This window comes from Impatiens glandulifera, chromosome 1 (genome assembly GCF_907164915.1).
Source record: "Impatiens glandulifera chromosome 1, dImpGla2.1, whole genome shotgun sequence".
NCBI classification, from domain to species: Eukaryota; Viridiplantae; Streptophyta; class Magnoliopsida; order Ericales; family Balsaminaceae; genus Impatiens; species Impatiens glandulifera.
The window spans coordinates 17682472-17754560 of record NC_061862.1 but is presented as its reverse complement, the minus strand read 5'-3'; the positions used below and the strand labels follow the sequence as shown (position 1 = coordinate 17754560).

General features: G+C 28.2%; 5 protein-coding genes across 5 annotated transcripts; 1 reads left to right on the top strand and 4 right to left on the bottom strand.

The window, feature by feature from the left end:
- Positions 1-22194: 22194 nt before the first annotated feature.
- Positions 22195-23300, top strand: LOC124919782 (inositol polyphosphate multikinase beta-like). The gene has a single exon (XM_047460116.1). The coding sequence runs from the start codon at positions 22307-22309 to the stop codon at positions 23165-23167; it is 861 nt and encodes a 286-aa protein (XP_047316072.1). The 5' UTR covers positions 22195-22306; the 3' UTR covers positions 23168-23300.
- A 402-nt stretch (positions 23301-23702) lies between these two features.
- On the bottom strand, positions 23703-28231 carry LOC124919781 (probable metal-nicotianamine transporter YSL7). Its single transcript, XM_047460115.1, has 6 exons — positions 27711-28231; positions 25717-25880; positions 25525-25622; positions 25314-25448; positions 25037-25226; positions 23703-24955 (listed from the first exon to the last, which is right to left on the bottom strand). The coding sequence occupies exons 1-6, from the start codon at positions 28132-28134 to the stop codon at positions 23852-23854; spliced, it is 2115 nt and encodes a 704-aa protein (XP_047316071.1). The 5' UTR covers positions 28135-28231; the 3' UTR covers positions 23703-23851.
- A 13983-nt stretch (positions 28232-42214) lies between these two features.
- Positions 42215-44327, bottom strand: LOC124919532 (probable metal-nicotianamine transporter YSL7). Its single transcript, XM_047459792.1, has 5 exons — positions 44170-44327; positions 43972-44069; positions 43736-43870; positions 43467-43656; positions 42215-43372 (listed from the first exon to the last, which is right to left on the bottom strand). Exons 1-5 carry the CDS (start codon positions 44305-44307, stop codon positions 42215-42217), a joined length of 1719 nt encoding a protein of 572 aa, XP_047315748.1. The 5' UTR covers positions 44308-44327.
- A 709-nt stretch (positions 44328-45036) lies between these two features.
- LOC124919523 (probable metal-nicotianamine transporter YSL8) lies at positions 45037-45477 on the bottom strand. The gene has a single exon (XM_047459781.1). It carries the CDS (start codon positions 45475-45477, stop codon positions 45037-45039), a length of 441 nt encoding a protein of 146 aa, XP_047315737.1.
- An 18033-nt stretch (positions 45478-63510) lies between these two features.
- LOC124919513 (probable metal-nicotianamine transporter YSL5) lies at positions 63511-63855 on the bottom strand. The gene has a single exon (XM_047459768.1). The coding sequence runs from the start codon at positions 63853-63855 to the stop codon at positions 63511-63513; it is 345 nt and encodes a 114-aa protein (XP_047315724.1).
- Positions 63856-72089: the final 8234 nt, after the last annotated feature.

Here is a 72089-nt window from a genome sequence, read left to right as displayed (position 1 = left end):
AATCGTGTGTCCGTACGTACTTTCTTGCATGGCTAAATCTTAGAGAGCATGCAATTCTGTAGGGGAGCATGTTTGCCATCGTCCCATATTTATCTCACTATTATAAAAAATTAAATCGAGAGAGAAAATAAAAATAAAAATAATCTAAAAAATATATTCTAAAAATAGAAGAGAAAAAAGAAAATTATTTAGGAAATATATATTATAAATAGGTGAGAGTTCATATTATATAATTATATATATATATATATTATATATATATGATTATTATTTAGGAAAAAATATATAGGATAAGAGAGAAAATAAAAATAAATTAGAAAATATATATATTATAAATAAAAGAGAAATTCATTTTAATTTATAATTTGATATGATTGTGAGTTTAATAATCATATTAAATATTAAATGTTAATTATATATATTATATAGTATTATTATGAATATTATAAATATTTTATATAAAAATAAATAAATATTTAATATTAAATATAAAAATTATTCATAATCACTCATTTTATTCATTATATATAATAACACTATAATGCACTCATTTTATTTATTTATTATATATATATATATATATTGAAAATACACTCATTCATAAATTAAATAATAATAATAATTTTATTTTTTTTTTATTTTCTGTCTCATTATATATATTTTAATTAAATTTTTTTTTATTTTCTATTTTAATATATCAACCCATCTATTAATTAGGTCTATTTGAATTACCTTATTTTTTCAAATCAACAATTTATTGGTAGTATCAGGTATATAGTCAATTTTGAATTTCTCAATTTTTTTTATTTTTTTTTCAATGTTACGTATATCTAATAAATATGAAGATTGAGTAAAAAATATTTTAATTTAAAAGAAATTATTTGAAAGAAAGAATGACTTGTCACAAATTAATGGCTGAAAAAATATATTTTAATTAAAAGAAATTATTTGAAAGAAAGAATGACAGGTAAGAATTTGATGGTTAAAAAATGAAAAAATATTTTTATTTTTTTATTTTTTCCTTTTTCAATCAATGTCTGTGATGAAAAATAACAAGTAAAAATAGATGACTATGGTATGTATGATTTAGACAATTTTAATGTTAGAAGTGAGATAAATATTTATTTTGAATAATTTGTATTTATAAAATTTAAAATATTTATAATAATTTATTATTTTATAGTTTAATATTATTTTTAATAATCAATTTATATAAATCTCTATTAAGACTGAAATTGTTAAACCATTATAAACTGATAACCTAAAAAAAATATTTAACTATTAAATAATAAATTGATCAAAATATTTAAATCTTATAAATAAAATTTATTCAAAATTTTTAATAATTTGTTCGAAACAACATTTTTATCAACAAATTAAATCATCAAACATTTTTTCATTTAATGGTCATTCATAACATCAATATCATTGTAAGCATGTCTCTATATTTCTACTTTATTTTCATTATTTCTTCACACATTTTTCATTCATTTTCTCCATGTTTCAGTAAACTCTACATATAAATATTTGACATAATTTTACTATCATTTTCTTAAGTTATCCTTATCATTAGAATAAACATCTTCTCTGTACTTGTCCTAAGTATTTGTATGTCCTTTATCTTAACGTTGTACATAACAAATTAATATCAAAGTTATTCATTTTTTTCCAACACAATTCTTACTCTTGATGTGAACATGTAGACAATTCTTTCTCCTTTCTCTTGTGGATCTTCGTAATGGTACTTGTTCTTGAGACGGTTGAGTTTGTTCTTCAAAAATGCTTACCTCATTTTCAATGGGAAGATTTGTATTCATGTCTTGAAGTTCTGGAATTGCTTCATGATTATCATCAATAACAATATTTGGAATTTGACCAAATTCCTCTTCAAATACAAATTCCTTAGCATCTCTCCCCTCAAACTCAAAATCTTCAAAGAACACTGTATTTCTCGTCTTAAAAATAGTTCTATTCCTAGGAAAAAAAAACTTGTAACCCCTTAATTTCTCAGAATAACCAATAAAGTAACAACAAACTGTTTTGAAGTCCAATTTCTTTTCATGGGGCTTATAAGGCCTTGCTTCTGCTGGACATCCCCAAATATGAAAATGTTTTAAGACTGACTTTTTACCGGTCCAAAGCTCATAAGGAGTTTTAGTTGTTGCTTTAGTTGAAACTCTATTGAGAATATAAGCTGCAGTCTGTATTGCTTCTCCCCAAAGAGATTCAAGTCAAGTAGAATGAGAAATCATACTTCTTACCATATCTTTAAAAGTTCTATTTCGTCTCTTAGATACACCATTCATGCTAGGAGAACCTGACGTAGTGTATTGATGTACAATTCCACATTCCTCTAGGAATTTAGCAAATGGTCCTGAACGTTGTTCTCCTGATCCATCATATCGACCATAGTATTCACCACCATGGTCAGATCTGACGACCTTAATTCTCTTACCAAGCTGATTTTCTATCTCAGCTTTGTATGCCTTAAAAACGTCCAATGCTTGGGACTTCTCACTTATGAGGTATAGGTAACCATATCTTGAATAATCGTCTATGAACGAAATAAAATATCGTTGACCATTCCAAGAGGTCGTAGGGAATGACCCACATACATTAGTATGTATGAGTTCTAAGACGTTTGTAGTTCTATTGGCACCCAATTTTCTTAAATTTGTTTTCTTTCACTTAATACATCCAACACAAACCTCAAAATTAGAAAAATCAAGGGAATCAAGAATTCCATCACTTACAAGCCTTTCAATTCTGTGTTTAGATATATGACCTAAACGTTTGTGCCACATTGATGCAGAATTCTCAATTGTTAATTTTCTTTTAGTACCGCTTGTACTTGTATGCAAAGTTTCATTATATGAGGAAACTGTATCAAGTAAATATAGATTATCATAAACCGACAAAGAAACAATTGCAATAATACTTGAATTTAAAGAAAGATTAAACTGACTAGTCCCAAATAAACAACAAAAACCAAATTTGTCCAAAACAAAAATAGAAACCAAATTCTGTCTAAAAGACAGTACAACAAAAGTGTCTTTCAAATCCAAATAAGAACCAGTTCTTAATAATAATCTAAAATTCCCAATAGCCTCAACTTAAACTGATTTGACATCACCCACAAATATGAATCTTTCATCATTACTTAGTTTTCGACAGTTCAGACAACCCTGCATAAAAACACTAATGTGAGTAGTAGCACCAGAATCTACCCATCAAGTGTTACTCGATACTAAAGTTAAATTAACCTCAGAGCAAACTAAAGTAAGAATGTCACCTTTCTTTGCACGCCACGCATGATATTTGGTGCAGTCCCTCTTCATGTGTGTGGTTTGCCGACCAAAGAAACAACAAAAATCCTCATTTTCTTTAGTTTGTTGTTTCTTTTGTGTGAGATCACCTACAACTTCTTTAGGGTTCTTCCTTTTATTTCTTTGATCCCTGAAGTTATTTGTCAAAGCTAGATGATCACTTTCAGTCCGATCTTGCTTTAATCCCTCTTTCTCTTGCACACAATATGAAATGGGCTCATTAAGAGTCAATTTCTCCTTCTAACACTTATAACTTATCTTAAACTAGTTAAATTGTGTAGGAAGAGAGATCAAAACTAAATGCACGAGCAGTTCATTAGAAAGCTCTAACTTTAATGCTTTTAGTTTTGAAGCAATGTGAGACATTTCCATAATGTACTCCTTTATATTTCCTTTTCCTTTATATTTCATTGAGGTTAAGCTCGCAAGAAGCGTGCTAGTTTCAACTTTATCGTTTTTTGCAAAATGTTTCTCAATTTACTCAATGAATTCCTTAGCATCAGTAACTTCAAAGATATCACCTCTAAATGTTTCTGGAATTTCTCGCTTGATAATCATTAAACACATGCAATTTGATCTTTCCCACTTTTCAAGGTCCCATTTTTCATTGAGGGTACCCTCGACCGTAATAGTGGGTTGATCAATCTAAAGCACAAGATCTAGATCCATACAACCGAGGATAATCAAAACATTTTCCTTCCAGTCCTTAAAGTTGTTTCCATTCAGTACATGAATCAAATTAACATTAGAAGATATTGAAGAAGTTGAAGCATTAACTGAAATCATAAACACATATTTTATCCAAATATAATTAGTATTTATATTAAGATTTGTCCATCAAAAAATAAATTATCTAGCACAACGTTAAGAGTTAGTCTTTTGACAAAAAATCTTAACATATAAATGACAATTTAGTGTTATGATTAAATACTGACAATAAATCATGTCAAATAATAATTCTATCTTTGAACCGAAATATTGTCCACATAAGAAAAACGAATAATTATTACATATTTATCATTATATATATATATAATCCGAAATGACAATATTGATCTTCCTTTGTGCCGTTACAATATTCTCATGAATTAAAAATATACTATAATTTAAAATTCTTAACAAATTAATCTTCACAATATATGATACTTTGGTGACATATTATTTCAATTAATTTGTTTTATAATAATAAACTCCTTCAATCTTAATAAAATTTTAATTCTTTAATTTTTAATATTTTTTTGTCTGGTTTAACTTTATATTATCAAAATAATGAAAAGTTCTTTAATGATATTATATATTTTTAATAAATAATATAAAATATATGAATAATAAAAAATAACTGTCTATTACCCATTTAATATAAATATAAAATATATATTTATTAATATATATATATATATAACCGGTTGTAAAAATAATTAAAAAAATTACTTATTATATATAATAAATAAAAGTTATATGATAAAATAAATAATAAATAAAATCTGAACCTTTTCAAATTATATATATATATATATATATATATATATAATAATAAATAAACAGAAGTAAGTTCTATTATTATGTTATAAGACTAAGTTTTATTATTATGTTATTATATATTTATTATTTATATATATATATATATATATATAATAATAAGACTTATATAATAATAAGACTTACTTCTGTTTACTTTATTTTATATTTTATGTAACAGCAAAATGGAAGCAAAATTAGGAACTTAAAACTAGGAACTTAAAATTCGGTTTAAATAAATCGTGATTTTTTCATAATTTTAACATTAACAGATTAACAATTTCTTCATAAAATAATATTAAGATCAACATATTAACAATTTCTTTATATCATAATCATAGTATTAACATATCAAAATGTATTCATATTATTTACTCTAGATTATTGATAGTTTTTTTAATCATGATCTATAATCTTAAATATTATATTAATATTTACAAAACAAGATTCATAATTCTCTATGTCAATAAGTCGAAATGATATAAAGCGTATCTGATGTCATTGTCCAAAACTTTTGAGTTACCACATGTTGAATCTTCCAATTCTATGAATCGTCTCTTACTTTTCTCTAACGATGGAGGTTATGAGAAATGAAACAATTCATCGTAAATAATAAATAAATATCTGTTTTCTATAAACAATAACTACTTTAATAATCACTTTATTAATTGGGTTATATATATATATATATATATATATATATATATATATATATATATATATATATATATATATATATATATATATATATATATATATATATATATATATATATATATATATATATATATATTTTGTTGGGAGATGCAAGGATATGTAGGAAGAGTTACACCTTAGTTGCTCCATTCGTAAGAATCGCTCACATACCACGCATAACCGGACTTAAAGACACTAAGAGCTGGCAGACCGGGTCGGGCGCGGGTGACTCTCACGGTATAAATGGGGCACTCTATCAACTTAGCCAAGGCAGCTCGATCGTATCCAATACGAGGGAATCGCCTTTGTACCAGGACTTGCATTTTGAAGTCAAAGTAGCGGGCTAATTAGTCCCATTCTCGAAGTCAAAGTAGTGGGCTTATGGGGTCCCATTCTCGATGCTGGAATGGCAATGTAGCAGATTCACCACCACCTATCACTAGATCACTAGAGGGGTCACTTTTTGCAATATCAAAACCATCAACCATTACTCATTACTTCTCTTTCATTGAATTCTTTTATTTATTTAAACATATTACCTATTTTAAACATCATACTTAATCCATTTAGTATTAGTTTGCCATCATATCTCCTAAAATAATTTGCATTTCTTCACTCAAATCATCTCCCACCTTTATATTATTAATTATTATTAATATTATAATAATAATAATTAATATTATTATTAATTTTATAATTATAATTATAATTATAATAATAATAATTATTATAATTATAAATTATTATTATTATTATCATTATTATTATTATAAATTATTATTATTATTAATATAAATAATATTATAAATTATTATTATTATTAATTATTAATTATAATTCATATTATAAATTATTATTATTATTATAAATTATTATTATTTTTTATTATAAATTAATATTATTATAAATTATTTTTATTATTAATTATTATTATTATTATAATTATTATAAATTATTATTATTATTATTATAAATTATTATTATCATTATTATTATTATAAATTATTATTTTTATTATTACAAATTATTATTATTATCATTATTATTATTATTATAAATTATTATTATTATTATTATTATTATCATTATTATTATTATTATAAATTATAATTATTATAAATTATTATTGTTATTATTACAAATTATAATTATTATCACAATTATTAATATTATTATAAATTATTATAATAATAATAATTATTATTATTATAAATTATTTTTATTATTATTAAAATTATTATATTAATAATTATTATTATTATTATTATATAATAAAAATAATTATTATTATCATTATAAATTATTATTATTATAAAAAATTGTTGTTATTATTATTCTTATAAATATTATTATTATTTGAATTATTATTATTATTATTAATTATTATTAATTATTATTATAAATTATCATTATAATTATAATTATTATTATAAATTATCATTATAATTATAATTATTATTATTAATATAATTATAAATTATTATTATTATTATTATTATTTTAAATTATTATTATATCCAAATCCTAATTCATTTAACCTCTTTTTAACTTTAACCTTTATCATGTTATTATTATTATTAATATTATTATAATAAAAATAATAATTATTATTTTAAATAATTATTATTACTATTATTATTATAATTATTTTTATAAATTATAATAATAATTACTGTTATTTATTATTATTATAAATTAATATTATTTTTAATTATTATTAATTATTATTATTATAATAAACTATTATTATAATAATAATCTTATTCCTTTAATATTCTTTCTCCTTAACTTTAACTAGAATAACATCATTGCACTTCTTAAAATATCAAAACTATTCATTTTTTTTTTTAAATTCCAACTCCATCTTTTATTATATATTTTATTATATAATTAAATATTTACTTTAAATATTATTAATTTTTTAAAATCAAAATTAATAATGAATAATTTATATATAAAAACTTCAATAACGTTTTAAAGGTTTATATTATTATAAATTATTATTAATATAATAATAATAACAATTATTATTATAATAATAATTATAATTATAATTATTATAAATTAATATTATTTTATTAATTATTATTATTAATTATTATTATAATAATAAAAATTATTATTATTATTATTACAAATTATTATTATTATTATTATTATGGTTATTATTATAAATTATTATTATTATTATTACAATTTATTATTATTATTAAAATAATTATTTTTATTATTAAAATTATTAATGTTATAATTATTTTAATAATAATTTATTATTATTAAAATTTAATATTATTATTATCTTTATTATTATTATTAATATAAATATTATTATAATAATTATTATAAATATTATTACTATAAATTAATATTATTGTTATTAATTATTATTATTATTATAATAAATTATTATTATTATTATTATAAATTATTATTATTATTACAAATTTTTATTATTATTAATATTATAAATTATTATTATTATCGTTATTATTATAAATTATTATTATTATAATTATTATTATAAATTATTATTATAATAATAATAATTATTATATATCATTATTATTATTAAAATAATTATTATAAATTATTGTTACTGTAAATTAATATTATTGTTATTAATTATTATTATTATTAATATATTAATAATATTAATAATAATTATTATTATTATTTTTATAATTATAATTATTATTATAAATTATTATTATTATTATTACAAATTAATATTATTAATAATATTATAAATTATTATTATTATTATAAAATATTAATATTATCATTATCATTATTATTATTATTTTTTATTATTATTAAATTTATTATTATAAATTATTATTACTATATATTAATATTATTGTTATTAATTATAAATTATTATAAATATAATAATAATAACAATAATTATAAATTATTTTAATTATTATTATTATTAATATATTAATAATAATTATTATTATTATAAATTATAATAATAATTATTATTATTATTATTATTATTTTTATAATTATAATTATTATTATAAATTATTATTATTATTATTATTAATATATTAATAATAATAATTATTATTATAAATTATAATAATAATTATTATTATTATTATTTTTATAATTATAATTATTATTATAAATTATTATTATTATCAATATTAATATTATTATTATTATTATAAATTATTATTATTATTATTATTATTACAATTTAATATTATTATTAATATTATTAATTATTATTACTATTATAAAATATTAATATTATCATTATCATTATTATTATTTTTATTTTTATTTTTATTATTATTATTATTATTAAAATTATTATTATAAATTATTATTACTATATATTAATATTATTGTTATTAATTATAAATTATTATTAATATATTAATAATAACAATTATTATAAATTATTTTAATAATTATTATTATTATCTTTATAATTATAATTATAATAATAATAATTATTATTATTAATATAAATATTATTAAAATATTTAATATAAATTATTATTACTATAAATTAATATTATTGTTATTAATTATTATTATTATTAATTATTAATTATTATTATTATTATTATAATAAATTATTTTTATCATTATAATAATAATTATTATTATAATAATAAGAATTATTATTATTATTATTACAAATTTTATATTAGTATTATCGTTATTATAATAAATTATTATTATTATTTTTATTTATTAATATATTTATTATAATTATTATTATTATTATAAATTATTATTATAAATTATTATTATTATTATAATAAAATATTACTATTACTATTATCATTATTATTATTTTTATTATTATTATTATAGTTATTATAATAATAATAATAATTTATTATTATTATTATAGTGATTATTATAATAATAAAAATTTATTATTATTATTACAATTTATTATTATTATTATTATTAATATAAATATAAAAACTATTATCAATATTATTATAATAATTATTATAAAGTATTATTACTATAAATTAATATTATTGTTATTAATTATTATTATCATTAACTATTATTATTATAATAAATTATTATTATTATTATTATTATTATTAATATTATAAATTATTATTATTATCGTTATTATTTTAAATTATTATTATTATATATTATTATTATAATAATAATAATTATATATTATTATTATTATTATAATATTATAAAATATTAATATTATCATTATTATTATTATTATTTTTATTATTATAATGATTAGGATAATAATAATAGTAAAAATAATTTATTATTATAATAATAATAAATATCATTATAAATTATTATTTTATAAATTATTATTATTAATAATAATAATAATAATTGTTATTATTAAAATAATACATTGTATAATATTAAGTGGTGGGTGACGTGACTACCGCCCCATTACCACTGTAATAATAATAATAATAATAATAATAATAATAATAATAATAATAATAATAATAATAATAATAATAGGTGAGAGATGATTTGAGTGAAGACGATACAATTATATTAAGACATTTTGAATTGATCTTATATCAAAATTATTCAAAATTGTTTGTTTATATATATTTTTAATACATAAATTTTATTTTTAGTTAATAAGTTCTGGTTGATATTTATATTGATTTTATAATTATAATATTTTTATATTTTAAAAATAAGTTTTTATTTTTATTCATTTAATTAAAAATATATTTTTAATTATTTAATAATTAATAATACTACCATCCCAATAATTTATTAGTATTTAAAAATAGAAAGCACAATATCTTATCTTATATATTTTTAATAAATATATTTATTAAGATAGTTAATTTGTATTTCTTTTTAAATATATATATATATATATATATATATATATATATATATATATCAAAACATTTGTATGATTTACAAGTAAAAATTAACATATTATATTTAAGTGAGTTATTAAAAAAAATATATATTTATAAAATTAGAAATTTATTCTTAATATCTGTTTATTTTTGTGTCAATAAAATTAATAAAATTTATATTGTCTAATAAAATAAAAATAATAAGTTTTTAAGTTCACAATGCTCTCACCACAATCGACACCTAAAAATATTTAAACGAATAACATTTTATATTCTAAATATACATTATAATATATATGTTAACTATAATTAAATTTATTAAAATAAACTTGAGAAATAAGTTTATACATAATTTTGATGATGCGCAAAATATTAAATAAAACTTAGTTATGCACAAGTAAAATTGAATAGATTGTATTAATGATGCAAATGAATAAAACTAAGTTGTAAAATTGTTTATGCACAAGTATAACTGAGAAAACGATCATACGGGTTGTCTGAAGAAGAAGCGTGATCATACAGGTTGTTTGAAGTCTGAAGAAGAAGCGCGGACAGACGGGTTGCATGAAGAAGAAGCGCGATCAGACGGAATGTCTGAAGAAGAAGCGCAAACAGACGGGTTGTCTAAAGAAGAATCGCAATCAGACGGGTTGTCTGAAGAAGAATCGCGATCAGACAAGTTGTCTGAAGAAGAAGCGCGAATAGACGGGTTGTTTGAAGAAGAAGCGTGAACAGACGTCTTAGTCGAGCAGACACCTTGCTTCAGTAGTGGTCTGAAGAAGCGCGAGCAAACGCCTTGCTTCTGTAGTGGTCTGAAAAAGCGCGAGCAGACGGCTTGCTTCAGCAGTCGTCTGAAAAAGAACTATGCCCATCTGAACGACTTATCAGCAGCAGTCTCACTTCAGCATTCGTCTAAAGAAGAACTCTGCTTATCAGCTCAGTGAACAACAACATTCGTATAAGCAAACTTCCCAGTCAACTTACTACAACTACCACCTAGCTTTCAACCAACAAAAAGTTGGCACGTAATCTACAAATCAGATTCAACTGTTGCCTATACCTCAACAAAAGACAATCAAAGTACAACGTCGAATCCCTAAAATTATGAGCGGCAGATTAATGTAGCTATGGTACAGCGGATCTCCGAATTTCTAGATTTGATGTACGACGCATCTTTCCCGATCATTTAACAATCCAAAAGTTAGAGTCGATCGTTGTTACACTTCATTATAAATGAGCTTCAGAAATACAACGGTGACTCTTCTAAAGAGCTCGACATCTACAAGCATATCACGATTGAGAATTTACATAGTCAGCAAGCTTTAAATTCTTACTCTCTCTCTAACTGTAAAAGTATACATTGTATAAGATGAGAGAATATTCTTGTTGTAAGTTAAACAAAAAGTTATATGTTTAACAGAGTGAGTGCTAGGAGTTCAGAACAAACAATTGTTAATACATGAGTTCTGACGGGGTTTGTATAAGAGCTATATAAATCAAAGTCTTTTAGTGAAATCCTTCTGGAAACAGAAAAAGGGGTGACGTATGAGTTTTATCTCCGAACATTCATAAAACTCTTTGTGTCATTTACTTACCACCGTCTTGTTATTTTGCATTCATAAGCTTCAAATCCAGCAAGCGTTTTCGCACTTGAATCTGTTTCAAGAGCTTGCGAAGATTTGTCAAGAGAATAAAAACATATTTTAATCTCTAATAGGATTAAAATCGCATTGAAAGTCAAGGTTTAACATAACAACATTCAACCCCCTTTCTGTTGTTGTATCCAATCCTAACAAGTGGTATCGGAGCAGACGTTTTTATTCTCAAAGAAAAACAATCATCCAAATCATATTTCTCCTAAGCAAGATCCCTATGTCCACAAAGGAAAACTATGATCATTGGAAGATCATGATGCAGACTCATTTGGCTGCTCTAGATGACGATATGTGATACGTTATTACTGATGGCCCAATAAAAATCCAGACAAGCACAACCTCAATCGATGACATTCCTAAGATTAAGGACAAACCAAGACATGAATGGACCACTAAAGAGAAGATGAAGAACAACCTCGACAATATGGCCAAAGACATTCTTTACAAGACGTTGGACAATAACATGTTTAGCAAGATCATATCATGCACCTCTGCCAAAAACATTTAGGAGAGGTTGACTCAATTGTGCGAGGGTAATGAACAAACCAAAGAGAACAAACTTATGGTTGCCACACAAAATTTTGACAGCATCAAGATGCGGCCCGGAGAAACAATGGTTGAGTTCGATGAATGTTTCAGCATCATTATTATTGAACTCTCCACACTGGGAAAGACGTATAACAACATAGATGTTGCAATCAAAGTCATGCGTGTTCTGCCTAGAGAATGGGATATAAAGACGATGACCATGAGGGAATCTAAAGACCTCAACAAGATAGAAATGCATGATCTGTTCATCGATCTGAAGGCCTATGTGTTTGAGATAAACTCTTGGAACGAAGAGGAGCCATCCACATCATCCATCTCAACCAAGGCACTTGTGACTGCTGAGGAGCCACCCGTCGCCAATGTTGTGAAGTCTGCTGAGAAGATTAGCAGCGATGTCACGACTCTCTTCATGAAGAAATTCAGCAAATTCATGAAGAAGACTCAATCTAACTCAAGTTTTTCAAATAATAATAATAATAATAATAATAATAATAATGACTACAAGGCTAACTTGAAGTGTTTTAACTATGATAAACTAGGATACTTCAAGGCTGAATGTAGAAAGCCGAAGAGGGATGAAAAGAAGAAGAATAAGGAGCAGAAAGCCCTTCTAGTTGAGGCAAGCAAAGGCAAATAGGCCGACATCGATTTTGAAGACAGTTCAAGAGAGAGCGATGATGAAGTCATTAAGTGCTTCATGGCAGATGACGAATCTGAGGTATTTGACTTCTTCTCGGATTAGTTCACACGAGATGACTTAGTCACTGCACTTAATGACATGGTCATTGCGTACAAGAAACTTTCAAATTCTTTTAATGAGTTTAATTTGAAAAATAAATCTGATAGCCCGTCTTCTTCTGAACCGAAAGTTTTTGAAAACAAAACGGCTGAGCTCTCATCTGAGAATGATAAACTCAAAAAAACAATCAAAATTCTTTCTGCTAAAAACGAAAGATTAAACAATATGATTAGTTCTTGGACTAAATTTGGAAAAGTTGTCTAACAGCTAATTATTCAGCAAAGAGTTGTCAGATGCAAATCCGATCAAGGATTTGATAACAGCTGTTCAGATAAATCCAAGAAAAAGTTGAACCCAATTAAAGACGATCTTAACCAATAAGTTTTATCAAGGGTAACTTAACTGACAATGGAACTAACTACAAGTGTGGTGACTTAACGTCAAAAGATAAGATTAAATATGTTAAGCCAACTGACAGCTGGCTTAAGCCAAAGAAATGGGCAGCCAACTGGTCTGGCAAACAAAAACTTGATAGAAAGTTAAGACATTTTACCAAACTTCATATTTTAAAGTTAAGGAATCATCAGTAGGCAGAAAACAATCTGCCAAATACACTACACATACAACGGGAAATCCATAAAAATAATCAAAGTATATATATTCTCAAAGGACTAATAAGCCACGGACCCAAAGAAAAATGGGTACCAGATCTGTTATTGTCTATGAATGTAGGTAAAAAAGCACGTTCGGATGGAATACGTGTCAACAGATCAGTAAGTGGTGGACATTTTCATGAAACCACTCCCCGAGACTAAGTTTTCTTACTCTAGAAATATTTTAGATCTTTTAGATTTGAATTAATTTAGTATGCATAAATTTAGGAGGAATTTGTTGATAAACTAGACGTGTTGAGACAAATGTTCTCAACCGTGTTGAAAGAACAATCGACTGATGACACTGTACATCAACCAATTCATCTTAAGCCGAATGGAGCAGCTGTCTTATCAAAGACGATGATGTTGTTAAAAAGGGAGAAGAAAGATGAGAGTTGTAATTACTGAAGCTGCAAAGCCTGGACAAGCTACTGAAACGTATTGAACTTCCCGATGCTTTTAAAAAGAGGGAAAGCACCGACAAGCAATCGAGGGGGGAGATCAGGCAGAAAGCCAGTCGAGGAGGAAGAACTCCTCTTCGTCTAAAGGGGAAATTATTTTTTATATAAATTGTTAACTTACCTGATCTTCTAACTAAGTTTTAACATCATCAAAAAAGGAGAAATTGTTAAATCTAATTAAATTAATTAAAATTAACTTAGGAAATAAGTTTAAACATTATTTTGATAATGCGCGAAACATTAAATAAAACTTAGTTATGTACAAGCAAATCTGAAGAGATTGTTTTAATGATGCAAATGAATAAAACTAAGTTGTGAAATTGTTTATGCGCAGGTATAACTAAGAAAGCGATCAGACGGGTTGTCTGAAAAAGAAGCGCAATCAGACGAGTTGTCTGAAGAAGAAGCATGAACAGACGTCTTAGTCGAGCAGACATCTTGCTTCAACAGTGGTCTGAAGAAGCGTGAGCAGACGTCTTGCTTCTGTAGTGGTCTGAAGAAGCGCGAGCAGACGCCTTACTTCAGTAGTCGTCTGAAGAAGAACTATGCCCATCTGAACAGCTTATCAGCAACAGTCTCACTTTAGTAGTTGTCTGAAGAAGAACTTTTCTTATCAGCTCAGTGAACAACAACATTCGTATAAGCAAACTTCTCATCCAACTTACTACAACTACCACTTAGCTTTCAACCAACAGAAAGTTGACACGTAATCTACAAATCAGATTCGACCATTGCCTATACCTCAACAAAGGACAGTCAAAATACAACGTTGAATCCCTGAACTTATGAGCGGCGGATTACTGTAGCTTCGGTATAGTGGATCCCCGAATTTCTGGATTTGATGTACATCGAATCTTTCCCGGTCATTTAACAATTCAAAAGCCAGATTCGACCGTTGTTACGCTTCATTATAATTGAGCTTCAGAATACAACGGCGAATCTTCTAGAGAGCTCGACATCTACAAGTGATATCACGATGGAGAATTTACATAGTCAACAAGCTTTAAATTCTTACTCTCTTTCTAACTGTAAAAATATACATTGTATAAGTCGAGAGCATATTCTTGTTGTAAGTTAAACAGAAAGTTATATGCTTAACAGAGTAAGTGCTAAGAGTTTAGAACAGACAGTTGTTAAGACTTGAGTTCTGACTAGGTTTGTATAGGTGCAATATAAACCAAAGTCTTCTAGTGAAATCTTTCTGGAAACATAAGAAGTGGTGACGTATGAGTTTTATCTCCGAACATCCATAAAACTCCCTGTGTCATTTAATTATTGTCTTGTTATCTTGTGTTCATAAGCTTCAAATCCAGCAAGCGTTTCCGCACTTGAATCTGTTTCAAGAGTTTGCGAAGATTTATCAAGAGAATAAAAACATGTTTTAATCTCTAACCAGATTAAAACCGCATTGAAAGTCAAGGTTTAGAATAACAACATTCAACCCTTCAGTTATATAATATAATTTCTATCATATTTTATAATCATATAATTTTATCTATCAATATATAAATATTTATATTTTATATAATAAACTATTTCAATTTTCATATATATATATATATATATATATATGAAAATTGAAATTTTTTATTAATATAAATTAATATATATCTTAATTATAATAAATTATATAGATATACATAATTACATACCTATATTAATTTATTATAATAATATATATTTCATTTTAATCATTATTATTATAAATTATAATTATTATTAATTAATCATTTAATATACTTATTTATTATATTATTACATATTTTATAACTATATATTTCTTTTATTATTCTTAATTTAATTAAAAATCTTTAAAAGTAATTAATATTTGTAAAGAGATATTCTAACGTTATTTTCTTTTTGAGATTTATTATTATTATTTTTATATTTTATTATATAAAACAATAAATGGTTAAAGAATTTCTAAAATAAAAACGAATGAGCCATGAAAAATAAGCCTAAAAGTTATTTAGATTGGGATGTCGGTTGTGGGTAAATGATGAGGCCTTTAAGGTTTATGTTTAGCAATAAGAAGGATGACTCGCCCTTAATTATAAAAACATTAAGCTTCAGTTAAGAGGGAGGCAGCGTGAAGATTTGGTGCTGGTGCGCGAGTGATTACTCCGATAGTCGGCTGTAAATCCAGTGTTGGTGCGCGGGTGATGGAAGACGGACGCGAGATAATAAAAAACTCAGTTACAAGAAGCTGAGTTTCGATCGAGATAGGTTTAATTGTCTTATTTTGTTTAAGAAGAATCGTTTAAAACTTAAATTATAATCGTATTTAGAAACTTACCCGTAGATTGAAGATTATTTCTTAATACAACCGATAGAATGAAACCAGCTTTGATTCATTCTTTAACAAATTTATTCTAAAAAAAAACCGGAACTTTAAGCTTCTAGTTTTAACAGTGGTTTCTCATCCAAATGGTCTTAACTCTTTTTTTTGTTTATATATTTTCTCTTTTTTTTTTTGTGTGTTGTTGTTGTTGAGATCTTCTTAAGGTTTCGAGAGACTTCCATCAACTAGGTGAAATGATCACCTTCGTCTCACAACCATACACATATGGTGATCCTAAGATATTACTTGTTAGTAACTCAATTGAAAGTTGTTACAATTTCATGTTCCCTTACATGTCTCATGACATTAAATCCTTAGCCATTTATACATGACTAAATCTTGAATAGAATGTTGATATTAATGATAAATAGGAATTGATGTTTCAATACCTTTGATTATCTCTATCTTCCGAATATTACGAGTACTTTGTTGAGATCTGTAAAACAGGATTTCAAGAGTTATCATTGATAGGATAATTACCAAGGAGAGATCCCTAAAGCAACACTTGGAAGCACCTCGACGAAATGCTATATACAACACCACCAGATCACTCCAACATCAACACTCTATAAGTTCTATCTTTCTAAACTCCCTCATTATAAATTGTACAATATAACTTAGTGTTAGATGTCATACTCGAATCAGTGTTTTCAAAATCAGTTTGTTGTATTCAGACTCGATTCGAGAGGAGAACTAAGTAAGCACTAAAAATCTACACACCAAATTTATAAAATTAAAATAATTATTTTTTATTTATTTTTTAATAAATAAAATCAAAATAATTAACTTTGAGGCTAAAACATAATTAATACAATTAATTAAGGAAAATGACCAAAACAAAAAATATATATTTGAGATAAATGTAGTTCTAATTTTATCTTAAAATAATTTTAGAAAAAATCAAGGGATTAAAATAAATAATTTAGGATGAAATGAGATACCCATTTCATCTCAAAAATTTATTTATTTAATCCAAAAATATATAAAAAAAAACTAATTAAATTGGCAAATAATATGTCATATTTATTTTAATATTTTGTGTATTTAAAAAGATCAAAAATAAAATCAAAAGGTGAAAGAAAAATCAATTTCGAACAAAGTTTTAAGGTTTTAAAAAAAATTTAAATATGTAATCGGGTGTAGCTGAATTACAGAGATTCAGTTACAACACCAGAGCCTTTGGATGGACACTAAATCTTCATCTAGCGCCCGTGTAGCCCATTATAGCCGAAGGAACACGCATCCACGAAGTAGATGATCAACTAATGTCTGTTAGCTGAAACGCGATGGAACACACGAATCATAACGGAAGGCTGACGAAACGCGAACAGAACGCTCCGCGTCCGCGTATGTACTTAAAACGACGTCGTTTTGAACCCCGGTCATCTTCTTCGTCGCGATCGCCGGAAGGATAAGAACATATCCATCTTTAACTTTTCAAAGATGAAATTTTTTCCACAGGCAACCATTTCGGCTGATTCAAAATGTGCAATGATCACCTAACCATGATAATCATTTTCCCTACATCAATAGGGATGAATCATCCTTATTCCAGCCAATTCATCGAAGAATAGTCAAAACACCCTTGAGTGTTCTTGACTAATTCAATCCACTTGGATGGATCAATCGACTCCGGGAGACCTATAAATAGCATCACTAAACAAATCCAAAACTAAGAAAATATCTTAATCCTCAAATCAAAGAAACTCCAAATCTGCTATTGAAGCTCAAAGCTTCTAAATTTTTGAAAAATCTGTATAAGACTCTAAACCTTGGATCCAAGCATCTCAAAAACTTTCTTGAGGTTTAAGGAGTGTTCTCCAATCCTTGGTATGTTTCCAATCATCCCTTAATTCATACTTCTAGTTTTAATTTGAAATTTTTATATTTCAGTTTCATAAACTTGTATGTTGTCTAGTTGTTGAATTGTATGATTGGAAATTAATCATAGAATCATTTTCAAGCTTTCTATTTAGGTTAGAATCAATCAATCAACCTCAAACAAAAAAGTTTAAATTATTATCGATCAAAATGTCTAAAATGAGTTGATTTGAAATCCGGTTTAAGTTAATTAAACATAATGAATTTAAAGATTATTTATTTGAAAACATAGTCGCCAAATGATTTTAGAAAAATCAATAAAATGTACATGTATAAATGTACTTTATACCAGAGTATTCATAAATGGTTCGTTATTTGGTTACACTCGAGAAATGGCTTTCGCGCTATATCCTTTGCATCTGTCGAAGACGGTTTTATTTATAAAACAAAAGTCTGGCTATCAAAAAGTTTATTTATAACATTTATTTCCTTTAATTAGTAATCCGGGGTCCTAAACAAGAATAAGTTTAGATTGCGTAAGTAATTGTACAAAATTATTTAAAAGGGCGTACATGCGACTACGTTGATATAAGATTGAGTAAGAACCCTGAAAAATATCAGAAAATTATTAGAATTTAAAAATAAATTTCAAATTGGGCCTTAGCCAAAATATTTATTTGAGAAATATCCCAAAAATATTTAAAAATCAATTTATGACATTTCGGGATTATTTGAAAATGGACTTGGGTTCCAAAATTATAAAAATTATAAAAATAATTTTAGATTTTGAAAAATGAAACCAAACAGGCTTTAGGACCGGAGACCTAGGGCTTGGGTCCATTTATACTAGTCTGGGCTCGGTCTAGACCAATGGTGGTCTAGATCGGGGCTCGGGACACTCGGTCAAGGGACATGAGGGTTCCGCCCTAGAGTTCGGGAGGCTTCATCCTAAACTTAGTTTGTTTGGTTCTAGGTCTGGAAGTCTTTGTCCCAAATCTAGCTTCCTTAATCGTGAGACTTGGGAGTCTTGGTCCGAGGTTAGAATTCTTGGTCGGATTTCTCGCTCTTTTCTCAAGAACATCGGTCTTATGGCTCGGTCCTAACTCAAGAACATCGGTCATTGGTCTCGGTTCTAGGTCAATTTTCTTGGTCCTGGTCTCGGTTAAGACTGAGAGTTCTCGGTCCTACTTCTCAGTCCCGATTCTTCAAGACTCGGTTGTCAAGGACCGAGTGTTCTTAATTTGGTATGAATAATTGTAGGTTTATAACTTTTGATATAAATCATTAAAACATGATCGGTAACCTTCAAACAACTCATATGGATATAAGGATCATAATCCTTAACCATAAACCCGATCAATCGAGCTCTGCCACAATTGATTTTTCAAAATGGTTTTTAGGGCAAAATTTGGGAACTTTTAATTTAGGACATCTCATGGCCTAATTCTTGTTCCAATAGATTTGAAATGATGTTTATAGTCAACACAACCAAATAAGTACATCAATCAATCAAGCTCTATAACAATTTTTAAAACAAAAATTCAAACTTATTTTTTTTTAAAAAAAATTTAGTTGAATCAAACATAATCATAATATTAATTTTATGATTTGGAGTGTTTGGCAACTAATTGAATCAAACATGTTTGGCAGCTAATATTTAAATAAATTTGAATTAATTATTTTATAATTTATATAATTATATTATATATATATATTTAACAATATATTTAAAAATTAATTTGTGATATATTTAAATAAAAATAAACTATCCATTTATATACAAAATATATATATATATAAATATAAAATTATAAAATTATTTCAACAATCACATATATGTGTGTGATGCAGTAGTGATTAAAGTGTTATATTTTAAATTTGAATCTAGTTGATGCAGATTTTTAGTTTGTTAGTGAAATTATGTGATAATGTCTAAAATAAAGGTATAATAGGACCACCGATAATAACGAATTAATAGGGATAGATGTGACTAATAATGACGAACTTGTTAGTGTCTGGTAGGCTATTTTCGTATAATAGATCAAAATAATGAGTATATTTAGATAATATTATTTTAGTTGTATTAATAATTTATATAATTATATATTAAATATATATAATAATCTATTTAAAAATTAATTTGGGATGTACTTAAATAAAAATAAATTATTTTGTTTTATTATTTGTCTCCCTTTTATATTAATTATTTTCTTCGTTTATTTTTATTATGTTAAAATATTTTTTTATTTTTTTCTTTATATTTATTAGATAAGTCACTATATTATTATTTTTTAAAATTTGTGATCTTATAATTTTTCTTTACTTGAATTTTTTTTAATAAATAATTATATTTATATATATCAATAATTCTATTTGTAATAATTATTTTATACTATATAATTAAATATTAAATTTTAAAAATATTCTTACCTCTCTAATTAAAATTTCAAATAATTTATTAAAAATATATTTTTTATATATTCGAGTTTATATTAAAAATATATACTACACAAAATTATAAATTTAATTTAATAATCACAAGTGGTATATTAGTTAAAAAATTTACATTTCAAACTTGAGATTATGTTTTGTATCTTATTTAATACGCATTTTAAAGGGTGTATTATAAAAATTGAAATGATTATAATAATGGTATATGTGAGTGACATATTAAAAAAATTGTCAAATTTTAGATGGGATGGGTGCGAATACGAGGGATTAAGAAAATGGTGGTTCGAATTTAATCAAATTCACAAAATGAGAGTATAATGTGACCGATAAAGACGAATTAGTTGAATAAAAATGTTCAAAGTGAAGGTAAATGTTGATCGATAATGAGATTTATTAAAATGTCCAATGTGTACGTGAATAGAAGGTAGTTGAAGTCTTGAAGATGTAGCAAAATGTTAGTTTTTGATGTTCAAATTTTTTATTATTTGCTCATTTTTATATATTTTATGGTTGTAATTGTACCATATTTAAAATGTCTATTTAGAAGGGTGGCTTTATTTGGAAATAATCTCACTTGAACAATAATTTTTTTTTTTAATATTATTATTATTTAAATATTTTATTTCAATTTAATTGAAATAATAGTTTAGAATATACTTTAATTATATATATTAACAAATTTAATAATTTTTTTGTTTAAACGTAATTTTAATTTTATTATACATTTATTTTGAATTTATTTAAAATTTATCCAATAATTCTGAAAGATATGATCTTAATTGTTAATTCTAAAGTATATTTTTAAATTTTAATATAAATAATTAATATTTATAATAACTCTTTATTTTAATATATTTAATTAATCTTTATAAATTTTAATATATTTAATTAACATAAGGGATCTATGCTTAAACTTAAAGGCTTCTATTATAAACTAGAGGCAGTCTGTGAGAAAACATAAATCATTTAAAAAAAATGTGACTATAATTTTTGTTTGATATTATAAGCCCAATTTATAAGTTCGCCCATAATTTTTCTTCAATTAAATTCTTAAAGTTTGTACAAGAATGTTCTTAAGTAGCCCATTTTCACCTCAATCATTCATTTTCAATATATTATCACAATTTGATTTGAGTGGTGTGTAGGTCTCACCACCATCTTCTGCATCAATCCCTTTTCTAAAATGACACTTTAAAGCTACAAATAGAAAGCTATCACTCAAAGGTGCTTTTCTCCATTTGTGGAAGAAGACATGTTGAAGATCCCAGATCATCAAGTTGCTGGTCACCAAGCTTGCGATGGATTGCTGGGTCCTCTTGTCGACGATTCAGGTCGTTTCTACAAGCCACTTCAAAGCGACCATCGTGGATCTAACGAGATGACATTTTACACTTCATTCTCCTCAAATGAAAATATTCCAACCCATATCCGCAACTTCTTCCCTCACTTCTACGGAACCCAGAATTTACAGTCCTCAGATGGATCTGGTTTGCGTCCTCATCTTGTTTTGGAAAATCTCGTCTCCTCCTATACCAACCCATCTATAATGGATGTCAAGATTGGTGCCAGGACATGGCCTCCTGATTCATCAGAGGACTACATAGCAAAATGCTTCAACAAAGACAGAATAACAACATCTGTTTCTTTGGGATTTAGGGTTTCAGGATTTCATATATACAATTACAACAAATTGGAGTTCTGGAAACCTGACAAGAAATGGGTTCAAAGTTTTTCTCATGATGATGTAAGGCTGGTATTGAGAAAATTTGTTTCATCAAACGCTTGTGAAGATCCAGATTCAAGGCCTGATTCTGCTTTTGCATCGGAGGTGTATGGTGGATCTAAAGGGATATTGGCACAACTTTTGGAGCTGAAAGAATGGCTTCAAGATCAAAGTATGTATCATTTCTATTCTTGTTCTGTGATTATGATTTACAGTAAGGAATTAGGTGGTGCAGTGATCAAGCTTGTTGATTTTGCACATGTGGTGGAAGGGAAAGGTGTTATTGATCATAATTTCTTAGGTGGGATTTGCTCTTTGATTAAGTTCATATCAGATGTACTAATCAGCAGTCCAGAAGAAGAAGAACAACAATGCCCACCCATATCCTAGCTAGTTGCTATCATCAATCTTTCTTTTCATCTCACTGCTTGATCTAAGTTTGCTACAGTTTTAGTAATTTCATTTTCATGTCTATTTATGTATAATAATCATACTAAATGAAGGCTTTACAAAGATTGCTCTTTTTGTTGTTGTTTGGTCAAATATTATTAAATATGCAGGATTTTATTTTTATTGTATCAGTAGTTATAATCAAGTTCAATTATGGGTTAAGCTAGTTTTATCCAGCTGCAATTGATTAACATTTGTTTGTCTTTCATAGTTTCGAAAGGATTGATTTGCAAAACTCTACTAGGCCAATATAAGATGTTTAGTTGTAATGAGAAGCATGTTATTTAATTCATAACTCTATTAGGCATTAGAATAGAACATTTCTACCTACACAGATCAAATGTGAATTAGGCTTACCTCTGGATTGCAATCTTGACGAACAATTGTCTAAATGCTTATGTTTATACTGACTTCGTTTAGGTGCTTATCCGAATAGGTCGGTCCCTAATGAACAGAAAAGGTGAATATGCAAAAATTCCACGAGAAACAAATAGTGTTATAAGTCATGCGGAGAAATTGTACATACATAATACAACTGCTTAAACATGTACATGTATGTTACAATAAGTGCCTGGAATTGGAATCACATACCAGAATAAATAATAATCGAACTGATCATATAACTCAGCTTGATAGGAAATGGTCGACCCTAAGGTTTGTTTTCCTCGAAAGAAACTTCATGCAGATGGGAGGCTTAACGCCCACCAGCGACAGAATAGAACCGGGAAGAGTCCAGAGTCCATCACCGCAAATCAAACCAGAAGCCACTGCAGGTCCAAATGCATCTGCCTTGGCCCTGTTCAGCTTCTGCCATATAAACAGAATAAGGCCCCCCACACACATGTCAATTGCAAAGTAAGGTCCAATGTAGAAAGGTATCGCCATGGCCATGGGAAGAGGAATGTACTTGGCAAACCTTGCCCCCAAAGAGTCTCTCAACGCATTCACAGCCATAGCTCCGGCGAAGAAGACGTAACAAAGAGTAAGGCAGTTCTTGGGCAAAGAAGAGAACCCCTCCACTCCCAAGATCGACATGTTCCTGTAGATCGTTGCATAGGGTGCCGGGTATTCCGAATTTGGGATCCCGATATCATCGTAGGCATTGATAAATAGCCAGAAGACACAAGGGGAGATAACACAACCCATTGCGGTTCCAATAACTTGGCTCACAAACATGGATCTAGGGGAGGCGAGAGTCATATAACCGGTTTTAAAGTCCTGCATCAGATCAGAAGCAGTTGAGACAATATTCATCATGACTCCGCAAGCAGCCAGCCCAGCCAGGACCCCACCGTGGGATGCTCCTGCCCATGCACCTATCGTGAATATGGCAAGTTTTCCGTAGGTGGAGGCTAGGGACCAGTCGGTGAGCCCGCAACCGTAGGCGTTACAGAAGGCTAGGGTAGGGGCAACGACATAAATAACCGCAATGTAGTACCACCTCAGCTGTGGGAAGATGTGGGGGAGCACGGCAGTGGAGATGACTGCGATACCGCAATAGAAGACGATTGGGAAACAAGACGGGATGTCGTCCCTCAGAAAGAGTTGTGTCCGACGTTGTTCATCGTATGATTTACCCGCCTCTCCTACTCCTCCATCTTCACCTTCACGGCTTACAGGGGATTTTTTATCGAAGAAATCACGATAGAGACCAGATGAAGTGTGGCCGAGTACCTTGAAAAAGTTGTACAGGCCGTCACCTAGGATCATGGCAATGGCTATAAACACCTGCATTAATGCAGGGAACATAACATAGTTAGAAGAGAAGAGAAGATTAGAGAAATAGTTGGGAATTAATTAATTACTTACTCTGTAACCTTGGATGCCATGAAGGCTGGACTGCGAAAGCGAGGCAGAATACCAGTCGCCTTTCCTGTCTTCTATCAAAGGCCACATTATGCCCCAAGACAGTATACCCCCAAGAAGCAAGGATACATTGACTAGATGTGGGCAAATCATTCCAACACCCACATACGTACTTGAGAAGTCGAAGAAAAACCTGTTAAAAATAAAAGAGATTAATTGGAGTGTTGACACAAATGAATTGAAATGAGCTGGAATGAATTAAGCTCAAGTAATTATTCACTTGTTTTTATAGGCCTCGAGACCAAATGAAGGAAAAGATGAAAAGCCACAATCATCTCCTCCAGTGAAGAACCACTGGAAGAAGCTCCACAAGAAGCTAAAGGAGAAGAACTTGCCAAGAATTTCCACTTGCTTCCTGCATGCATTAATTGTAGTAGGATCATGAGACCAGATCGGATTAGATGATATCAGACTAACAATGCAGTTCTTACTTTGCTAGCTTGGCTCCCTGAGGAGTGTGGAAGCTGTTAATGAGATGAGCAGTAGCAGTGCCACTTGGATACACAAGCTTGAAGTCAATTATCATTATCTACAAATATTCAATCAATCACAAGTTATATATAGCTTCATATAAGCTAATTACAACAGAATATGTAAGAAATAGAGAAATGGTATGATGATACCTTTCGAAGAGGCAAGACAGAAAAAAGTCCAAGAAAACTGACAATGAAAAGAAATCCAATCATCCATCCCAACGCAGGGTTCTTGATATTGGTTGAAGCATTAGCTTCATTAGACTGTTTTGCAATAATGTCACTCATACCAAAAAGATAACTCCCAAAGCCCCCTGTTTCCTCAAATCCATTCATTTTTTTATTAGAACAGGTACATACAAAAACAATTAAAGACTTGAAGATTTATTTCAAAACCCCAAATACAAATAACCAGACTTGTTTATCAACTTCTAAATATTCAGTTTTAATTTTAAAAAATAAAAATCATTAGCATGTCATAGATCTAATGGGGTGACATATCACTACAGTTTAATTTTCATAATTTACCAGTTTACTATATGTAAATAACTCTAGAAGACTAATAAAATAATTTGTTTGTATTGACTGTCTTAATTATGAGTAGCCCCCCACCAACCCACGTGCTGAACTTTCAACCAGCTGTCTCTGAGACTAATAAGGTCCCTTGTTTGGTATGTTTAAAACAACTTCAGAAAGTGTCTTTTATTTTCCCTTGATTGAGTTCTCAACTTATGATGTGAGGGTAATGAACAAAACTGTACAAAGTCCAAAACAAGGTTTTGGGTTATTTAAATATATATATAAAAAAATCAAATATAATTCGTATTCATTCGTTCTTCAAATTAATTAATTCATTAACTAAAATATTATTTATTTTAAATTATTATTTTTTATTTTATTTATATATATCAATACACTTTAAATCATTTTAACTAAATAAAACATATTACCTTTACAAAATTATTACTAAATTATTACTGATAATCAATTTTTTTTCCTTATTTCAATAAACTCAACCCAATGAAGTCCAAAAATAAACCTAGATAATCATCTGAACTCTCTCCTCTATGGCTGATTCTAGTGAGATTTCAAAACCAAACAAGGCCTAAAAAACGTCTTCATGAGAGAGACACTCACTTAAAGTCCAACTTTACACATTTAGATTATTTTATATTTTGGATTTTAAAAAAATTATAAATCACTGTTATTAGATCATGTGGTGAGGGTTTTTTTTTTTTTTTCTAAAATATCAAAGATGAGAATTGTCTTAATTTTTAATTGTTAAATTATTTTTGTATTCAAAATTAAATTTTACAAAAATAAAATAAATATATATTAATATTTTAATATATAAATTTAATTAAAATAATAATAGAGAGTAAAATTTTGGTATAACGAATAATGTAATGAGAAGAGAAATTTTATTTTTCAAATTATCTAATCGTGTTGTCACGTGAGCCCTGTATCATTTAATTAAATGATTAAAAAATATATATAATTAAAAGATTTGTATTAATAAAAAACAAATAAATAATAGTAGAAAAGTAGATTATTATTGCTCTACCTAGTACCTACTACACAAACACATTAACAAATTAAAGTAAATGACACTTTTTTTTTTTGGTTCATCTCATTATTAATTTTATATCTAATCTCACTCAACAATCAACAAATACCTAATGCCCAAATGTTAATTAAATTAAAAGTAATGGACACTTTTTTTTCATATTTTTATTTTATATAGTCTTACTCAATAATAATTATTAGTTTGGTCATCTTATTATATAGAGGGCATCATGCAATCAATTCAACTTAATGAATAATGAATGATCAAAGTACTTAAATAATTTTTTTTTTTTTTTGGAGGGGATTGAATTTTGAAAATATTTACAAATTAGAAAAGTAGATTCTCTAGATAGGGAGAATCCGATTGGAAGAAACTAGAGAAGAAATGGACGATTGAATTGAAGGAATCTGAACAGTTAAATTTGAATTTCCAGTACAGTTAGTTATGGATTGATTGATTGATTAATCCGATGGCAATCGGATTCCGTGAAGATTTGATATAACTTTATGCAGAACAAATTGATTCAATCAGTAAAATCGAATGAAATTAACGAGAAATCAAGGTATTAGGTACGTACCGCTAAAGGCGATTCCGGCGGTGGCGACAACGCAGGTCTGGATAACCGTATTCTCCTGGCGAGTAAACGGCTGTTGAAGTAGTCCAGATTTCTCTAGAAGCTTTGTCCAAGTTTTAACGAAGAAGAACCCTAGCAGTCCTGCCGATACGTTGAGCGAGGGGATAATTCCAGTCGTCAAATTCAGCTTCATTACAATGAAGGTGAAAAGTACACCGAGAAGAAAAGCGACAACGAAAGCTCTCACAGTAAGTTGTTGCTTCCATGTTGGAACTTCTTTTACTTCGAATAATCTTTCGACTGAATCCGCCGGTGCTTCCAATTCAAATCCTACAATTCCCTTCTCTTTATCGTTGTTATCGACGCCGTTGTTGAGAGATTCTGCGTTATTAGTCTCTCTTCTTGAGACAGTGATGGATCTCCCCATCTACAGTAACCTGACGCCCCCTAAAACGGTTACTGAATTTTGCGGATCTGAAATCGCGGTGTATGAAACGCGGCGGTGAGAGAGAGAGAGAAAATGGCTTTGGATCAAAGCCCGATGAGCTCCATTAGTCTCATATCTGCCAAGAGTGGGACCTTTTTCTTATTTTTTTTTTCTATTCTAATAATTGCTAATCAGTTTTTAATTAATTATTTTAAATATTAAGTTATAATTATTTTTGAAAATTGACCAAAATTTATGATTGAAATAGATGAATTATTTTTAAAAGTTTGATGAATATTTTTTATTTTTTTTATAAAGGTATATTATTAAAAATAGGAAAAAAATGTTTAAACACTAACATGAAAAAAATAGTACTTAAAAAGTTATTGAATTCGTAAATTCTCGAAAAGAACGATTAACTCTCTGACAGACTTAACTGATTTTCTTAAATGAATTTCAGAAAACGTATAATAATAATATTATAAACATACGAATCGGACTACTACGAACATTGAAAGTTCGACAATTTCTTAAAAATAAAATTCGATAACCATTTTTTTTTTTTAACAAATTTGTAAATCATATATGACTATATCTTATAAGATTGTCGTGTGGCACTACTTTTTAAAAATATATATTTTTATTAAATATATAATTGTGATAGTCACAATTTAGTGATTAAAAAATTAATTAATTTAAGAGGGTGCTGAATTACAACCAGGAAAACAATCTATTAGGAGAGATTATCATGTATTAATCATTAGTCTTTTATTCAAGTTTTTTTTTTTTGAAAAATTACAATTCTCTTGTTGGGATAATTTTTTTTATATAAATAAATTAAGTATATATAAAAATGTAGTGAATGTATACGTATGGTAAACAATTTATCTAAAAAAAATGATGAGTGACACTTCATCTTATTAATCTACTAAACAATTTGATCATGTACATGCGTATTTTAATTTTCTGAGACTTGCCACCAAATTTTGTATTATTGTCAATTTACTTTATTCCATCATAGACTATTTTATAGACGAGACTAATATTGAATTATCAACACAACATTATATAATATTTTTTTAAATATGATATTACAATTATAATAAAAATACACTAGTAAAAAAAGCCAATTAACGAGCAAACATAGCGGTAACAAAGTAGTAGCGATTGGATTGAATTTCAATGGCTACTACATCGATAATAGCGATTGGTCTGAAGACCAATCGCTACTACTTTGACATAATGGCGATTGGTTACAAAATCAATCGCTACAAATCTAGTTAAAATCCGCGAAAAAATAGCGCATTGTTTTGCCGTGTTTTTGAAGAGTTAGTAACGATTGAAAAATGAACCAATCACTATTATTTTCTTAGAATCGATTGGATATGTAACCAATCGCTATTCCTTTAGCATATTAGTGATTGAAACTAGAGCAATTGTTATAACCTTGATATAATAATTCTAGAAAATATTAAAATGAATAAGGAATTGCTTTAAAAGAGCTTCAATTGACATTGGTATACTTATAAATACCAATAATACTAAATAAGTTTGAGATTGACTTGGTAAAAAATAGAATATTTTCCAAACTAGCTCATTGATTGGGAAAATATTAGATATCGTTCATAATAATAGCATATAGACCATTAATTTGTGTTAATCATCATTGTTTTGTTTTATCATTGATAATAGCATTTAAACCCAACCCATCAATTTGGATTAATTATTGTAGTTTGGTTTTAGGGTTGTCTTGTTTTTATTGTATTTATACCATTTTTTACTAATTCAAATTTAAAATTATTATTTAAAAAACAAATTCTCTTAAATTTGTTATTTGAGTTACCCAAATTATTACTTATTATTATAATGAGATTTTTTCAGCAATATTTATTTGATCAAATATTTACCCAAAAGTCTATTCAATATAAAATTGTTACTAATTAAATTTATTGTTTTTCAAAATCATCACAAAAATTGATTTTTATAAACTTCTATTGGAAATGGTAAAAAAAACATTTAAACTAACGCCTACCATAGGATTCGAACCCATGACCACAAGGTTATAATAATATAACTCAAACATAATATTGATGGGAATAATGACCAATCACAATTACCTATATATTAGTGATTGGTACATTAACCAATCACTATTTACTTAAGTGATACTAGCGATTGGTTCTCACATCAATCGTTATTTCCTATTAAAACCATTTTCAGCTCGAGAGCCTCCCCTGCTCCCCGCTTATCTCTATCCTCTAGCCAATTTTCTTCTCGTCTCCTCCGTTCTTCCTACGCGCCGACAAATCGTTCAAGATCCGTTGAAGATCCATCAAGTTGCCCTTTCTCCGTCGTTCTTCCTTCGCTCTCCTCCCGATTGAAGCCCTTTCTCCACCATTATTCTTACGCCCAAGATCTGTTCAAGTTGCCCGAAGGTGCGACCAAGATCTGTTTATAGGTAAATATTTTATTATATTCATTAAATTCGTGGAACTACAATTCTCAAATGAAGCTCACCCTCTCCTAATCTTCTTCTCCATGCGAGGGGTTTTAGGTCGGAGATCCGCGCTGGCATTCTGTTTTTGTTCGATAAAGATTTGATAGAAAAGACTATACGAGAACCTTGGTATGCACATTTCCTTCCGATTGTTTTGTGGATTTCTATTCTAAGGCGTTGTTTAAGTATGCGATATGTATAATTTATTTCTGATTGAACCTTGCAAACTGATATCATATGTTCTATTGTTGCCTTTAAACTCTATCAGCCATTCAGTATAAGCATCGTGAGAAAGAATATAAAGTTATGTTATATGAAGTTTAAGAGCGGTCAACTTATGTTAATATGAAGATTCATTAGATAGATCTGATCTAGTTGCTTTATCAAATTAACATAAAACATTTCATTTTCCTTGATATGAAAATTCTTCGTAGATCCACAAGTTGCCAAATGATTATAATCTTATACATCTTCCCCTTCTCACAGGTACACGACATTATACATATTGTTGATTGTTGCTACACTTGCTCAGTATTTTCTCACTACATACACTTCCTCCAGGTAAATGTCTTAGTCAATCATTTTGTACATATTTATGTAAAATGATGTTGTATATTTATGTGAAATGTTGATGTATATCTCTGTAATGGTTCTTAACTTGTGCTTTAATTTCATTTATTTTTGGTTGAGTGCTAGATCGAGGAGTTGTTGAAGACGTGTTTTTCTCGCGCCACCTAAGTTCTTTTTTTCATTGGAGACCGGAGTTTCCTTGAATCCAGGTATTTAAACTTAAATTATTAGGTCATAATTGAAATTGCTAATAAAAGATTATGTGCATGATTTGATATTAGATTTAGGTTTTGATAGATATTTATTTATGTTTTTGATAGATATTGATTTAGGTTTTGATAGATATTGATTTAGTTTTTACATGATATTAATTTAGGTTTTGACATGACTTTGATTTAGGTTATGATATGTATTTTTGATAAATTTGAATTTTTGATATAAATTGATTTAGGTTTAGATATGGATACCCATAATAAAAAAATGGATGTTGTATACGGAAAAAGGTCGACATCTTCCAAAATACATTCAAGGAGTCGATTCTTTTCTTAGTTTTGCTATGAGTTCTGGCTGAATTATCAATATTGCATGTCCATGCGTTAAATGTGACAATAGAGTATATTTAGACAAATAAGACGTAAGATAACATTTGATTTTGTATGGAATAAGGAAGAGCTACACATTTTGGAATTGTCATGGGGAAAAATGACGACACAATGATAGGATTAATGTACATATTGATAGTAGTTCTAATGTACAAACTGAAGAAGATAATTTTGGAAAACTTTATATCGATTCTACAGTGGATGTAAACTTGGAGCGTAATGATTTTGATGGGGATGTTTGTATGAGAAATATATAAAACGATTTATATCCATGTGGTGTTGATGCATCAAATGAGGAAGGGGCAAATAATGAAGGGGCAAATGAGGATGGGGCAAATGAGGAAGGGGTAAATGAGGATGCTAAATTTTTTTACATATTCTTAAACGAATCAAATGAAGCATTGTATGAAAGCTCCCGAATTTCAAAGGCATCAACATTATTAAAATTACTCTATCTCAAGAATGTTGGACAATGGACAAATTCTTCATTTAACATGTTGTTAAAATTGTTAAAGGAAGAAATATTGTCAATGAATTCTAATCTTCCTGAATCTTATTATCATTGTAAAAAGTTTCTTTCAGATATTAGACTTTCCTATGAGAAGATAGATGCTTGTAAAAACAGTTGTATACTGTATCGAAAAGATGACAAGATTTTGAATTCATGTAAAGTGTGTGGAGTTTCTTGGTGGAAAACTGAAGAATAAAGTGGAGAACCTAAGAAGAAAGCGAATGGAAAAACTATCCCCAATAAGGTGTTACGTTACTTCCCACTAATACCGAGATTTCAAAGATTATATATGTGTTCTAAAATTGGTCCTTTAATGATGTGGCATAAAGATACAAGGGTTGATGATGAAGTTTTGCAACATCCCGCTGATTCTTTGGCATGGAAATCATTCGATGAAGATTATCCAAATTTTACAATTGAGCCTCGTAATGTAAAACTTGGTCTCGCAAGTGATGGATTTCAACCGTTTGCAAATAGAAAGACATCGTATAACATTTGGCTAGTGATCCTCATTTCTTATGACGTTCCTCCGACACTTTGCATGAACTCTTACAATTTTATACTATCCATGTTAATTTCGGGTCTAAAGAGTCCAAGAGATATATTGATGTATTTTACAGCCGTTAATTGACGAATTAAGTGAGTTATGAAGTACTAACGTAGAAACTTATGACATCTCAACTTCTTATAACTTTAAATTACGTGCTAGTTTAATGTGGACAATAAACAACTTTCCTGCTTATGCAAATTTGTCTAGATAGAGTACGAAGGGAAAATTGGCATGCCCATTTTGTAGTAAGAACAATTGCTCCATGAGATTGATAAATGGTAATAAAGAGTGTTACATGTGTCATCGACGATTTCTCCCACCAAATCATAAATTTCGTAGACAAAAGAAATTGTTTGATGGCACTATTAAATCGAGAAGTGAGCCTCAATTATTATCGGGATGTGAGATTTTTAGATAAGTACACGATTTGAAAGGTAGAGTTCTCACTCGAGATCTCACCAGAAAGGATATTTTGAATCATCAAAATCGGGATGACAATTGGAATAAGATAAGTATTTTCTTTGAATTACCTTATTGAAAAGATTTATTGCTGAGACATAATTTAGACGTGATGCATATTTAAAAAAATATATGTAATAGTGTTCTTGGAACCATCATGGATCTAAAAGGAAAGACCAAAGATAATTTAAAAGCACTTCAAGATTTGGAGCTCATGAATATATGTCGTCATTCATGCAACAGTTCATGTGAAGGGTGTTCTTCAATATCCAGTCGGTCCCTTATACATTGTTTAATGAAAAAAAATTGAAGTTGTGTCAATTTTTAAAAGACATAAGAATGCCAGAAGGGTTTTGCTCAAACATTAGAGGATGTATAAATGTCAAAGATTTAAAGATTTCCAGATTAAAAAGTCACGATTGCCATATTTTACTAAAGTATCTTATTCTGCTTGCGACACGTGGTTTACTTAAGGATGAGGTGTATGAAGCTATTGTGGGCCTTTCAAAATTCTTTCAGAAGTTGTGTTTAAAATCACTATTGAAAGCCGACTTAAAACAACTTCAGAATGATATTATTGTAACACTATGCAAATAGAAAAAATATTTTTGCCTGGATTTTTTGGCATTATGATATATTTTCCTATTCATTTAACAATGAAGGTTTTGATTGGAGGGCTGGTTCAATATAGATAGATGTATCCAATAGAATAATATATGAGAACTTTGTAAAGATATGTTTGAAATAAATATCATCATGAATCATCAATTAGTGATAGTTATCTAGTAAATGAAAATATCAGCTTGTGTACAACGTATTTTCAAGATTCCTCGGTGCACATGTCACCCAACCACCAAGTTCTCTTGCCATATTTTCATCTGTTGAGGAATTATCATCAGGGAGAACATACATTTATGAATCAGATGAACGAGAATTGGCTCATTCATATGTGTTAAAAAATTGTGAAAAAGCGGAGCCATTTTATAGGTATGAATGTTCTCAATTTATTTTATATGTATGAATGTCATTAAAAAATTGATTATGTGTTCAATTTTAATATGTAGCGAGTATATCTAAGAATGCTCAAGTGGTCGATGCGATGAAGAATATAACACATGGTTCAAAAATAGAGTTCAACAACTTTCTAACAAAAGCGAAAGAAGTTTTGAGCTACAAATGTTAGAAATCGGTCCCACACAATATGCGTCAACTTTTATTTGGTGTAAAGTAAATGAATATAAATTCACCACTAGAAGACATGAACTTGGATTGAAGACTCAAAATAGTTGGAATACACGTGATTGGTTGTCATGGAATGAAAACACGAAATTATTATGGTGTGCTTACAAATATAACTGAAATGCAATACCTTAGTGGTAATGAATTATTGTATTTAAGTGCAATTGGTATGATGTGCATTCCGAAGGTACATGACTTCAAACTAATAAATACGAATTTGTTAGCCTAAATCGTCAACGGAAGTCTCAATATCAAAATGAGCTATTTATATTGCAACCCAATCAAAACAAATATTTTATGCCAAAGACATTGGTTATAAATCGGGTTGAGATATTGTAACAAAGATAAATCATAAACAGTCAAATGTATGATATTACTATTATTCACTTTTCTTCATTATTCTTCGTTATTGTTTAGATATTGATGTTAAATATTTCTTTCAGGTATAAATGACACCTCCAAAGAGTTTTCAATCACACCTCAATTCCCTTATAAAGAAAAAATGAATTAGGGTGAGTCTTCGTTGCATACTCGAGTGGAGGATATCCCAGATGAGCAAAATCTTGTAGAGCCCACACGACCATCCACTAATGAACAATCATCCACTGATGATGATGTGCAAAATCTAGATGAACCCACACAATTGACGGGTGAATGCACAAATACAGAATCTTCAAGCTCCTAGAGAAGGCGAGGTAAAAACAAAAACTTTGAATTGACCAAATTGACTAATGGAGAAAAGGTACAGGTCACATTTATCCCAATTGAAAAAAAGTTGTGCGAAAAAAATAGGGGCACGTGGAGTCGACATTTGGGGGCCATTGTTCGAGAGAATAATATTATTCCACATTGCACGGTCCATTGGCGCCACCTCCCCCACCACCTTAGATACTCTATGACAATTTGTTATCGTAAGTTAATCATTTTTAATACATTTTTGTTTGAAATTAATCATTTTTTCTATAAAACCTTTTATTCAGGATAAATTTGATTCATATAATATTAAGAGTTATCGAGACGACGCCTTGAGACATAGGAAGACGAGGTTAGAGGATTTGAGGTACTACATAAATCTCACTAGGATAAGGAAGCACGAAGGAAATGTGGAAGTAATCAGGGAGGATAAGCCTGATGAAATGACCCAACAAGATTGGGAGTGACTTCTTGAAAACTATTACTTTTGCCGATAAATTTCAAGTTCTTTTTTCATATTTTATACTTAATATAACATTTTGAATTTAACATTATATATTAATTGCAGAAACGAAGTACTACCAACATAGAAAATAATAAAAAAAATCAAAATATGCACATTGTTCTGGTAGCAAATCTTTTACACAGCTCCAATGATAAATGGTAAGACTTATTTTTTAACTTTGTTTTCAAATGAATTAAAATTTAACTTACATTCTTAGGAAGTTCAAGAAGGATCAGTACCAACTTATGAAGATTTCTTTTTGACGACTAAGACCAAAAATGATAAAATTGTTGATCTGCACATATTGTAGAAAGTGGTAAGTATATAAAATATGTTACTTTACATTTTATCTATTATTGGTATTAACATATTTTGTTGTAGGATGAATTAAGACATTTGCGAGTTAAACGTCCCGACATTTCTGATGTCGATTTGGTTGAAAGAGTTTTTGGTCCTCAAGACAAGGGAAAGATTATAGGAATGTGATCAGTTTTAGCTTCCCATGTTAGAGGGTCTGCAATGTCCAAAAAAGAACTACGTCGAGAGATTGTGACAATGCAAAGAAAATTCGATGATATGGAAAAAAGAGTTAAGACTCAAATGGAAGAGAAAATGAAAGAAATGTTGATGGTGGAGAAGGCTCAAATGAAAGCTAAAATGGAAGAGAGGTTGAGAATGGAGAGTCGAGATGATGCGTTTTATGTCACAGTTTATACCCGACGGTGCATTGATTGATCTTATATTATTTGCCCAATTTACTAATATTGGCGGTCAAACATCGGGTCAAGGGTCATCAATGACAATTCCACCCGTGCAGACCCAACAACAAGATAACGATGCTTCTGGGGAAGACACGAATTAAGTAAGAACTTTTGTTATAATTTTGGTTAGATTTGAAATGTTGGTGTAATATACTACATTGATTTAAATGTCGGTGCTTGTGTTAAGAATTTCTTTTTTTATGATCTTGGTAATATTTTGGTTGTGTGTTTGTTTAATAACATTGGTTATGATGATTTTGGTTCAATTAAGTATTTGGTGTTTATGGTTTAATTATGGTTGTAGTTAAATTTTCTGTTTTATATGTATTGTAATAATATTTTTAATTTTTTTATATTAACAAGTAGCGATTGGTTAGTGGACCAATCGCAGTTTCCTAATGGGTCTATTGCGATTGGTTATCAAACTAATCGCAGTTTCCTAATGAGTCTATAGCGATTGGTACATTAGAAAACTGCAATTGATTTGATAACCAATCGCAATAGACCCATTAGGAAACTGCGATTGGTCTAATAACCAATCGTTAAATGATTTTGGTAGTTGCGATTGAAATAATAATCAATCGCTATAAGACTATAGTGATTGGTCATCTACCAATTGTCGTTGCCAATTAAGGCAACAATGAAGAGACCTCTAGCTACCGATTGAAGGCGATTGGTTTATGACCAATCGCTATATGCCTATAACGATTGGTTTGGAGTTAATACTAATCGCTATAAGATTTTGTTTTTACTTAGTGATAACTAAGTTCTGCCTAACACAATAGTGCAAAAAATGTACTCTAACTTCATAAATAAAATTATTAATTAGAAAAAGGAGAAAGATCAAGAGAAAATTTTGGAAGACTTAAACATATAAGATATTAAGGAATTGAGCTCTCACAGTAGAAAATGGAAAAGTAGAAGAAGAAAGGAAGTGATGTATATAATTAAAAAAAATAGAATTAATATTTAAATTATTTTAGAAAGAATTCAAATCAACCATGTTACTATACATAATTTCATTATAATTTAAATTATAAATCTAATTCTTATATTTAAGTCACTTAACAAACATTTTAACCCATTTTCGTACTCACCAAATGTCAAATAATTTTTGTTAGAAATAAATTATAAAATCTTTAACATAATGCAATTATTATGACATATTGAATGGTGTTGGATATGCTGTTCCACCATACGTTTCAAGGCTTGTCTCATTCTTCAAAATTCTCTCCATTAATGATTTTTTTTCATATATAATTTTGCAGGATTTTAAAAAATGAGACAGACATTGGAACATATGGTGGGACAACATATCCAAACTTGTTGGAGGCCTAATCTAAAACACACATGGAGTCGGTTGGAGAACTCGTTACATGTTTGAAGAATTTTTGTATTTATTAATTTTGTTTTATTTTGTTTATTTTTACATTATTTATTTTATTTTTTTATTTTTTTCTCATATATATATATATATATTAAACAAGTTTATCTCATCTATCAAATATATATGTTATAAAATAACATAATAGAGATATATTTATATATATATTTTTTAAAATGTTGAGATAAAGTTGGTGTGACTTGAACAAATTGAACAAAATAGAGATATAATTTTGAAAGTGACCTTAACTAGTGGGAGTGGCATATGTGGACCAATTGTTTCAGAGGCTATAATTAATATTAATTGATTAGAATGTTAGTATGTGGACCGATTTCTGCCCGTTCTTTCTAAGGTTTAAAAAATAAATGAAAAGTCATATATACGAATTAAAGCAAAATCTAAACTCCAAACTTGTGGGCGATTCTCTTTATCCTCAAACTCGATAAAATCTTTGTAGTGGAGATGGATGATTTCCTTATCTTTTATCATCATTTTGTCATTGATTTTTATAAAACAAAAATAATAGGATTTAGAGTGGTTAGTATAGATTATATATCCTCTATACAATATGTTATCTAAGTTATCTTTAATATTTGATATCATTTTTTTTTTATAGGCAACAATAATTATCTTCATGGTTACAATCAGGACATTAGGATTGAGGTGTGTTTAAGTCTAACTCTAAAAAATATATATATATTTTAGTACTAAAAATGTGAAATAATTCATAATTATATAATTATTTTTAATTTAAAAAATAAGTAAAAACTTGGCCTTGTTTAATAAATTGACTTATCACCTAATTAAATATATTAAAAATTTATTTAAAATAAATATGTTTAATAACACATATTTATAATTATGAATAAAAACATGTTAAAATAATAAACTTATTTTATATCTTATTATTGATTTTTGCGTATCTGAAATAGTCAGTGTATGAAATGCTGCGGTGAGAGAAAAAATGGCTTTGGATCAAGGCCTGATGAGCTCCATTAAAGCATCTTCATCCTTGTACCCATACATAGGTACAAATATGTGCCACATCAGCAGGCACATCACAAATAAATTATACCTCTCAATTTATACCTCTATTCCCTAACCATCTCAAATACAATTGTGGTCCCACCATCCACATCATCTAATTCATACAATATTTTTTAATTCAATAATTCAAGTAATCTTGTTTTATTTTTAATTATATTAATTTGTTTAAATTAAAAAAAACACATGTTAACTTTTTAGAAAAAAAAGTTATATTTATTTTTAAATGTTTATTTTTTTAAATATTTAAATGTTTATTTTTTAAAATTTTTAAATGTTTTTTTTTGTTTTGCATAAAAAGTGGGTGGGGACCACTTTTTTTGGCATTTTCTCATTTGTACTCGGTAGCAAATCTTTGCTACTCATCTTTCTCTCTCCAAATTTGTACCCATCTCTCCATTAGTGTACCCAGGTACAAATTCTGTCCACATCAGATTTGTACCTACCGATGGGGATGCTCTTAGAGCCTATTCAGTGCATGACCTGTGCCCGCATCGGACAGCGTGGAAAAAGACAGGCCATTGTTTTTTTTTTTTTTTGCATTGTAGGTAAAAGCAAAAGAGGGCAGTACTCTCTATGCTGGTCATGCCCAACTCTTTAATTATATATTTAATTATAAAAATATTATAATATATTTTAAGTTATAATTACATTAACATGTTTTAAGGGTGAAATTCTCACATTTTCCTATAATATATATAATATAAGAATATTACTTGTATATTTAATTAATAAATATATATTTTAAATAAATTAATATATTTTTTTATTAATTATATTAACACGTTTTAAGTTTTAAGGGTTTAAATTCTCAAAATTTACTATAATATAGGAATATTAGTTATAATAGTATAAATTAGTTATTTATTTAAAATAGTATAAATAAAATTCACATTTAAATTATTTAGATAAGAGGCGGGCGTAATATTTTGACCAAGTACAACATGTGCCTGTTTTCTTTTCTGCTGAGGTGGAATATTGATTTGACAAAATAAAAGGGTTGCATGCTCTTAGTCTCATGTCTGCCAAGAGTGGGCCATCAATTATTTTAAATATTAAGTTATAATTATTTTTGAAAATTGATCAAATAAATTTATGATTGAAATAAATGAATTATTTTTAAGAATATGATCAGTTTTTTTTTTAACAAAATTTATTATTAAAAATTTTAAATGTTTAAAAATAACTAAAAAACATGACATGAAAAAGCAAACGGTACTCAAAAAGTTATTTAGCTTTTAAATTCTCGAGAAAAATTATTAACTGTTTGACTATACTAGTTTTCTTAAATAAATATAAAAAAACGTCAAAATAAGAATATTATGAATGATAAGTTCGACGATTTCTCCTCAACAAGATGGTCTATCAAAATGTTTTTTTATAGCAAATTTGTAGATCATATATAACTGTATGTTATAAAATTGTTTTGTGGCACAATTTTTTTGAATAAAATATTTTTTTTATTAAATATTTAATCGTGATAATCACAATTTAGTGATTAAAATTAGGAGGTGTTGAATTACAATAAGGAAAACAATCTATCAGGAGAGATCCTTATCATGTATTAATTAATCATTAGTCTTTATTCTAGTTTTTTTTTCGAAAATTTATAATTCATTTACAATTCTATTGGATGATAAAAAAAATTATATAAATAAATTAAGTGTATGAAAAATAACATAGTGAATATATACTTGTGGTAAACAATTTATAAAAAAAAAATTATTGTTGACACTTGATCTTATTAATCCATTAAATAGTTTTCTCATGTATTATGTATATGTGTGCATAATTTACATGTATATATTTTAACTTTCTAGACTTGCCACCAAATTTTGTATTATTTTTTATTTATTTTAGTTCATCGTTACTTAGACATGAGACTAGTCTTGAACTATCGAACACAACAACATTATATAACAATTTTTGAATATGATGTTAAATTAGAATAGATATAAGTGTGTTCAGAGACTATGATAAAATAAAAAATGTTGATTAAATATAACACAATAGTGCAAAAAATGCAATTGACTACACGAGACCATTTTCTCTAAGAGCTTAATGAAACCAACAAGTCTAACAAAAACTAGGAATTCCTAGCTGTTTGAAGATTATGAATTAGAAAAAAGAAAAAGAGGGAAACATTTAAAACACTTCTTGAGGGAATTGAAGCTCTCCTATTAAAAAAAATGGAAAAGGGGATGAAGAAAAAAGTGATATATAATTATATATATAGTTAAAAAAATTAGTAAATTATTTTAGAAAGAATTCAAATTAATCATAATACTATTCATAATTTTATTATAATATATTTAAGTCACTTAACAAACATTTTGACCCTCCCTCCAATTTCAATATCATCCTCACCAAATGCAATAATTTTGGTTAGAAATAAATTGTAAAATCTTTAAAAGAATGCAATTATCATGACCTCTTGGAGGGCCATCTAAAACACAAATTGTTCGGTCGTGCGTTTTTAAAAATACTAAGAGAGTGAAAAATTGAATAATAAGTGATGATTTTGAGAAAGTAATAATTATTTTTGGTAAAAAGACTTGAAAGGTATTTATATTTATAAATAAAATAAAAAATAATAATTTAAAATAGAGGGTATTTTTGTATTTTTGTTAATGATATGAGTAATTTGATTGGTGAGAAGTGATTATTGAAAAATGAATTTTGTGTGAGTTTTTTAAATAACTCAAAGAGAACCAGGGTCATAAAGTCTGTTGCAGAACTTATCTTTAAAATAATTTTTTTAACTATATATTATTATATAATATATTAAACATATATGTTTTTTATATTATTATTAGATATAATATAAATATTTTTTTATTAAAAAATTATACTTATGAAAATAATGATAATTTCTATAATTTAATTAAATCATAAATAATATATTATTAATTTTGTTTAATATTTATTTAATTACAATCAATTAATAATAACATGCATGTAAATTAAATAAATATAATTCATATTATAATTAATTTTTATATAATAATTACAATATAAAAGAGTTATTATACAATATATTATTTGCAGATATAAAAAATTTAAAAGACTAATAATGATTAAATCATTAAATATTAATAATAAAAAAATCAAACTAATTTTTTATTTTTAATTAATTAAAAGTTATACATGATTATAATTAATATATATCCAACACAAACTTACAAATATATATATATTTCACATGAGAATTATATATTAAACATACTATATATACATACAGCTGTAATTAAACACACATATAAATTTAGCTTGGAAGTGGTGAGGCCGTGGGGGATGATAAGAATCGGTCGAAACTATATTTTGTTTTTCTATCGAGGAAGTTCATGCAGATGGGAGGCTTGACGCCGGTAACAGAGAGAAGAGAACTCGGAATAGTCCAAAGTCCATCCCCACAAATCAAACCAGAAGCCACAGCAGGTCCTAATTCATCTGCCTTGGCCCTGTTAAGCTTCTTCCATATAAGCATAACCAGGCTCCCCACGCACATGTCTATTCCAAAGTAGGTTCCAAGGTAGAAAGGTACCGCCATCACCATTGGAAGCGGAATGTACTTGCCTAACCCCCCCGACCCCAACCAATCTCTCAACACATTCACACCCACAGCTCCCGCGAAGAAAACGAAACAAAGAGTAAGGCAATGTTTTGGCAAAGATGAGAACCCTTTCACTCCCAAGATCGATATGCTCCTGTAGATTGTTGCGTACGGAGCTGGGTATTCAGAATTCGGGATCCCGAGATCATCGATCGCATTGTCAAAGAGCAAGAAGACGCAAGGGGATATAACACAACCCATAGCGGTTCCGATAACTTGGCTCACAAACATGGACCTAGGCGAGGTTAGAGTCATATAACCTGTTTTAAAGTCCTGCATCAGATCAGAAGCAGTCGATACGATATTCATCATCACTCCGCACGCAGCCAGCCCAGCCAGGACTCCTCCTCCTCCTCCTCCGTGGGATGCTCCGGCCCATGCGCCTATCAAAAATATGGCAAGTTTTCCGTAGGTGGAAGTTAGGGTCCAGTCGGTGAGCCCGGAACCGTAGGCGTTACAGAAGGCTAGGACAGGGGAAACGACGTAAATAACCGCAATGTAGTACCACCTCAGCTGTGGGAAGATGTGGGGTAGCACCGCAGAGGAGATAACTGCAATTCCACAATAGAAAATAACGGCAAAAGAAGATGGGATATCGTCCTTGAGAAAGAGTTGGGTCCGCTCTTGTTCATAGTAATATTTGGCCCTTTGAAAGGTTTGGCCTGCAGTTAGACTGGGGATATTTTCAACACCGCGGGTTCTTCTTCTACGGAGGAAGAAATCGCGATAGAGACCAGATGAAATGTGGGCGAGTACCTTTAAAAAATTATACAGGCCATCGCCTAGTATTATGGCTATGGCTATAAACACCTGCATTAATGCGCGCGCGCACGCATGGAATATTGAAGTAAGGAATCGAAGCCAGGGAATCAAAGAAGATAGAGAGTTTGAACTAACTACTTACTCTGTAACCTTGGAGGCCATGAAGGCTGGACTGCTCAAATGTGGCAGAATACCAATCACCTTTCTTGTCTTCTATCAGAGGCCATATTATGCCCCAGGAGAGGATACCCCCAAGAAGCAAGGATACATTAACTATATGTGGGCAAATCATTCCAACACCCACATACGTACTTGAGAAGTCGAAGTAAAACCTGTTAAAAATAAGGGATTAATTAATTGGAGTGATTACTTACATGATGTAATTAATTAATTAATTAATTAATTACTCACTTGTTTTGATAGGCCTTGAGACCAAATGTAGGGAAAGATGAAAAGCCACAATCATTTCCTCCAGTGAAGAACCACTGGAAGAAGCTCCACAAGAAACTTAAGGACAAGAACTTGCCAAGAGCTTTCACTTGCTTCCTGTAGTATATGCAATATATATATATTTGGATCATCAGATAAGAAATGACTAATAATTAATGAGGATTGATGAAGATGCATGGGTCAGTTGCAGTTCTCACTTTGCTAGCTTAGTTCCCCGAGGAGTGTGGATGCTGTTAATGAGATGAGCAGTCGCAGTGCCACTTGGATATACAAGCTTCAAGTCAATTATCATTATCTACAAATATTCAATTTATAATTAATCACATGCTAATTATGCTAATGCTAATGCTAATTAGTAATTACATAATGTAAATACTAGATAGATAGATAGATACCTTTCGAAGGGGCAAGACACAAAAAAGTCCAACAAAGCTGACAATAAAAAGAAATCCAATCATCCATCCCAACTTAGGGTTCTTGATATTGTTTGAATAAGCAGTCTCATTATTATTCTTTGCAACAGCTTCACTCATACCAAATAGATAAGTCCCAAAGCCTCCTGTTTCCTCAAATCGACCCATATTCAACTCATGTTATATATTATAATATATATTATGCACAATGTAAATCTACAGTCTCTATTTAACAACCAAATTGCTACTTTTAGAGACTATTCTCACTCATATATATATAATACAAGTTCTTAATATGGTAATGTTAATTTTTTTTTAAATAAAAAATTCAACTTACAATCTCTTTTACATTCCCAATCAACTACGAACCATAATAAAAAAATAAATAAAAAATCTCAACGAAGACCATTTGAATTAGAAAGCATTTTGAGATTTAAATAACAAATAAGGCTTAGACAAAGTCAATGATTAGGACTTTTTGATGTTTGAGTTTTTAGAAACATTATATCAATAATCTAATTAATAATTTTATTCATTTAAATACCAAAATTATCCTCTAGAACCATCATTTTCTCAACTAAATCATATTCTCTAAACTCAAAGGTAATTAATTTTTAAATTTTAAAAATCTTTTTTTTTTTTTTATTTTGATCAAACAAGAATTTTTGGAAAAAAAAAACAAAAAAATCCTTTCCTCAACTAAGTCCTGATCTTGGGATTCTTTAAGAGTTATTTTTTTTTTATTTATAAAAAATAATAATGTTTGATGAAATAATGAGTTATTAATAAAGATGAATTATTAAAATTAATAAAAGAAATACAAATATTTTGATATTTATTTCTAAGACTTTAAATAAAGATGTAAATACCGCTAAAGGCGATTCCGGAGGTAGCGACAACACAGGTCTGGATAACAGTATTCTCCTGGCGAGTAAAGGGCTGTTGGAGTAGTCCAGCTTTCTGTAAAAGCTTTGTCCAAGTCTTAACAAAGAAGAACCCTAGCAATCCCGCCGGCACGGTCATCGTCGGAATAATGCCAGTCGTCAAACTCAGCTTCATTACAATGAAGGTGAAAAGTACACCGAGAAGAAAAGCGACAACGAAAGCTCTCACAGTAAGATGTTGCTTCCATGTTGAAACTAATTCATTTACCGATTCCACTGAATCCTCTGCCGGTGCCGCCGCGGCGTTCAATTCCTCCGCTCCTCCGCTTCTTCGATTCTCTTCGTCGCCGCCGGCGTTATAATAATAAGGCTGTTGATCATTACTTAATCCACTGGATCTCTCCATCTATAGCAGCAGTTACCGATTTGAGGATCGATCGATCGATCGATCTGAATTTAAATCGCAATGCGGAGCAGAAATATGAGAGATTTGAATTGTTTTGAATTAAGGTTCATGTATATATATAAGTTTTCAAATTATAAATCTAATTATTTATGCGTTTGTTTGACCTTAATCTAAGGTTCAAATTATTTTTAATCTTTAAATTAATATATATATATATTAAATTATTTTAATAAATGACATGAACGTAATGTTCACGTCTAAATATGCAAACAAGAGTTTGGAGTTATAGTTTCGTATAGAGCAAAAACTTGTTGAAACTTTTTCTTTGCTAAAATGATAATTAAGTTATTAATTTGATATTGACTACTAAGTAATTACATCATTTTGAATATTGTGGGATGTTTTATGTGAAAATCTTTTGATCTTTATAATATTCGTTCTGAAAATTCAAACTTAAAACTATATTAATTAATAGGTTAACTAACATATTAAGTTAACCTATTATTTTTACTTATTTACCTTCATATTAAGATTCAAAACATAAGTGATTATTTAACATTAATTATTAAAAACACATAAATTAATGTTATGAATGTAAAATAATTTGTTGTCTGATTTCTCAAACATAATTTAAGTCTTAATTTTTTATTTATAAAAAATTAATACAAAAATTTAAAAGTATAATATTAATTATGAATGTAAAATAATGTGTTATATAATTTAATTTATAAAACAAAGTTGAATGTTAACTTATTCTGGTATGAATACGGCACAATTAATTTCTAATTTTGAATAAAAAACATTACTAGTGGTCGAGTATGAAGACCAAATGCTTAATTACTCATATTAATTAGGATGTAATATGTGGACCAACTTGCCGTTCTTCACAAGGCTAAGTATAAAAAGTCATGCATGCATTAAATGTAGGTGTGGTTGATTTAAATAGTTTAAATAACTCACGTTAAAAAAAAAAAAAAATCATTTTACTTATTTTTCTTATTACTTAATTTATTAATTAAAATATTAAAATACTATATATTTTTAATTATTATTTTTTATTTTATTATTATATATTAATACAATCATTTTATAAAAAAAAAATAAAAAAATATTTATATCCTTAAAATCATTCCCCAATCCTAACATTTTCATATAATCCAGGTTATAACTAGAACTCAAATCCATAGTAGACTTTGATCAACACCTTACATTTGCACCTTATATCTAATTTTATAAATCAAATTATTTAACAGATTTTAAAATAATTTGAAATAACTAATTAAACAAAATCGGTACAAATTAATATAATATAATTTAAACAATCTTTTATTTAAAAAATGACATAAAAATTAAGTTGGTGTTTTTGCAAAATTTATTCCTAAATCGCAATGATTTGTTCGTTTGTTTGAATATAAATTATATTCCGTTTTAATAGATTTTCTTAAGAAATCTAATCGACACTGTAATTAACTGATACGGTAATTAATTGATATGATATTTTTTGGTTCGAAATAGATAATTATAACTAACTAGTATAATCTAATAAAAATATATTTAAAATATTATTTATTTATAAATATTTTAAATAAAATTAATATTATTCAAATTTAATTAATTTAAAGTTAGTTTTAGTTGGTAAAAGTTAAATTTAATTTTAAACTTAATGTTAACATATATTTTATCCCATCGAACACCCCACGTAACCCCTCAATTGACGATTATCTTGTGACTCACACTTTTTCATATACTTTATTTTATCCCCTCAGAGAATCACCCATCAATCTTAGTCGGCATCAATTGATGACACATCTCTTATCTATCGTCAAACTCAACCACCAATCTTAATTCCGATCTCATACTCGATAAATCACCCACCACTCACTTGACATCCATCTCGTGACCTCACACTTTTAAATACTCATTAAATCAATCACTAATTCTGACATCACACTCGACACACCACCCACCACCCGACCTCCATCTCGTGACTTCACACTTTCAAATGTTCGTCAAACCAACCAAAAATTCCGATCTCACACTCGACAAATCACCCACTACACAACATCCATCTCATGACTACTTCACACTTTCAAATGATTGTCAAACCAACAACTAATTTCGACCTCACATTCGACAAACCACCCAACACCCGACCTCCATCTCGTGACCTCACACTTTCAAATGCTCGTCAAACCAACAATTAATTCCAACCTCACACTCGACAAACCACCCACCACTCAAACTCCATCTCGTGACCTCATACTTTCAAATGCTCGTCAAACCAACCACTAATTTCGACCTCACACTCGTCAAACCACCCACCACTCGACCTCCATCTCGTGACCTCACACTCGACAAACCACCAACCACCAGACCTCCATCTTGTGATCTCACACTTTCAAATGCTCGCCAAACCAACCAATAATTTCGTCCTCACACTCGACAAACCGCATACCACTCGACCTCCATCTCGTGACCTCACACTTTCAAATGCTCGTCAAACCAACAACTAATTTCGACCTCACACTCGACAAACCACCCATCGCCCGACCTCCATCTCGTGACCTCACACTTTCAAATGCTCGTCAAACTAACCAAAAATTTCGATCTCACACTCGACAAACCACCCACCACACGACCTCCATCTCGTGACCACCTCACACTTTCAAATTATTGTTAAACCAACAAATAATTCTGACCTCACATTCGACCAACCGCCCACCACCCAACCTTCATCTGACGACCTTACACTTTCAAATGCTCGCCAAACCAACCACTAATTTCGACCTCACACTTTCGGATGCGTCGTATTATTTGTTTAATAGTTGAATCACCATATATTATAATCAATAATGCATTCTTAAAAATCTAAATTTGTATGGTTTAGGATTCGAACCATCATTTGTTTAAAAGTTGCCTTGGTTTTAAAAATACAATGTGAGCACTTTAACCGATACACCATTTGAGATTGTTGAAATAATTTTATTATTTTATGTATGTACATATTGTATTTAATATTTATTACCAATTATTTAATTTTTATATTAATCAAAAAATTATTTAGACTAATAAAGAAAATTATATATATATATATAAATAAAAAGAGGTAACTACATTTAATATATATATTTATATTATATAAATTATTAATAAAAAAATATATTTTATGATTGGTGAGTATATATATATATATATATATATATATATATATATATATATATATATATATATATATATATATATATATATATATATATATATATATATATATATATTCACCAATCATAAAATATATTTTTTTATTAATAATTTATATAATATAAATATATATATTAAATGTAGTTACCTCTTTATATATATATATATATATATATATATATATATATATATATATATATATATATATATATATATATATATAAATAAATAAAAAGAGGTAACTATATTTAATATATATATTTATATTATATAAATTATGAATAAAAAAAATATATTTTATGATTGGTGAGTATATATATATATATAATGAGTGAGAAAATAATTAAGAAAAAAAATATAAGATAAAATATATTTATATTTTTAAAATTTAATTAAGAAAAAGAGAGGAGAGAAAAAATAAGACGTTGATTATTGTGATACTTGTTGACTTTAAACATCATTATATAGATGATCAATTTAATTAACAAATTTGAGGGCCAGTTCAGTTTTAGTTATTTAAATAACTTAATTTAAAAAACATTGTTTCACTTGATTCTAATATATCCTATCACTCATTTTATTAACTAAAAAATATATTTTTTTAATTATTATTTTTTATTTTATCATTATATATTATTACCTTATAATTTATTTATTAAAAAAAGTTCTCCACTTCACAAAATCATTTGTATTCATTTCTTTTTAAATAACCAAATTTTTTTATAAAACCGCAATCCCAACCCTCACCTTATAGTTTACTTTGATTTATTATGATTGTGTTATTTCTTTTCAATAAACTGAAAAGAAAAATGTATAATTTTAATGTACATGAGAGTAGCGCTACTAATTTAGTCGACAAGAATGATTTATGTGACAATTAAAATATGAATATGTGTCATTAAATTGTTTAAATAATTTTATAATTTTTTTATTATTTTATAATCAACACACATCGCATAATATATTAATTTAAAAAAAAAAAAGTCTTTTACCTATAAAATTCACTTTTTAAAAATTATAACTGAACAAAAAGTTATTTAAATAATTTAGTGAATATATTAAGAAATATGAACGTGTTATTAAGGGTGATATAATTAGTTAGCTATGACTATGACTTGTTGAGAAGAAAATATAGTACTAGCATATTTATTGGTAGTAGGTGGGAGAATCCACACCTGCATAATGTAACTATTCTTGGTCCTGACAGATCAAATCTTCTGCTACTGAATTAGTAATTAGTTGTTCCTGTTGCGGACCAATCAAAACTCAGCAACATTATTATATTAATAAATTAAAACTGAGTTGAAAGAAAGAGAGAACCCGAAACCCGTATGTTAGGATCTAGGTAGCCGCTGGAGGACCGGGGTTGAACCGGTTAGCGGTTCTTACTCGAAGGGTGGTGGTTAATCCGGTTAGAGATTAACACTGGGGTTTCAATACTACACAAACTGTCACAAACCCTTGAACTAGGTTCAAGCGCGGAAGAGGTTTGTTTCAGGTTGAAGCAGCACACTTGTATGATAGGCAGAACCAGATTCGGATGATGAAGGTTACAGAGAATGATGGGTCGGTTTCGGTAATTTGGTGATTCGGCTTGGATAGAGTTAAGTCGGTTATAGCGGTACGGGTCGGTTAGATAATGGAACCGGCAGAAAGTAAATGACAAGACAGATTTTATGGATGTTCGGAGATAAAACTCATACGTCACCCATTCCTCTCGAAACCGCGAGAAGGATATTCACTAAGGAATACAAGTACAATTCGATCAAGACTTATTTCCTGCTTGATAACACTCTTACAATTTGCACCGAAATTGTAAGACACACACACTTCAACTTTAGCACTTAGGCTTTCTCTAGAGATAGAACACACTGTTTTCACTTGTAAATTAAATGCTCTTAGAATCTCTCTTATTGTCTCACTTGTCCCACATTTACTCTTCTTCAACTGCCCCCTTTTATAGATGAAATATGCCAACGACCATATTTCACTTCCTTGAATCTGATTGGCTGAGCAGAGGTTTAGTGATTCAGCAATTCAGACCATGCGGTCGTCTTTTCAGACCTGACGGTCAACCTCAGACCTGGCGGTCAATCTCGCAGACTTGGCAGTCTGTTTTTCCGGTGTGTGAGACAGACCTGCTAGGTTTGTCTTTTACTCAATGTGGACACTGTCTGTTAGACAGTTGTCTGTACTTGGAAGATCTCCTTTCTGACTTATCCCGAAGTGGAAAGATCCTGTAGGACTGTCTTCTGCAACCTGCAGGCTTTCCTCAGACTTGTATGGATATGGAAGTGTTCAGTCTGTTCCTTTGGTATCATTCTCAACAGATACCCGAATTGTCTTCTTGTACTGGTCGGTCATTCGACTTAACCGGGTGGCTTCCGGTGTGAGTGGTATAACCGGACTTCTTCCGGTTATTCCTCTGTCTTGTGGTTGATCGGCTGTCTGATGTTTCCGGTTTTAAGCTTTGGCCGATCCTTTCTTTGTGCGGTCATGTTCCAAGTGTTCCTGGTCGGTTTAGTGACTTGACCGGCTAGTTTTCTTTAGCCGATTCTTTTGTTTGACCGGTCCGGTTCCTTGTTCCTGCATAGAAGGTTTATTTAAGTTAGGTTATGTGAACCGGTATAATTTTATCTAATAATTTCTCCCTTTTTGATTATTTTATTTAAAATTATCAAAATCATGTAAGTTTGCAAACGTAGGCCGGTTCTTTCTTTGACCGGATTTTTGAAACTGACTTAGGAGAATTTTTCGAAAAATTTGGAAAAGAAATTTTGAGAAAAAATTTGGGAAAGTCTTATCTTTTATCTTATCATTTTCTCCCTTTTTGATTATTTTATTTAAAATTATCAAAACCAAGTAGAAATACAAGTGTAGGCCGGTTTCAAAAATAACTTTATATATATAACCGAAAGTAGAAAATATTATATAGAAACATTAAGATAGGCATAATTAAGAGAAGGAGAGCCCCTATTCCGAGTCCGAGAAGTCATAGCTGGCCATCTTGTTCCGCTTTTTCTTCACTAGTTGCGGTCGACTGGCCGATTCGGAGACTCGTTGTCTTGTAGACCGGGGCTGCAGGTGCTCTTCATCCTCCTCTTCGTTGTGAGTAGCCGGGTCCGGTCGATTTTCAATAACCGTTTCAGTGACCTCCTTCAGCAGCCCGGTTACTAGATCTTTCTTAGATGGTTTTCTTTTCCGCTTTGCCGGAACCGAAACGGAAGAGGCTGCCTTTTCCTTCTCGTTAGCGGCTGCAAAGTCCTCTAGTCTCTGTCTTTCCCTTTCTAACCGCTCTGCATCCTTCGCAGCTTGAGCGGCTACCGACTTTGCAAGATATTTTTAATTATTTTTGAAAGATATTTAAATTATTTTGTAAATATATTTAAATGAATTTGTAAAACAAAATATTCAATTTTTTTTAATATGTTTAAATAAATTTGTAAAACAAAATATTTTAAAATTTATTTTTAAGATATTTAAAAAATATTATTTAAATTAATTTATATTTTATAATTTATATAATTATATATTATATATATATAAATGTTCATGTAAAACCACTCACACATTTGTGTAAAAATATTTATATGTTCATATAAGTCTGTTTAAGAATAATAAATAAATAAAAACAAGCACTACTCGATTAAACAAGCTTCACCTGAGTATTTACAACACTCAAATGAGTGAAACAAGCACTACCTGGTGAAACTTTCTTCACCCAATATTTAGAGAAGTGAAACAAACTTTCACTTTACATTTTTAAGATATTTAAATTAATTTACTTTAATTATTTTATATGATTATATATATAGATATATATATAACATTTTCAAATTTTTTTAATATATTTAAATTAATTTGTAAAATAAAATATTTTAAAATTTATTTGTAAGATATTTAAAAAAAATTATTTAAATTATTTTATATTTTTATATAATTAAATATAAAATATATATAAATGTTAATGTAAAACCAATTACACATTTATGTAAAAACAATTATACGTTCATGTAAAAACATTTATGCCATAATGTAAGTCTGCAAAAAAAATAAATAAATAAAACAAGCACTACCCGGTGAAGCAAGCTTCACCTGGGTATTTAGAACGATCAAATGAGTGAAACAAACACTATCTAGTGAAGTTTGTTTTACTCAATATTTGCGGCGCTAATAGAAGTGAAACAAACTTCACTAGGTATTTCCATTTGTAAGATATTTAAATAAATTTACTTTAATTATTTTATACGATTATATATTAAATATATATATATATATAAAACAACATGTTCAAAAAAATTTATAATATATTTAAATGAATTTGTAAAACAAAATATTTTAAAATTTATTTGTGAGATATTTAAAAAAAATATTTAAATTATTTTATATTTTATATTTTATATAATTATATATTAAATATATATAAATGTTCATGTAAACCACTACCACATTTATGTAAAAATATTTATACGTTAATGTAAAAACATTTATGCCTTCATGTAAGTCTGTAAAAGATTAAAAAAAATAATAAAACAAGCACTACCCGGTGAAGCAAGCTTCACCTAGGTATTTACAGCACTCAAATGAGGGAAACAAGCACTACCTAGTGATGCTTGCTTCACTCAATATTTGTAGCGTTGATAGAAGTGAAACAAACTTCATTAGGTATTTACATTTATAAGATATTTAAATAATTTTACTTTAATTATTTTATATGATTATATATTAAATATATATATATATATATAACTTTTTATAATATATTTAAATGAATTTGTAAAATAAAATATTTTAAAATTTATTTATGAGATTTTTAAAAAATTATTTAAATTATTTTATATTTTATATAATTATATATTAAATATATATAAATGTTCATGTAAAACCACTACCACATTTATGTAAAAACATTTATATATTAATGTAAAAGCATTTATGTCTTCATTTAAGTCTGTAAAAAATAAAAAAAATAAAACAAACACTACCCGGTGAAACAGCGCTATAAATATTGAGTGAAACAAACTTCACTAGGTAGTGTTTGTTTAACTCATTGAGCGCTGTAAATACCTAGGTGAAACTTGCTGCACCGGGTAACACTTGTTTTATTTTTATTTTTTATTTTTTTGCAGACTTACATGAATGCATAAATATTTTTACATTAATGTATAAATGTTTTTACATAAATATGTGAGTGGTTTTACATGAACATTTATATATATTTAATATATAATTATATAAATTATAAATTAATTTAAATAATTTTTTTAAATATCTTAAAAATAAATTTTAAAATATTTTATTTTACAAATTCATTTAAATATATTACAATTTTTTTTTGAACATGTTGGTTTATATATATATATTTAATATATAATCATATAAAATAAATTCATTTAAATATCTTACAAATGTAAATACCTAGTGAAGTTTGCTTCACTTCTATCGGCGCTGCAAATATTGAGTTGTAATTACCTAGGTGAAGTTTGTTTCACCGGGTAGTGCTTTTTTTTTTGCAGACTTACATGAATGCATAAATGCTTTTACATGAACGTATAAATGTTTTTACATAAATGTGTTATTGGTTTTACATTAACATTTATATATATCTATTATATAATTATATAAAATATAAAATAATTTAAATAATTTTTTAAATATCTTACAAATAGTTTTTAAAATATTTTGTTTTACAAATTCATTTAAATATATTACAAAAAATTTTGAACATGTTGTTATATATATATATATATTTAATATATAATCATATAAAATAATTAAAGTAAATTCATTTAAATATCTTACAAATGTAAATACCTAGTGAAGTTTGCTTCACTTTTATCAGCGCTGCAAATATTGAGTTAAGCAAGCTTCACCAGGTAGTGTTTGTTTCACTCGTTTGAGCGTTGTAAATACCCAGGTGAAGCTTGATTCACCGGGTTGTGCTTGTTTTATTTTTTTATTCTTTTGCAGACTTACATGAAAACATAAATGATTTTACATGAACGTATAAATGTTTTTACATAAATGTGTTATTGGTTTTACATGAATATTTATATATATTTAATATATAATTATATAAAATATAAAATAATTTAAATATTTTTTTTAAATATCTTACAAATAAATTTTAAAATATTTTGTTTTACAAATTTATTTAAATATATTACAAAAATTTTTGAACATGTTGTTTTATATATATATTTAATATATAATTATATAAAATAATTAAAATAAATTCATTAAAATATCTTACAAAAATAAATATTTAGTGAAGTTTGTTTCACTTCTATCAGCGCTGCAAATATTGAGTGAAGCAAGCTTCACCAGATAGTGTTTATTTCACTCATTTGAGCGCGTGAAGCTTCACCAGGCAGTGCTTGTTTTTTTATTTTTTATTCTTAAGCACACTTACATGAAGGCACACACGTTTTTACATAAATGTGTGAGTGGTTTTACATTAACATTTATATATATTTAATATATAATTATATAAAATATAAAATAATTTAAATATATTTTTTTAAAATATCTTAAAAATAAAATAAAATATTTTATTTTACAAATTCATTTAAATATATTTGCAAAATAATATAACTATATTTCAAAAATAATTAAAAATATGTTTTTATATGTATATATTTAATATATAAGTATATAATTATATAAATTTTTAAATAATTTATCAAAATATATTTCAATACATTAAAAACAAATTTATGAACATTGAATATATATATATATATATATATATATATATATATATATATATATATTATGAATTAATTTGTACAAATTCATTTAAATATATCACAATTATAAAATATAATTATAATCATTCATACAAATTAGTTTAAATATCTCAAATCACATAATTTATAATTATTATTTTAAATAGATCTTGAAATAAAATTATATTAATTCATAATTATTATTTTATATATATCATAAATAAAATTATATGAATTATTATTTAATCATTTAAATAAATCACAAATAAATTTATAAACATAATTTATAAATCAGAGTCAAGTGAAGTTCGCTTCACTCGAACATATGTCAATTAGTTTTACATGAGTTTTACATGGACAACCTCATGTAAAAGTCTCTTCAATAGGTCATGTAAAACGGAGTGAAGAGAAAGAAGCTTCACTTCTTTCTGTTTCTACTGAACCCGGAATGAAATACGGGTTCCGGGTTATCTTTTTTTTTCAACCCAATTTTAATTTATTAATATAATAATGTTACTGAGTTTTGATTGGTCCGCAATAGGGGAACACCCAATTCGGTAGCAGAATATCTGATATGCTCTTGGCCTATAATGTTAATGTTGAATAAGTCAAGAAAGAATTTATGGCTTGTTTGATTCAACGTTAATAAGCCGCAGCCGCGTATGGGCTTCTGCGTAATAAACTGCTATAGTAACTTTGCGTAATAAACTCATGCAAAAAATTATAATCAAACACACTTCTGCGTTTAAACTCACATTTCTCTCTACCTCACTCCTCGGCGTTTAAGATTATAATCTCAGCGTTTTTTCTCTCTCATCATTTTTAAATATTTTTTTATTCATTCTCTTTCATATATTTTATTTATTTCTAATCATTTTATTCATTTTCTCTCATCTATTTAATTTCTTTCTAATCATTTTATTCATTCTCTCTCATCTATTCCATATATTTATAATATTTTTATATAAAATTATTATAATAAAAAACAAATATTTAAATATATTTTTATTTATTATTTATAATATATGTATCTTAATATATAAAATAATTAAGCAAAATATAAAATATAAATAAATTTTGATATTTTTTATTTATAATTTTAGAAATCAAACTAGCCTTAATTAACGCTATCTAAAATACTTATTATAATTGAGATGTATACCGAAATGAATAATAATACTAAAATTTTGAGAGAGCACAAAAATAAATTGATAATTGAAAGATTGGATCATAGAGGGAAGTGTGGAAATGTGAAAAATATATTATTAAATATTATTAAATACTTTTATATATATCTATATATATATTTTTTATCATATTTATATTAAATATATTTAAAATTATATATTTATAAAAATTAATATATTCGTATATTTATTTTAAAATATATTATTTTTTAATTTAAGTCATTTATTAATAATTAAAATTATATATTAACAATAAAATTATAAAAAATAATATATTAATATAATTTAATTTCAAATATATATTATTTTTTAATTTAAATCATTTATTAATATTTAAAATTAAATTAGAAAAAATATATATAACATTTTATCTCTATATATAATATTAATTATTAAATAATATATTAAAAATATTAAAAATAAATAAGTTGGGCATATCAAAAATACCCAAACTTAACGATTAAATAAGCTGATTAAATAAGCTGAGATCATATCAAACGTACTTGAGAATAAGTTGGATAAGTTATCGTCAATAAGCTGAATCAAACTAGCCCTTAATAGATTTTGGTTATGTGAAATATTTTATTTTTTTACAAAGTGTTATTTATTCCTTTCTCATGTCTACATGAGTTTTGGGGACATGTTTGATGAAGGATTAATTATTATTATTATTACAATCAAATATGTTAATATATTTATATAACGAATGTTAATGGATAGTTTTATTACTACTCTATCACCTACATACAATTTAGTTGGACAATTTCCAATTTTTCACTATTCTCAAACTACTTTCACTCTTCCCTCAAACTTAGTGTAAATTCAAGGGGAATCAAGAAATTGTTTTGATGGGATTCGCCAAACATAACGTTGATATCAAGTGATAGGATCGGTGACACAAATAGAGACGGGGTCTGACTATTTATTACAATTTCTGGAAAACGTTTTGATAGAAATCCTGTTAGGGATTAATATAACTTTCTATTCTTCACAAACCCTTGCAAACTCTTGAAGCGATTCAAGTGCGGAAACGTTTGCTCAGGTTTGAAGCTAAGAACCGATAAAAAGAAGAAGACATAATGTAAATGACGGATGTTCAAAGCAAACTCTCCTACGTCACACCTTCTTCAAACCACCGGAAAGATTCATTATACTTCTTTGAATCAAATACAGTTTTCTAACTAGCTAACTGTTGAACAGAACAACCTCTATTCAACTTACAAAATGTTTAAGAATATTACACAGCTAGACAAAGTTTTGGTTCTCTCTCTCTCTCTTTGAATATAATGTATAAACTCAGTAAGCAAGCAAGCAATTCGTAAGATAGATTGTATGTCCGACAGTACGTCCGTTGTCCTTGAAGATCTTTAAATAGAAGACAGGTACCAACAGTCGAATCTTCTGCATTAAAACATGGCAAGCACCCATTTGAACGCCTTCATAGTACAAGAGTACAACAGGCTCTGTGTACAAGGATCGTGTCCGTATCGAACTGGTAGTGTGCCGAATATTCTTCTAGACTTATCCTACAAAGAACAAGTAGTGGAAAAAATATTTACTTATGTGTCATTCATTCATTGGGTGCAACTAGCTGTCATACAGTTCTGCACAAATGAGTGGAGTAGGAGTAGCGTACAACTAGTTGATCGTGAGTAGACGGATGCTAACTTCAAGCAACTGCTAAAGTGATGCATTAGACGTGCTTCGTTAGACTACCAAGTCTAAGGAAGTTAGACGGCCTACGTCTAATAGCTGGATCCATTAGACCATCAAGTCTAATGGAGTTAGACGACACGTCTAACTACGTTTCACTTCAGACTAGTCTGAAGGAGTTAGACGCCAACGTCTAACTTTCATCTGTTAGACTACACGTCTAACTACGAGATCCATTAGACCACCAAGTCTAATGGAGTTAGAGGACACGTCTAACTACGTATCTGTTAGACTGTACGTCTAACTACGTATCTGTTAGACAACACGTTTAACTACGTATCTGTTAGATAGCACGTCTAACTACGTATCTGTTAGACTGCACGTCTAATTACAAGATCCATTAGACCACCAAGTCTAATAGAGTTAGACGACACATCTAACTACGTATCTGTTAGACTGCACGTCTAACTACGTATCTGTTAGACTGCACGTCTAACTAGGTATCTGTTAGACAACACGTCTAACTACGTATCTGTTAGACTACACGTCTAACTACGTATCTGTTAGACTGCAACTCTAACTACGTATTTGTTATACTGCACATCTAACTACGTATCTGTTAGACTGCACGTCTAACTACGTATCTGTTAGACTGTACATCTAACTACGTATCTGTTAGACAGCACGTCTAACTACTTATCTGTTAGACTGCATGTCTAACTATGTATCTGTTAGACTACACGTCTAACTACGTATCTGTCAAACTGCACGTCTAACTACGAGATCCATTAGACCACTGAGTCTAATGGAGTTAGACGACACGTCTAACTACCAACGCGTCTAACTAGCCTGATTTAAACTAAGTCTTACTTAGCATATTTTTGATGCACCTGCACAAAAACAATTAGACGAATTAACTTCATTCTTATTTAAGTTTTACAGAAGTTCATTATCAAAATATCGTTAGTCAAAATAATTTGACCCAACATCAAGATTCTTATAAAGTGGTTTCGTAAAAAATCCGTAAAGTGACGTTTGTTGACGATGAAGTGTTGCAAATGGACAAGGTTAACCTTTAAGGGTTGGAGGCTAAAGAACTTTCCTTTATTGGTAATTAAACTTAGAAGTTTGGGGTAGATGATATTGACCTTATAAATCCATATGCCAAAAACTTTAATGGAAAAACTCTGGAAAAAAAACATGCTCTGAAGATATATGCACATGCAATCATCTTCAATATAAACTTTGACTCCATTAATAGTAGGAACGTCATTTGCTTATCTTGGCCGAGGTTGAAGCGAAGAATTACTTCTAATGAGAAACAATTAATTTGATATACTCACTATTATTTGTTTACATGTCTAGAATAAATTCAATAAAAACGATTTCATTCAAATATATTTTTGTAATACGATAATTTTTTTTGATAATTTTTTATACATTTTCTATGTACTATAATGATGTTTAATAAAAGAGTTTATATATTATTAAATTTCAAAAGTACAATTTCATTTTTTATTTACAAATTTCCAAAGTTTAACAATTTTTAATTAATTAATGTCACTATGTTAGCATTTTATTAATCTACTCAAATTTATCAACATTAATAGTTGTTGGGTGTGAATATGATTGGAATTTGGCTCAATCACTCTTATTTATCGATTCCGAAGCACTACAACCTAACCCTAAGGAGGCAACCCTTTCACTAGTATCCAAACACTAGAAGGAGCTTGACCTAACCACTCTCACCAAGAGAGTAGTATCCCCTTTTTTTCTTATTGGGTCAAGTCCAAAAAGTGGGTTACTAGAGATTGGGATACAATGTTGGGCCAAACAATACCCAACAACTCCACCTTTGGCCTAAAGTAGTGCAAAATACAATCACGGAATCACAAGACACATCATCGCGAATTTATTACGAATGAGGCAACAAAAAGAATACCCAAGGTAAACTCGTGTTACAAAGATCGGAGACAAGAGCACAAATCATTTAAAAAATCACAAAGATTAAACGTAAGAGCATAAAATATGCAAAAATCATAAAGATTGAAGGCAAGATGACAAAACATGTCATGTCCACAAAGGAAAAAACTCAAAGAACTTACCCTAAGTCAAAGTTTAAAATACTTTGACATGAAATAAATTTTTCAGTAGGTAAACACTTAGTATCCATATCAGCAAGATTAAATTCCAAAGGAATTTTCTCCAACTTAACAATGCCTTTTTCAACAATATCTCGAATGTAATGGAACCTAACATCAATTTATTTAGTTCTCTAATGAAAAACAAGATGTTTACACCGTTGAATAGCAAATTGACTATCAGAAAATACAACCACATTTTTGTCAAGAAAACCAATTTCAGAAAATAGTCCTAAGCCAAATTGCTTCCTTAAAAGCTTTAGTGGAAGCTACATACTCAGATTTTGTAGTAGATAAAGCAACAATGAATTAAAGTTGAGACTTCCAACTTCTGCAAGAGACACACAAAGTAAACACATAGGAAGTATTAACTTTATATTATCCCTATCAGTAGCATAATTGGAATTCATATAACCAACCAACTTAGTACCTACAGAACACTTAGAAAAAGTCAAGACAACATCAATAGTGGTTTTTAGATATCTCAAAATTCATTTCAAAGCATTCCAATGAGACATACCAGTGTTAGACATAAATCTACTCAAGCAATTAACTATATATGTAATATCAGGTCTAGTGCTAATCATGAAATACATAACAGGTCCTATAACATTAGAATAAGGCACATTCTTCATTTTAGTTATTTTAGTTTCAGTCTTAGGAGACTGATCCTTACTTAACATAAAATAGGAAGCAAGAGGCACATTCACAAATTTAGCATCAAACATAGAAAATTTACTCAAAATTTTAACAACACGTGCACTTTGATTCAACACAAGAGAAATTTTTGTTTTATCTCTAATGATATTCATGCCCAAAATCTTCTTAGCATCACCTAAGTCTTTTATATCAAAATTTTCACAGAGCGATTTTTGCACATGCACAATAGACTTCAGACATGGGCTCACAATCAACATGTCATCCACATACAATAAAAGAAATACAGGCACATAGTCTATATTCTTGAAGTAAAGGCAATGATCAGAAGAACTTCTTTTAAACATTAAAGATTGCGTGCACTTGTCAAACTTGATATTCCATCAAAGTTTTTTTTTAACAAACAAATATGATCAGGCAACTTGGGGTCAACAAACCCCTCAAGTTGATGCATATAAATATTCTTATCAAGTTCACCATCTAAAAAAGTAGTAGTAACATCCATTTGCTTCAATTTCCAATCAAAGTGAGCAATTAAAGCAAGCATGATTCTAAAAGTAGTGAATTTTACAACTTGAGCAAAAATTTCAGCATAATCTATTCTCTCCTTTTGAGTAAATCCCTTGGCTATTAACCTAGCCTTGAATCTAAAATTTTCAGACTCTTGCTTCACCTTATACAACCAATTGCAATCCACTAAGGAGCAATTATGAGGTAGGAATAAGTTTTCAAGTATCATTGATTCTCAAGAAATTCATCTCATTATTTATAGCAACAATTCATTCAGTAGAAAACTTAGACCTCAAAGCTTCTTTGTAAGAGCTAGGCTCATTACAGTCTAGGGATTCAAACATGTTAAAAGAAAATTCAGACATATTGCAATCATTCAAATTATCATCCCTAAATCTAGCAGACATTCTAACAGTTCTTCTACTTTTATCCTTAGAAAGTTGATAGTCATGAAAATCATTAGACAAATCATGTGAATCAGACAACACATTTGAATCATGTAAATCATCAAGAAAATCATGTGAATTAGACAACACATTTGAATCATGTAAATCACCAATATCATGCACATTATCATGCTCTACCTCATTCAGAACATTCCCATCATGTTCAGCAGGTTGATCAACAACTACAAGCACATGCTCCACCTTATTAAGAGCATCATTAACATGAGTAAGGGACATAGGCAAACAAGGAAAGCCATTTCTCATTAAAGGCAACATCTTTACTTATCATAATCCTAAGCCCATGTTCACTCTTATCCCAAAGCCTATAAGTTTTTACCCCTTCAGGGTAGCCTAAGAACACACATTTTTTGGACCTAGACTCCAACTTGTCAACCTTCTAATGCACATAGCCAATACAGCCCAAAACTTTCAAGTTGCTCAAATCAAGAAGTTTATCTAAAAACACAGATTTAGGACATTTCCCTCCTAAGGGAACACTAAGAGACCTATTTATTAAATAAGTAGTAGTGTGCAAAGCATCCCCCAAAACTTCTTAGACAACCTAGATGACGCTAACATAGCTCTCACCCAATCTAAAAGTGTCATATTTATCCTCTCAACAACACCATTCTTCTGTGGTGTGTATTGAACATACCTATGCCTTTAATACCCCAGGTAGCACATAAATCATTCATTTTTTTATTACAGAACTCAAGACCATTATTTGTCCTAAGAGTTTTTATTCTCTTACCTGTTTGATTCTCAATCAAAATCTTCCACTCCTTAAACTTTTCAAAAACATCATACTTATGTTTCAAAAGTAACACCAAACTTTACTAGAGTAATCATTAATGATGGACAAAAAATATTGGTTCCCCCCATGTGTAGCAACACTAGAGGGACCCCACACATCAACATGCAAATATTTAAGGATATCAGTACACTTAAACACGTTTGGGTAAGAGGAGATGAGAAAACTCACTTTATGCTATTTTCTTAACCCACATGATTCACAAAAGGGGATGAGAGACTATTTATCACTACCAAAGTAAACCACCTTTATGCAAAATCTTAATGAGTTTAAGCATTGATTGTCAGAAAGTTATTTAATTATTAATGGGCTTGGGCCTGTATATATAAGTAATTTAGGGTTTCTAGGCTAATTACTCTTATATAAGGATGGTTTGTAAAGGTTGAATATACAACACTTAAAGATTCTTAAGACTTTTTCCTCTTTAGCAAATATCTATTTTCCAGAGTTTCATATCTTCGTAGTTGTTCTTAGAAAGATCCAATAGTCAAAACCAACAATGTTTAGACCTTTGTTACTCATGTGACATAATCTATTATGCCCAAGAACAAATTTATCACCAATCATAGAGTTCATAGAGTCACAAGCAGTCTCGACATGACACACATATAGATTGTTCATCATTTTAGCAGTAAAGATAACAAGAGACCCACGCAAAATTTTCATAACACTTTTCCCCACTTTCCCTCCAAACCATCATTCTCAAGAGATGAACAAGACATCAAATTTCTCTAAAAGCTTTGTCCAAGTCTTAACGAAGAACCCTAACATTCTTGCCGATACATTGAGCGAGGGGATAATTCCAGTCGTCAAATTGAGCTTCATTACAATGAAGGTGAAAAGTACATCAAGAAGAAAAGCGACAACGAAAGCTCTCACAGTAAGTTGTTGCTTCCATGTTGGAACTTCCTTTACGTCGAATAATCTTTCGACTGAATCCGCCGGTGCTTCCAATTCAAATCCTATAGTTCCCTTCAATTTGTTGTCGTTGTTGACCGATTCTGCGTTATTAGTCTCTCTTCTTGAGTCAGTGATGGATTTCCCCATCTATAGCAACTTGCCGCCTCCTAAAACGGTTACTAACTTTTGCGGATCTGAAATTGCCGGTGTATGAAACGCGACAACGAGAGAGAGAAAATGGCTTTGGATCAAAGCCCCATGAGCTACATTAGTTATCTCATATCTGCCGGAAGTGATTAAATATGCTGAAAATTAATTATTTTATAGAATAAGTTAAAAGTAATGAAGATAATAAAATGTCAACCTATTTTTATTTTTGTGAATGCGGTATAAAGTGGAACATAAATTTTGAAATAACAGATTTGATATTTTCAAGTGTGGGGGTATTTTTCTTATTTTTTTTCTCTTCTAATAATTGCTAATCAATTTTTAATTAATTATTTTAAATATTAAGTTATAATTATTTTTGAAAATTGACCAAATTAATTTATGATTGAAATAGATGAATTATTTTTAAAATTTTGATGATTTTTTTTCATTGATAAAAAAAAGTTTAATTAAATATAACAATAAAACATGACATAAAAAAACAGTACTCAAAATGTTAAAATTATTAATTATCTCGCAGACTTTACTAGCTTTCCTGAATGAATATCAGAAAATATCAAAATAATTGTATTATGATACGCATCAGACGACTTCTATTATTAAAAGTTTAACGGTTTATCTTTAACAAGATAGTCTAAAAAAATGATTTTTTATAACAAATTTATAGTTCATATGTGACTATATGTTATAAAATTGTTGTGTGGAAATATTCTTTTTTTAATAAAATAATTTTTTTATTAAATATTTAATCTATATAATCACAATTTAGTGATTAAAAATGTAACTAATTTAGATCCCACCAAGACAGTCTCATTTCTTAAAATTCTTCTCTCTTTTGATAAAAAAAATTATTCTCTCCCTATCTGATTTTGAAGAATTTTGAAGAATGAGACCATAACTAGAGCATATGGTGGTGGGACAGCAGATCCAGAAACCTACACTAAAACGGGAAATTGGACGAAATGACCCTGAAGAAAGGGCTATTTGCCTCCGTGGTCACCAGATAATTGAAATTGATCTGATGACCACTTTATTTTTTTTTGACAAAATACCCTTTTCGCGTAACGCGAAGGGACTTCGCGTTTCGCGAAGGGAGTTTTTTTATATAAATACTTAAAAAATTTTATTTCGGCATTTTCTTTCTCTCACTTCTCTCTCTTCTCTCTTCCCTCTCTTTCCTCTCTTCTCTTGACGGCGGTGGCACGACGTCGGCACGGCATCGGCACAGCGAAACCCTAAACCAAAACCTAAACGAACACATTATATAGATCGACGACGAAAACTCGTTCTAATATCAGGTGATTGGATTGATTTATGTTGTTATTTCCATTGTGTTCATCTTTAAACCCTAAATCATGAGATTTTTTTATTGTTTATCTTATTGTTCATTTTATTGTTCATCTTGGTTGTTCATCTTGTCGATGATATGTTTGCAGTTAATGATGCTCTGATTCGGTTTCGTTTCAGGAAACATTAATTTAATTTTCACGACTTCACGTTTCGCGAAGGGCTTCACGTTTCGCGAAGGGCTTCACGTTTCGCGATGACTTCACATTTTAGTCTTTGTATAATGTTATCTTCACTTCAGTACCAATTTTAGTTCTTGGACTTTTTGACAAGGTATATCTTTGCCTCTGGCTGATTCTATTTATTTTGGATAATCGTGAACCGGAAAAGTAAATTGTTTGTGTTTTATAATAGGATGTGAGTGCATCTCTTTCAAAGCAGTACCCTCAATTGTACAAGGAAGGAATAAGAAATACTTCTTCAAATGGAGAGTTGTAGTGGCCTTGGCTGTGTTTTAAGTTTACCAATCATTGGTGATCTATAAATTTGTAGCCATTTCCAGTTCTACAAGTGTTGACTCAACTGTCAGGATGTTTGGCATTCCCTTATGATCACCAGATGGTTCAGGAAATGCATGCAAATGAAATAGATATTAGTAGTAGTATAGGGTTGGTGGAGGTTGGTACTACCAGCTCAATCCAGAGGAATCGAGGAGATTTGCAATGGCATGGCTTCCTCGAGAGGGATCTAAACATACATGTTTTGCATTTGATTCACCCGGTTACGAATCCTTCTTTGCATCTCAAGCCGGTGAGCTTGCACCTCTCAAGGCATGGGATGTTGCTAGAAGAGCCAACATGAGAGGAAGGAAACAGCTTCTTTTGTATATTAGTATCATTCTTTTAGGAGTACAGTCTTCAGGAAAAAGATGTATACTCTTACAGATATACAGTCTTCAGGAAAAAGATGTATACTCTTACAGATATAGTATGTTCCAATAACTTACAAAATTATTGTTGAAATTTTAGACAATTTTCTTATTGAATTGTGATTTCTGTTAAAGATGCATGTAACAAATATCAGTTTCAAATAAAGCGTTGTGGTGGGTTCCTATAGATTTTGATTTATATATATTATTTAGATGGTCGATGAAATGAATAGTCGTTTAAATGCGACAAATAAACCATTGTGAAAGAAAATAAAATAAACATATTAAAAAGTGTGAAGATCTTCCGAAATGGAAATGAGATCCTAATCGAATCTGTCGGATTTCAAGATTGAATTTCATATAATATCAAAATATAGCATTATCTACATTTTTCATATAATGTCAAATGACAGCCTAAAATTGTTAAAAAATAACGCCCATCACAAACTCGCAAATCTAAGTCTCAAAATATTTATTTTCCAACTAAGGCATGGATTGCCAGAAGACGAAGGCACCCACTGTCATTCCAAAGAAGGTAGATACTTTCACCATCTTCTTCCTCTTGCAAGCCCTAATTGACATTGTTTCTTCTGCTTCTGCCAAAGAGAGACCAACAAAACACATTACAAAGGAGATTAGGTTATGATCTAGATCGAATACAGATAGAATTCTTCAATAATCAACTAGATCCTAGTACAGAAATGCTAGCCCTAACTAGCAATGCACGGGATTGAAGCTGCAAGTAAGAAGACATTATGATAAGACAAATTAATCCGAAAATAACCTAGGCGAGATCAAAGATGAATCATTAGAAGAAGAAGATTCAATAAGCATTCACATGATTCTTAATTCGGATCGAGGGAGGGAGAGAGAGACCGACCTGAAGAAGTTCTTGACTTACAAATTAGGGCTCATCGACCGTCTGGGCCTTCGCGAAACGTGAAGCCCTTCGATCCAATCACCTGATATTAGAACGAGTTTTCGTCGTCGATCTGTATAATGTGTTCGTTTAGGTTTTGGTTTAGGGTTTCGCCGTGCCACCGCCGTCAAGAGAAGAGAGGAAAGAGAGGGAAGAGAGAAGAGAGAGAAGTGAGAGAAAGAAAATGCCAAAATGAAAAATTTTAAGTATTTATATAAAAAAAACTCCCTTCGCGAAACGCGAAGTCCCTTCGCGTTACGCGGAAAGGGTATTTTTGTCCAAAAAAATAAAGTGGTCATCAGATCAATTTCAATTATCTGGTGACCACGGAGGCAAATAGCCCTTTCTTCAGGGTCATTTCGTCCAATTTCCCCACTAAAACACACCTGAAGTCTATTGAGAACTCATTGCATGTTTGAAGAATCTTGTACTTATTAATTTTGTTTATTTTTAATTTTTCTCATATATATATATATATTTATTTGACCTCATGGTCACTTGATAACTTAATTTGCTCTAGTGGTCACTTTAATTTTTTTTGACGAAATAACCCTTTTCGCGTAACGCGAAGTGAATTTGGGTTTGTATAAATACTCAGATTTTTTTATTTCATTCATTTCCTTTCTCTCTCTTCTCTCTTTGACGGCGGCGGCGACTGCAACGACGACGACGGCGGCGGAGAACAGATCATACATATAAGAAAACTATAACCCTAAATCGATTTATCTTCATTTCAAACCCTAACTCTAAATCAATTTATCTTCATTTGAAAACCCTAACCCTAAATCGATTTATCTTCATTTGAAAACCCTAACCCTAAATCGATTTATCTTCATTTGAAAACCCTAAATCAATTTATGTTTATCTTCAAAATCGATTTAAGCTGTTCTTATTATTCATATTGGTTAATATTGGTTTTACTATCGTTGTTCATATTGTCGATGATGACATTTGCAGATAATCTCGTCGATATGGGTTCCGTTTCAGGGAAGATTCACTTATCGCTTCACGTTTCTCTAAGTGCTTCGCATTACGCGAAGCGGCACGGTCGACACGCAAAACGGCACGGTCGACACGCGAAACGAACGGTCGGCACGCAAAGCGGCACGGTCGTCACGAGAAGGCACATTACGTTACGCGAAGCGACACCGAGTTGTACTTAGATTTGTGTAAAACATGAAATTCGATTCCTATTGTTTTTCATAAAGAATGGTTTTCTTTGTTTTGTTTGATTAAAGAATTTGTCATCTGCTCATATTCAGTCCTATTTGTCTTTCTTACCTTATCTTAACATTGTTAAATGATTTCTTTTATCTTGAAAGAAGAAGCAAAATGTAAATAAAGATAATTAACGTTGAAATTGATTTTATTTTAAAACCATAACTAAAAAAATACAACAAAAAATTTAATATTACAATAATAGTCAACAACAAAATTGAATCTTCTTTGAAAATTTAACCAAATAAATACAAATTTGTCATGAGTTAAAAAGAACAATTATTATTACAAGTTACAAATAAGAAGTTATGGGTGCCGACTGTGCCGTTTCGCATTCCGTTTCGCATGCCGACCGTGCCGCTTCGCATAACGCGAATCACTAAGAGAAACGCGAAGCACTTAACGAAACGCAAAGTACTTCGGGAAACGTGAAGCGATAAGTGAAACTTCCTTGAAACAGAACTAATATCGACGAGATTATCTACAAATGTCATCATCGACAATATGAAAAACGATAGTAAAACCAATATTAACCAATATGAACAATAAGAACCGCTAAAATCGATTTTGAAGATAAATATAAATTGATTTAGGGTTTTTAAATGAAGATAAATCGATTTAGGGTTAGGGTTTTCAAATGAAGATAAATCAATTTAGGGTTAGGGTTTGAAATGAAGATAAATCGATTTAGAGTTAGAGTTTTCGTATGTGTATGATGTGTTCCCCGCCGTCATCGTCGTCGTAGCAGTCGCCGCCGCCGTCAAAAAGAGAACAAGAGTAGAGAGAGAAAAGAGAGAAAGAAAATGAAGGAAATGAAAAAATCTGAGTATTTATACAAAACCCAAATTCACTTCGCGAAACGCGAAGCCTTTTGCGTTACGCTAAAATGATAATTTCATTCAAAAAATTAAAGTGACTACTAGAGCAAATTAAGTTATCAAGTGAACACGAGGTCAAATACCCCAATTTCCCCCTTATCTAGTCTATTTATATTTATTGTATGAAAATTTAAAAAAATATATATGTTATAAAATAACTTTTAAATAATTTTCTTTTGAGCTGGTGTGACTTGACAAAATAGATATATAATTTTGAAAGTGACGTTAACTAGTGGGAGTGGCATATGTGGACCAATTGTTTCAAAGGCTATAATTAATATTAATTGATTAGAATGTTAGTACGTGGACCGACTTCTGTCCGTTCTTTCCAAGAAAAAAAAAGGAAAAATAAAGAAAAGGAAAAGTCATATATACGAATTAAAGCAAAATCTAAACTCCAAACTTGTGGGCAATTCTCTTTATCCTCAAACTCCGATAAAATCTTTGTAGTGGAGATCGATGATTTCCTTATCTTTTATCATCATTTTGTCATTGATTTTTATAAAAGAAAAATAATAAGATTTAGGGTGGTTAATATAGATTATCTTACAATATGTTATCTAAGTTATCTTTAATATTTGATATAATTTTGTTTATACGGAATAATATTTATCTTAACGGTACAATCAGGCTATGTTTGGTACAAGGGATAAGATTGTAAATATTGTATAATTGTATATACAGTAAATTAAATTGGTTGTTTGGTTGGATAATTTGTATATATACACTAATTTTAAGGTATAATTTATACATTGAATGAATGAGGTATAATCTTATACCTATTACAACCTGTTATAAAAGGGTATAAGCATTTATAAAATATAATTCCTCTTTAACACTCTAACTTTATATAATTATTAAAATTATAATTTATTTATTATATTTTAAAATATAATAATAAAAAAATATAATATTATTTATATTTAACTAGGTTTAATTTTATAATTTAAATAATAATAATAATAAATACTTAATTACTTAAATGTGACAATTTTATATCTAATAAAATATAATAATTATTTTTAAAAACTAATAATGTTAATTAAAAAATAAGAGTCATATACACCATTCATTTATAAAATAAAATTTTATTACATTATTAATAAATAATATTTAGTTACATAAATTAGCGATATTATTATTATTAATACATTTTATATCTATATAAATTAATTTTTTAAACTAATTTATAATTATACTATTTAATTACAAATATTATTTTTTTATAGAATTATTAATATTTTATTTTAAATAAACAATTAATATTTTTCAAGTATACAAATATTTTTAATAATACATCAATTTTAAAAAGAAATATTAAATATTAATTAATATATAAATAAGTTTTATTTATATAAGTTAATTTATAAGAAATTATATATAAAATAATATAAATTATATAATTTCAATATAAATAATAATACAAATTACCTATAAAATAAATATTAAAATAAATAATTTATATAAATATAAAGAATAAAATAGTCATTTACCCTCTTACTACTTTTTTTTTATATATTATCAACCAAACACAAAATAATAAATCTATATAATTTATACTCCTAATCAAACACAAATAATATATATAATTTATACCTTCTAATACCTATTTACAATTTATACCTCTTACAAATTATACCTATATAATTAGTGTAATAAAGCTACCTCAGGACATTAGACTGAAGTAGGATTGAGGTGTGTTTAAGTCCAACTTTTTAAAAAATTATATATATTTTTTGCCAAACATGTGGAATAACCTCTAATTATATAATTATTTTTAATTTAAAAAATAAAGCAAAAATTCTGTCGTTGATAAATTAATTTATCACCTAATTAAATATATTAAAGACTTATTTAAAATAAGCAGGATAATAAGTTAAAATATTAAGTTTATTTTAAAAGAAAAAAAAACTGAACGCACTAATTTAAAAAGAAAATCAAAAAATCAATTTATCTTTTTAAATTTAATAAACTTATTGTTATATATAAAATCGTATTATTTTTTCATTTTTTTTCTCTCTTTTTATTTTTTTTAATAAAATTTATCTAATTAATTTTACAAGTTTATTTTCAAATGTTATAAAATAAAATTATAAAACTAATTATAAAGTAGAAAACAAAATAGATAAATATATATTTATTATCTCATATTTAATGTTATATATAAAATCGTATTACTTTTTATTTTTATTTAAATTATTAGTAAAGAAAATTTCTTTTTCTTTTATCATAATTCATTTAATTATTTTTTATTAAATTATTTTTAAACATTATTAAATAAAAATTTGATTATATCTAAACTAATTATAATATATATATATATATATATATATATATATATATATTATCTTTCATATTTATTGTTATATACTTTTTAAATTTTTTTCATTATAAATAAAATAAAATTATATCTAAATTAATTAAAATAAAAACATATATATATATTATATATATATATATATTCTTATATATTCGTACTATCTTTTAATTTAATTATATACTAGTCAATAAAATATAATATTTTTTTTTATTTTTTTTGTTTAATATGTTTTAATATATTAAATTTATCAAGTAATATATGTAATAAATAAGGATATAGTTCAGATTTATTAATTCAAATTTTTTTTTTATAGGTGAGTAATTAAGTATTTAAAATTAAGAGCTTCAGATTTTAATTTTTAGTTTTACGAAACAAATTACAATAACCCGTTTCATTCATAACTTTTCCAAAAAATTCAATCCACCACCACAATCATTTTTTCTAGCTCAAAACTTTCTATCATAAATTCTTTTTTGAGTATTTTTTTAATGAGATAACACTAATCTCCTTTCTCATAAAAAACATTCCAAAATATATTAATTACATTTTGAACTGTATTTTAACTAATATAATTACAAAATATTGTATAAATGTTAAATTATCTATATAATATATTTTTTACTATTATTATATAATATATTAAACATTTATGGTTTTTTTATA

Bases quoted from the DNA above. Each gene is read 5' to 3' on its own strand.
- LOC124919781 (XM_047460115.1), bottom strand. From the start codon at position 28,134: ATGGGGAGATCCATCACTGTCTCAAGAAGAGAGACTAATAACGCAGAA. The intron at 25,881-27,710 runs GTACGTACCTAA...TTGAGGAAACAG, and splicing joins CGCCGGAATCGCCTTTAGCG to GGGGCTTTGGGAGTTATCTT. The intron at 25,449-25,524 runs GTAAGAACTGCA...TAATGCATGCAG, and splicing joins CAGGGAGCCAAGCTAGCAAA to GAAGCAAGTGGAAATTCTTG.
- LOC124919532 (XM_047459792.1), bottom strand. From the start codon at position 44,307: ATGAGTGAAGCTGTTGCAAAGAATAATAATGAGACTGCTTATTCAAAC. The intron at 43,871-43,971 runs GTGAGAACTGCA...CATATACTACAG, and splicing joins CGGGGAACTAAGCTAGCAAA to GAAGCAAGTGAAAGCTCTTG. The intron at 43,373-43,466 runs GTAAGTAGTTAG...GCATTAATGCAG, and splicing joins ATGGCCTCCAAGGTTACAGA to GTGTTTATAGCCATAGCCAT.
- LOC124919513 (XM_047459768.1), bottom strand. From the start codon at position 63,855: ATGGGGAAATCCATCACTGACTCAAGAAGAGAGACTAATAACGCAGAA.
- LOC124919782 (XM_047460116.1), top strand. From the start codon at position 22,307: ATGTTGAAGATCCCAGATCATCAAGTTGCTGGTCACCAAGCTTGCGAT.
- LOC124919523 (XM_047459781.1), bottom strand. From the start codon at position 45,477: ATGGAGAGATCCAGTGGATTAAGTAATGATCAACAGCCTTATTATTAT.